The sequence below is a fragment of the Arachis stenosperma genome, chromosome 5, assembly GCF_014773155.1.
Source record: "Arachis stenosperma cultivar V10309 chromosome 5, arast.V10309.gnm1.PFL2, whole genome shotgun sequence".
NCBI classification, from domain to species: Eukaryota; Viridiplantae; Streptophyta; class Magnoliopsida; order Fabales; family Fabaceae; genus Arachis; species Arachis stenosperma.
Genome location: NC_080381.1, coordinates 25,357,142 through 25,429,230, shown reverse-complemented (window position 1 = coordinate 25,429,230; position 72,089 = coordinate 25,357,142). Strand labels below are relative to the sequence as shown.

At 35.2% G+C, this 72,089-nt stretch overlaps 1 protein-coding gene, 2 long non-coding RNA genes, 1 other non-coding gene and 1 pseudogene across 12 annotated transcripts in view; 4 read left to right on the top strand and 1 right to left on the bottom strand.

The window, feature by feature from the left end:
- Nucleotides 1–11,841: 11,841 nt before the first annotated feature.
- LOC130982188 (lysM domain receptor-like kinase 3) lies at nucleotides 11,842–16,361 on the bottom strand. Of its 2 annotated transcripts, none has more exons than XM_057906077.1 (9): nucleotides 15,638–16,361; nucleotides 14,132–14,323; nucleotides 13,891–14,045; nucleotides 13,692–13,781; nucleotides 13,250–13,507; nucleotides 13,060–13,157; nucleotides 12,395–12,533; nucleotides 12,190–12,288; nucleotides 11,842–12,089 (listed from the first exon to the last, which is right to left on the bottom strand). In XM_057906077.1, exons 1-9 carry the CDS (start codon nucleotides 16,329–16,331, stop codon nucleotides 11,925–11,927), a joined length of 1,890 nt encoding a protein of 629 aa, XP_057762060.1. In that variant the 5' UTR covers nucleotides 16,332–16,361; the 3' UTR covers nucleotides 11,842–11,924. The 2 variants fall into 2 exon arrangements, with proteins under 2 accessions (XP_057762060.1, XP_057762061.1); XM_057906078.1 differs by having other exon boundaries at nucleotides 13,891–14,030.
- Nucleotides 13,569–13,642, top strand: TRNAI-AAU (transfer RNA isoleucine (anticodon AAU)). The gene has a single exon. It is a non-coding gene; the product is annotated as a tRNA-Ile (tRNA).
- A 26,848-nt stretch (nucleotides 16,362–43,209) lies between the features above and the next one.
- On the top strand, nucleotides 43,210–43,995 carry LOC130979124 (uncharacterized). Its single transcript, XR_009086523.1, has 3 exons — nucleotides 43,210–43,264; nucleotides 43,620–43,667; nucleotides 43,923–43,995. It is a non-coding gene; the product is annotated as an uncharacterized LOC130979124 (long non-coding RNA).
- A 2,094-nt stretch (nucleotides 43,996–46,089) lies between these two features.
- LOC130980599 (protein BONZAI 3-like) lies at nucleotides 46,090–48,742 on the top strand (annotated as a pseudogene).
- A 20,467-nt stretch (nucleotides 48,743–69,209) lies between these two features.
- LOC130981710 (uncharacterized) overlaps nucleotides 69,210–72,089 on the top strand; it is a 10,104-nt gene continuing 7,224 nt past the window's right edge. For 5 of the 8 annotated variants that reach the window (XR_009087013.1, XR_009087012.1, XR_009087008.1 and 2 more), the window contains exons 1-2: nucleotides 69,210–69,486; nucleotides 70,123–71,787. This is a non-coding gene — a long non-coding RNA (uncharacterized LOC130981710). The remainder of the gene's footprint in view (nucleotides 69,487–70,122; nucleotides 71,788–72,089) is intronic. The other 3 variants (XR_009087015.1, XR_009087014.1, XR_009087010.1) reach the window with 3 other exon arrangements.

Here is a 72,089-nt window from a genome sequence, read left to right as displayed (position 1 = left end):
CTCTGGATGTCTACTTTCCAACGCCGTTGAGAGCGCGCCAATTGGAGTTATTTAGCTCCAGAAAATCCATTTCGAGTGCAGGGAGGTCAGATTCCAACAGCATCAGCAGTCCTTTTGTCAGCCTTTTTCAGAGTTTTGCTCAAGTCCCTCAATTTCAGCCAGAAATTACCTGAAATCACAAAAAAACACACAAACTCATAGTAAAGTCCAGAAATGTGAATTTAACATAAAAACTAATGAAAACATCCCTAAAAGTAGCTTGAACTTACTAAAACTACCTAAAAACAATGCCAAAAAGCGTATAAATTATCCGCTCATCATGAAGCTCAATAAGAATCAATGCATAAGTGTTGTGGAATGAAAAGAAAATGCATGAATATGTGAAAAAGTGAGAAATGGGTAGTTAGATTAGTACTTAATTGTATAGGTCATTATATAGGTTATGTGGGAAAGTCTAGGTTAATCAAAGATTCAAACCCTAGTCCACTAGCCAAATATGACCCTACCTTAACCCTAACCCCATTACAACCTTAAGAAAAGACCTCATGATAATTGTATGCGTGCATTGAATAATTGTTGATTGTTAGAAGAAAAACAAATCTTGGAAATCATGATTAGGGGAGAATTGAGAGAATCAACCCCAAACACCGAGCGACTAGAGTGCAAACACTTCCGGTGAGGGTTTGATGCTCAACTCCTTGATTCCCGGCTTTCATGAGTGTTCTTTTTGCAAGTCTATTTGAACTTCATTTCCATACTTGAATTGGTAGGATTCATGAATCGTCATATGATCCTCAGCCCTACTTATGCATGTAGGTCTTGGAGATTGATTTATTCTTAACCAAGTAGGTAGAATCATCTTGCATTTAGTTGCATTCATTTAGATAGGATGCATATAGTTTATTTACATGGAATAAATATTGATACCCTTTGTTTCTCTCTTGGCTTAAGCATGAGGACATGCTTGGTTTAAGTGTGGGGAGGTTGATAAACCCCATTTGTAGGGTTTATCTTGTATTGATTTTTGGGAATTTTATCACCTTTTACCCACATTTATTCAATGAAATAGCATGGTTTTGTATATTCTCCTTTAATTGTGCTTAAGAGTGAAAACATGCTTTTTAGGTCTTAAAATAGCTAAATGTAATTTATCTTGATTCTATTAGATGCCTTGATATGTTTGTTAAGTGATTTCAGATTTAGGAGGCAAAGATTGGATTAAGGGAATGAAGAAAAAGCATGTAAAGTTGGAGAACTCATGAAGAAATGATGGAACCAAAAAGCTGTCAAGCCTGACCTCTTCTCACTTAAATGACCATAACTTGAGCTACAGAGGTCCAAATGATGCGGTTCCAGTTGGGTTGGAAAGCTAACATCCGGGGCTTCGAAACAATATAAGATTTGCCATAGTTGCATCGCACATAGGGGCGCGCACGTGCACGGTACGCGGACGCGCCGATGGTGGCACATGACCCACTTAATGCAACACGTGGCCAGCAATTTTAGAAGCCTTGTGGGCCCAATCCAACTCATTTCTGATGCTATTTAAGCCAAGGATTGAAGGGGGAATGAACATACTTTACATACTTTTAATCATTAGTTCATTTCCACTCATTAGGATTAGTTAGAAGTAGTTTCTAGAGAGAGAAGCTCTCACTTCTCTCTAGAATTAGGATTAGGATTAGGTTTAGTTCTTAGATCTAGGTTTTAATCTTTGCTTTCTTCCACTTCTATCTCTCAATTCTTTGTTGCTACATTCATCTTCTTCTACTCTTTTGTTGTAATTTCCTTTATGTTGTTCATATAATTTGTTGTAGATCTAGTATTGTTCCTTCTACATTCTTCCAATTCAATAAGAGGTAATTCATACTAAATGTGTCTTCTTTGCTTTTCTATTATTGATCTCTTGTTTTTGTAGTTGTAGATTCCTTTAATTCTTGCATTTAATAATGTTTACTTCTATTGCACTTTATGTGTTTGTTGAAATGTCTCTTTTAGTTTTAGTGTAGATTTTGTTCCTCTTGGCCTAGGTAGAGTAATTAGTGACACTTGAGTTATCTAATTCCTTTGTTGATTGATAATTGGAGAGATTGCTAATTGGTTTGGAGTGAACTAAAGCTAGTCTTTCCTTGGGAGTTGGCTAGAACTTGTGGCTCAAGTCAATTCATCCACTTGACTTTCCTTTATTTAGTAAGGGTTAACTAAGTGGTAGCAATGAACAATTCTCATCACAATTGAGAAGGATAACTAAGATAGGACTTCTAATTTTCATACCTTGCCAAGAGCCTTTTATAGTTGTTAGTTTATTTTCATTGCCATTTACTTTTCATGTTTCTTATCCAAAACCCCAAAATAACTCATAACTAATAACAAGACACTTTATTGTAATTCCTAGGGAGAACGACCCGAGGTTTGAATACTTCGGTTTATAAAATTAGGGGTTTGTTACTTGTGACAAACAATCTTTTGTATGAAAGGATTTTTGATTGGTTTAGAAACTATACTTGCAACGAGACTTCAATAGTAAAATTCTATACCATCAAAAATCCAATCATCATTTGACCTTTAATGGCTTTAGCAATAACATAATGCAAATCGAATTCCATCAAAGCTAGCATCCATTTGCCCAATCGACCTCGTAACATCGAAGAAGATAGCATATATTTTATCAAATCCATTTGAGCAACCACCTTGACAATCTTTGCAACCATATAACATTTCAATTTCATGCAAGCATAATAAAGAGACAAACACAATTTTTCGATGAGGAAATATCTCGACTCAATATCAGTCGTCATTCTACTCAAATAATAAATTCTCCTTTCATGACCTTACTTGTCATCCTGAGCTAAAATACATCCTATAGTATTCATCGAAGCTGCAATCTATAACTTTAATGGCTCATGAGGATGAACGGTTGCCATTATCAAAGCCTTAAACAGATAAACTTTGGTCAAATCAAATACTTTCAAATGTTCTTCTGTCCAAATATACTGCATTTCATCTTTAAGTTTAACTAAAGATGAGAAAACACGTGTGCGTCCAAAAAGATTAGACATAAAGCATCGAAGAAAATTAACTTCCCCCAAAAAGGACTATACATTTTTCTTCGACGTTGGTGGAGGTAACTCCAAGATTGCCTTAGCTTTATTCTGATCAATAACAATCTCTTTCTTTTGGACCACAAATCCTAAAAAATTTCCAGCTGATACTCCAAATGCACATTTCAAAGGATTCATCTTTAAACCCTTTTTGCGCATAGTATCAAAAGCTTGCCGCAAATGATCGAGATGTTGGTTTATCGACTTTGACTTGACCATTACATCATTGATCTATACCTCCATAAATTTTCTGATGGTATTCATAGTACGTTGATACATCACACCAACATTCTTTAAACTAAAAGGCATATAAGTTCCTAATGCCCCAAGACATCAAAAAGCAGTTTTCAAAACATCATTCTTGGCTATAAAAATTTGGTTATATCCTGAATAACCATCTATGAAACTTAGAATTTCATTGCCTACTGCCGAATCAACTAGCATGTCCACCACAGGCATAAAATATTCATCCTTAGGAGTGGCATTATTTAAATCTTGAAAATCAATACATACTCGTAACTTTCGATTCTTCTTCGTCACCGATACAGTATTTGACACCCAATCAACATTGCGAGCTATTCAATGAACTTTGCTTTGATTAATCTTTCAATCTCCTCTTTAATCTTTAGATGAATTTCATGTGCAAATCGTCTTGGTGCTTGCTTCACTGGCCGAGCAAATGGCTTTAAAGCCAACCGATGTTCTATCAAAGAACGATCGAACCCAAGTATCTCATGACAATCCCAAACAAAACAATCTTTATAGTCAATTAATAGACTAATTAATTCTTTTCGAAATCGCTCGTTGATATTTTTGTAAATATAAGTAGGTCTAACATCACTGTTAGATCCTAATAAGTTATTTTCCTCAAGAGGTTCTTGAGACTCAGAACCTCTTTCCATATTATCATCATTGACTGAATATTTTTTGAAACCCAAAAGTTCCAAATCATAATACAATAAAAAGATAAATCGATCAACTCATTTGAGGATAAGCAAGCTTTATTATTAACCAAATCAACAATCAAATCATTTTCAACACAAGGACCATGAGATATTTTGATAGAAGACTAGTTAATAACATTATTTGCAAGAATGGAAAAAACATTAGAATTTAAACTATGCCTAAATTCGATTTGAGGAATCGAATTTGTACTGGAAATTGATAAAACAAAATTGAAATTACTATGTGACTCAACTTCATCAGAAGCATCACTTCTAACATGAGAAAAACTTTTACTAGAATTGAAATTACTTTAATAATTTTCTAAAAAAATCAAATAATCTGAAATATTTTGACTTTCAGTCATGACAAGAGATTTTCATACCACCAACTTTCAGAAAGTCACTACTCCCATCCAATAGGAGGAAATCGAGCTTTGGCTGACGAAGCTTCATGTTAAGTCCTTCTGAAGTTAGAAAACAGTCTTCACAATTATAAGAATTAAGCACCCTGTCGACATAAAGAGGTTTCAGTTTCTGATTATATACCCTAAAATTGACATATAACTGTTCGACATATAAGCTCGAATCTGCGTTAACTACTTCAGATTTTCCTTCATCAGTCCAAAGAAGAATACTCTGATGCACGGTCGAAGGTATAGTTCCAACACCGTGAATCCAGTCTCGTCTATAATGACCCAATTTTCAGTATGCCTAGATCATACAAGAAATTGAGTGCTACCAACTTGTCTTCCTAATTATTATCTATTATTTATTATATGAGCCTGATTCGTTGTTAAAAGTGTAGTTATTTTGTGAGGTACTTTTTTCAAAAACATTTGGATTAATAAAACAGAATCATTCATAATCAATTAAAAAAAAGTAACATATACAACAATTATGAATAACCACACTTATATACATCTCAAGCAGTTAACAACATTCAGTTATCCAGCTGTTATCAGAGTATAGATCTTAGTTAGAATATACCTAGATATAGTTAGATAATAACTATATACTTATATATACTTACAACCTCCCAGGCCCTGACCTGTTCAAGAAGTCCTAAGATGGCACAACTCTATACTCACCTAGTTCCTCTAAACTACTAAAGCGAGGGAAAGTACGTTCCAGGTCTTCAAAACTCAATTCAGGTGGAAAGTCATCAAAAGGTGGAAGATCGTCTACTACTCCTCTACACAATCATATGTCGTCAAAGAGCATCTTACTGGTATTTCATTGAGTGGCCACAAAACAGCAACATCATATGAAGGATATATGCTAAAGTTCATAGATAAACGGAGTGTAGACGTCGGCTGGTCTCATGGTATATACGTCTAAACAGAAAACAAATCTTGCTCTAGACTCAGAAGACTACCCAGAGTAGAACCTTTTTGCAGAACGATCACCAATGGACTACGGAAGGATACTCTTGTTTCTATCTAGGGGAGAAGGGAGAGAAAAGGGATAAGAACTGGGGAGTTCTTAGTAGGATCGGGGTTATTAGTTAAGTTCATTAATTCTGTGTTATTTAGCAGACAAATAACAGAATACAGAGAGGCAGTAACCAAAAGATACAGATAAATAGAAAAAATAGAGAAAATAGAAAGTAGAACACAAACAAAAGAATACAAAAAATAGTTCACAGACACAAAGAATAGAATACAAACAAAGAAAGCATACATTCATACAACAATTATAACAGAAGAAATGCACAACCAAGTATGATGCATGTTTAGCCCTAGTGCAGGTAATGAGCTCATCTATCGGTTTTTACCCGTTCTCGATGTAATCCAGCATTACTAGCCGGATATGGCTTTCCTGTTGGCTATACCCTTGTATGTAGGAAATAGCCCCTCTGCCCTGTAAGGATGTATGCCGATACACCTTCTGTATGCAGGAAATAATCCATCTGCCCTACAGAGAGGAAACAGGTGGTCACAATACCTCTGTAAGCAGGAAATAACCCTTCTGCCTTAAAGGAATATAATATGGATCATTATCGTAGGAAAGCGTCCTCTGAACGTACCAGTATCTATCTGACTGCCTTACTGCAGCAGATGAACATACGGATGTCTTTGGAGTTGCCTTAATGCAATAAATGACCTTTCAACAGGCCCTCTGCTTGTTCTCTAATCTCTTTTTTCCGTGTCTCTTTACTCTGCTCTGGTTTCTCTGTTTAACGTATATTTTTATAACTTATGTAAATTTCGGTATGAACAGTTAGCCTGTCCCAAGTATAGGTTCATTAAGTCTATACTGAAACAGTTTAACTTTTCATATTATACCTAACCCTAGGCGCAACTCAAATACTAACTATGTTGCCCCTAGTTTGCTCACTAATCACTGTTTGTTTCTATCATTAAAACTTTACCGACTTTTTCCTTGATTTTTATCTTTTCTTCAACTTTTTATCTTTTCTTTGTCTTTTCCTCACTAATATGTTATTGCCATTCCGTAAGTGTTTTATGAAGGTAATTATAAGATTCTGAGTTTAAAGTTGTCTTTCTAAATCTTTTACGAAAAATTGCCTTTTTCGTATTATTTTATTATTATTTATTATTTTATTATTGAATTTTTGAAAATTACCTTTCTTTTACCTTTAACTTTATAAATTGACTTTTTACTACCCGTAACTTTTAATATTTTTACTTTAACCACCTTAACTTTTAATATTTATAAAATAACCCCCAAACACCAAAATAATTACTTCCTTACCCTTTTTAAGAACCAAAAAGGTTTTCTTCATTGTTCTTCATCACACTCAAAGTCTTCTTCGTGTTCTTTGTAAATTCTTCGGATTATTTCTTTGTTTTCACCCGTTTTTCAATCTTTTCAACAACTGATTTTTACCATAATTCATAATAAATTAGTAGCCACTAAAACCCCATCTTTTTCACTTGATTTCAACACAAAATCAACCCCAATTTAAGGTTTAGGGTTCGTTTTTCCCAGCTTTCCAAGAACACAAATTCATAGATTGAATATCATCAAATTTCATCAAAATTTTGACAAACTTTCATCAAGAATAGCTCATATAAGCAATCAATTTCAAGCATAGCCAAAGCGTACACCAATCACACAACTCAAACACAATTAATCAAGATTAATTTTACCAAACCCTACTTTGATTTGCTGCTCCTATTTTCGGTTACTCCTTGAAGTGTTCTTAAAGCACTTTTTCCTCTAAAATCCAATCAAGAACAACTTTAAAACTCAAAACATCAACTAATCAAAACTTCAACAGCTACTTAGGAAGGATATCCTCACCTTAAACTTTCTAGAAATTGAAGATCTTTGGCTCACAAGTCAAGTTAAGCAAGAGATCTATGGAAGAACATCAAGAAAACACATATTTATGCACGTGTTCTTGAAAACCGAATTCAGAGGGGAAGGAGACAGCCATCTCACCTTATTTCCAGCCTTGATATGTTACATGGTTATGTAAAGAAAGAAGAGATGATCATTTTGGTCGGATTAAAATTTTGATTTGAGTTTTAATTCGGAAGAAATCAAGTTTTGAAGATTAGGAACCAAGAACTTTTCTCTCTTTTCCTCTCTTGCTATTTTCAGCCACAAGGAGAAAATGAGCCAGCCTTGGGGGTCTTGGGGGTGTAGGGTGAGTTGTGATTGACTGCTTTGGAGGTGAATTAAAATAATATTAAAATATCTCAGGTGTATAATTACTGAAACTAGATGTATTAGAACATACATATAACAACACTTCTAGAGATTAATATCTGAGCTACCAGTATAAATGACACTAGTAACATGATTAACATGAGAATAAAAGGTATATGATGAGGCATTAGCATTGCTAAAGTCATCAGAGAGTGCTGGTATTAACCTGCACCAGTAGACTGTGAACCCAATTAAATCGATCTCCTATTTTTAACTAAAACAGATCAAATAATATTATAATATTATTCAAGCATCTCTAATATTAATATAATAATAATATTATTATATTACTATTTCTCTTTTCTCATGAATTAAGTCCAGTTTGTCAAACTGAGACTATTTACAGAAACCAGAATCAAAAGCTCATAACCGATACAGTTTAAAACTCGATTCTTCGTGACTGCGTTGTCGAGCTTGCCTCAAAAGAGGTTCTGACTTAGAGATGACATAATGAGAATGAGGATTGAGATGCTTGATGATACAGTAGAGGTGTTCCTTCACTGATCTTCCAAAAGACTCCGTATCTTCAGAAAAGATCTCGCGTACCCAAAAACTAGGTTGTTACATCGTCCCAGTAGTGCATTATAACTGGCCTTTGATGACACCACAATAAAAATAGTATTTCAGTGTGAGGATCCCACTTGCACTTGAAGTGTCACTAACCCTTTTGCAGGAGTTGATAAACCGCTATAATCAGTTACTAAAATGTTAGTGGGAACCAAATCATCAAAATGTTTCCCCACCTTTGTCAACATCCTTTCTGGCAGCAAACTGATCATTGCCCCTCCATCGACCAGAACTTTCTTAACACAAATACCACTCATAAAAGCAGTGAAATGTAATGGTCGAAGATGTGACTTTTGTTTTTCAGTAGGCTTTTGAAAGTATCCCAATTCATCCTCTAGCCGAATAAAGGCAAAGGCCTCTTCGTCCTCTACATCATAATCTTCATTTGGGTTTCCTTCATATTCACCCAAATATTAAGTTGGTATAATCGAAATGGTGCTTACCATCTCTTCATCACTCTCTTCAAAATATTTTTCATCTAGATCGACATCTTTTTCTTTGTTATCAATTAGGCTACAACAACAGCCTTACCTTTTTGGAGCATAGCTGGTGATGGGATTTCCTTAGGAACCATTTCCCCATCAGACGGGAAAACTACTTGTGAAAGAACAGAAGGGGTTGCCCCCTTACTTTTGTTATTCAATGGCTTTCTTTGTCTCATTTGACATCCATTGCACATGCAGAGCTTGAGAACGATTCATTGGAGGAGGAAAATTCCTTTGAGGGACACTAGAACTTTGTCCCTCTTGCCTTCGAGGAGGTTGTCTTTGTCGAACTTGTTCTTCCTTATGAGCCAACTCCTTTTTCACTCTCTTTTTCGAAAATAGCTATAGCATCAGCATCAAACACATCATTACATCGAGAACATAAAAACACATCTCGATCCTTTAACTTTTGCTGCATCAAAAATTCTAGCAATTCTTCACCAACACTAGGATACACTGATCGGACATTAGATTTAAAGTCGCCCAAAGCAGTATCAAACTTATAGGAAAAACCAACCAACATTAACCACTAAAAGAAGTTTCGCAAAATTTACACCAGTATTAAAAGGATTAGAATCAACCTTCATGTCCTTTTTGCTATCATCAAACTTCAACCTCCCTTCCATAATCGCTTCTTAAATAAAGTCCCTAAAATGGATACAATTATTAGTTGAATGACTAGTTGCTTGATATCTCTCACTACGCTGATTAATTCTCATTCGAGCCAATACATCATCTGCATTTTGGTCTCGATGAACAATTCGATGATTATCTCTTTCAAAATGCATATCATTTCCCATATTTCTAGGCATCCCATCCTCCTAATTCATTTGCAAATTTCGATCTCTTTCATCATAATCAACAATTCGAGCAATTCTCTCTACTTGCCTAGCAAGGTGTTTAAATTTCGATTCATGATCAGCTACATAGGGTTCAAAATTGTAGTCATCTGTTAGGTCAATAAATTGACCAAATCATGATGACTTTCATCGACATGTTGTCGAAAAACAGCCATCGAACTAGAAGCATTTGATGTAGAACCCAAATGACAATCTCGAGAAAACTCAGAATACAATGGAGGCCCTGAGTTACCACAAAAACTTGATGAATTTTCAAATCTAACTGGTGGAGCATACCCAGGTGGAGTATAACCTAGAAAAAGGCCATAAAGAGGCCAACCAGCAGTTACCGGTTGCATGACAGCAATCCGTGGACATTGATTTTGTCCACTTTTCCCAACTAGGGGATTATTAACTGTTACATTCTCTCCAATTGTACTATTTTCAACACGCGATGATGTCTCCGTCAGAATTGGTGCAACAACAGCAACATTGTCATTTACAGATGATTCCACATTCGTATTAGAAACTTCTTCTGTCATTCAAATAATTTTGCTACTTCTAAGTTGCATGCACTAGATCATTTCAAAACACTTTTTGACACACTTATTTTTAAAAACTGTCCCACCGGACATGCCAATTTATTTCATCAATTTTTAGCAAATTGAAATGGTTCGATATTTAATGATTTGAAAGCGAAACCTACTCGTCTTGCAAGTACCAATTTTCAAAAGTGCATCAAAGGTTTTTCGATTAAACAAAAAAATAAAAGAAAATCTGAAAGAAAAGCAAAGTAAACTTGAAAGTAAAATGATTGAAATTGGAAGGGGGCATTGAATTTAAATAAAGCAGTAAATTGCCTCTGACAAGATCAAAGGACTTCAAAATCGAAAACAAAGTGCTTCATCTTAAAAGAAAATGGAAAAAGTAAACTTGCTGAAAAGGTAAATTTGTAAAAAAGTAAAGATAATGAGAAATTTAAATGAAAAGTAAAGATAGTGGAAGGAACCTATAGAAAAAAAAGTTATAAGCAGACTTAGAAATTCACTGGGAATGTGAGTGTGCAAGAGTATTTTTTGACAAGAAATTTCAACCCTGTTTTCTTCGATCTTTCACCTATTTATAGAAATCTTCGACCAATAAGCTTTAAATATAACTCCCACGTGCATTGATCTTTGAATAACCGTTTTTACTCTTCTGTACAACGTGGGTAACTGCCATTAATCAACTCTGTTTGTTCTTCTTCTTTGATTATGCTCCTCAATTGAATTCTACCTCTTTTCCTTGATGAATCCATTTTTCAATAAAGATTACATTCTTAAAAAGAATGTTTATCGAAACTTGACCTCGATAGCTTCAAAATTATATTTAACAGCCTTAAATGTTTCACACTCCACAAGATTGCAAAAATAATTAGGATTAGTTGAGTGGTTGATGTTGACATATCTGTTAAAGAGAGGTATAAAATTAGGTAGAGTATTATTTTAGTTTTTAAGGTTTCAATTAATTTTTAATTTTTTTAATATTTTAATATTATATTTTATTTTAAATATACATTTTTTTAGTTAAAATTAATTTTTTTAAATATATTTTTTTATCATTATCTTTTCATTTCTCTTATTTTTAATTGTTATTTTTACTTTTAAATTATTACCTAAGTACGGACACTTCGCTGAGTTGTTGTGTATGTGTGTCGGATACATTTAGGACACAACACTCGTTTGACACGTGTGTCTGCTGTATTCAACCGTGTCTTAATAAAAAATAAAAAATAATACTCTAGATACGTTTAGACACACCTAAATACCACCACGTGTCAGCATGTCCAACACTCCAACCTTATTTTTAACATGTAATCTTGAAATAAATTTAGAAATAATATATATTATTATTTATTAAAACAAAAAATATTTTAAATACTTTATATAATTAAAATAAAAAATTACAAATAATTAAAAATTAATTTATATTTAATATCAATAAAATAACAAAAATATTATTATAATTTATCTAAAAAATACTTTATATTTTATATATATATACGTGCCTTCGTGTCTTATAAGATTTTAAAATTTATGTGCATGTCGTATTCTATATTTATATCAGTATCCGTGCATCATAAAAATTACCGTTATAAGTCTACATTTGCGTTTTCTTAAAAGATCATAATAAAAAAGATATTTTTAAAAAAAAAATTAACCAAAAAGACTAAATTAAGATGAAATAAAACATTTACAATAAAAATAGTCACCCAAAAAAAAACATTTACAATAGAAATAAAACGTTTCAATCGTTGAAATTGAATTGTTATCATCTTCCAATAAATACGCCGCTGAAAACTTGGCTATCTCCTCCGAGCGATGCTTCCCACTCGATGGATGTCATAACTATCTTTGACAACGCGCCAACTATCTCCTTCATTTCAGGCCTCTCCATTGGTTCCTCCCTCATGCACCACTCTGCTATTTCTCCCATCTTCATTCGTATCCAACCAAACACCATTTCTTATTATTGCATCACATTTTAGCTTCAATAATATTAATAATAATATAAAAAAAAAAAACTTGAATCTGACCTTGTAGATAGCGTCTATAGGATAGTTATGTTGAAGATTCATATCTGTGACATTTTCTAAAGCAGTGACGGGATCATTATCTTGGAATATTTTCTTAACCTGAATCAATCTCATGCAAAGAAAAAATATATATAATCAGCATCAGTTAGTCTTAGTTTGCTTCTGAAAAGAGTGTAAGTAATGTAAAAAAGAGTTTTTGGCATACAAGTGAAATAAGAGATTCCATTTGATTGGGTTTTTGGCTGTCACGAAAGAGCGCACGTCTTCCTGTTATCAGCTCTGATAGAACTACTCCAAATGCAAACACATCCGTTTTTATGGTTACTTGTAATTCTTTCACAGATCTGAATGGGATCAACACACACAAAAAAGTGTAACAATGTGTTAGTAAGAAACAAAGAAAAATATTCTTCTCAATATCCAATTGATATCATAATATATGTCAACAACATCCACTCCACCAAATTTTGATTATTTTAGTGTGGTACTGTAGTATTCATAAATGATTAATATATAATTTTTTGCCTTTTAATTAATTAGAGTTTTAAATGTAATTAGAGATGACAAATAGGCTAATAAATTCTGTCTCATTCCGTCTCATGTTGTCTTTTCTTATGTCAATTATGTCTAGATTTTCTTTTAATAGGACATAAATTACATTTTTTATTATTAAAAAAAAAGCAGTGCCTTGACGAGTTTTTTTAATGAATTTTTTTCGTAAATTAAGCAGGACAGATTAGACGGATATTTTTTAAAAAGACAAGTTATTTTTTAGTTCGGCCCACCTTTTATGGTAGATTAAACTGATCAGTGGACAGATTTGGGTTTGTTTACCATCTTTATATAAAGAAATTGAAAAACGTAACGTACTCAGGTGGAAGGTAGCCTGGTGTTCCAACAAGCCTTGTTGCAATGAATTCTTCATCATTGGTCCGTTCCACCAGTTTTGCAAGGCCAAAATCTGCTACCTAATTAATAATAAGTATATATCAAATTAAATTAAAGCAGCAACCAAGAGTAGTAGATTAGTCATATGAATGAATTGAAGCACATACACTACCTTGGCTCTGAGTTTCTGATCAAGAAGAATGTTAGTAGTCTTTATATCACGGTGAACATATTGTGCTTTTGTGTAATCATGTATGTATTCAATTCCTTTTGCTGCATCCAATGCAATCTGAGTCCTAGCACACCAAGATAGAGCCTGATGACCTTTAAGTAAAGGATCATGAAGATGATCACTCAGAGATCCATTTGCAACATACTCATACACCAAATAAAGGTGGTCATCTCCACTTGCATACCCTAACAACTCCACCTTATATATGTGAAACAAACTAATTAATATGGACATAATTAATAATCAAATATAATATCAAGGCCTATTAGCTCAGTTGGTTAGAGCGTCGTGCTAATAACGCGAAGGTCGCAGGTTCGAGACCTGCATGGGCCATATATATTCTTTTTGTAGACAAAACTTCTTTAATTAAATATGTACTTACAATGTTTATGTGATGGATCTTACATAAGGCCTTGAGTTCTGCGAAGAACTCCTTGGATTTATTGGACTTCATCTTCTTCACAGCAACCTCCTGATGATAATGAATTAATAATTTATGTTTAAAACAATTGACTCTACTTGCATTTTTCCATTGAAGAATAGTAATCAAGATACATAAGGTGTATGCGATTTTCATGTACCTTGTGGCCTAACATTCCAAAATATACACTGCCATATCCACCAACCCCAATTCTTCTGTTTTCATCGAAGTTATTTGTGGCATCTTCTATCTCCTCAATTGAGTAAATTACTGGTCTTTCTGACTCAAATGATGTAGCATCTGCACCAACATTTACTATCAATAAAACAAGCTCTTTAATTTCTACCTGTTATTGAAGACTCGAAAAATTTATATTCTATATGGTGAAGCTAAGCTAATACCTTGCATGTATTCTTTATGAATGTCAGAGTTCTTTTTGGAAATCGATCTTTTATTGACACTTTTTGGATTATTTGTGGCGGATGCTGCGTTATCCCTATTTCTCCTGAGAATGAGAAAGATGACCGCAATCATTGAAAGTAATGTCACACTCACTAAGACCCCAATGATTATCTGCCACTTTGGTTTCTTTTCTGCCAAAAAGCAATAAGATGGAAGATACATATACTCATTGTTCATTGCTCATGAAGTTAGTTTAAATAGATAATTGAGTAAATGCAAGCACAATGGACCTTTAACATTTTGTATTAGAAATAGTGTCTAGTGCATTTTAGATTGGTTAGGAGTAAAAGGTTCAATTAGAGAAAAACAGATAGATATATATGTTAGTCAATTAGTACAGGTTATCAATTTTGTATAATGAAAAGAGAAAGTTTAGAGGCAATATTTTTTTTAAAATTTGGTCAATATTTAATCACTAAAAAAAAAGTGAGTAATTTTATATCATTAGATGTAATTTTACACTATTAAAAATATTAATAATAATTAATTAATAACTACAAATCACAAAATCTGTCAATTAACCTCTAACACTCCTCTAAAAAAATATTGGGGAATTAAAATTTAGTTATTAATGAATGCTTCTTCAAAAAAAAAAGAACCTTCATTGTAAAGTGAAAATTACAAACTATATAACAGAACTTTCCTTAATTCATTAATTACTTAAGATTTTAAGAATATATGTATATAACGTAAAGACCTCAAGTAAAAAATTTTACATTTTGATAGGAAGAAAAATTTAAGTAGGTTTTACATTTATCATACTTCTAAACTCCATGAGTTTACATATATAATTAAAAATTGAACTCAGATTCTTATAGTTTTTTTTCTTTTGTATTTTATTAATTATGTTAACAATTTTGGGTAGTACATAGAATTTTCTATTATATACATTAGTAAAGAAATATATTATATCTTGATAAAAAAAAAATACTAAAGTAGGTTCAAATTATTTATAACTAATAAATGGATAAAACTTTATATATTGGCCCATAACAATAAACCTTAGAATAATAAGTTTATAATTGGAAAATTGATCATGATAGATATATTTTAAAACTAATTATCAAAAACAATCATTAGTATAGAATATATATTGAAATATAAAATATATATTAAAAATAAATTAAATTACATATATATTTATTATAAATATAATGGTAAAGGATGTTTATGATTAATTTTTGTTAAAAAATAAAAAATATTATATGCATACTAAAAATCTACTAAATCAATTATTATATAATTCTATAATTTATGTAGAATTTAATTTATTTTTAATGTGTATTTTATATTTTAAAATATTTTATAAAATAATTAATCTAATGACTAATTTTTTATATGTAATTAGCATTTTTGTTCACCTATATATGGGACTTAAAAGTTATTGCACATAAAACACAAGCATAATAATCGAATAAATGATGGAAAGTCAAACTCATAATCACCTTTTGTTGGAGGCAGTGGAATTCCATTAAAATGGCTAGGAACAAACAAAACCCAACCCACATCTATGTATGATGGGTTCTGATCCAAAAGATGATTCACACTCTCCATCTCAGCAACCGTAGAATTCAAAAGCTTAGCTATTCCAGATGAGGTATCATTTCTTTGAACCGTGTAAGTCACAACAATTTGTGACTCAATTTCTGAACACCCACAAGGAATATGAATACTCAGATTCTGACCCGGGTACAAAACACCATTTATAAGCATCGCTTGACCACTGTAAACAAAGTTATTAATGTCATAGAAATTATCATTTGGCTTCACAGTGTAGGTTGTGTCATAGTAATAACCGGTGAGGTTGTTGTTGTTTCTGCAAGAACAAGGCACTGTTATGAGGTGGTCTTGTCTTGTGCCACGTGTGATTGGTCTGATTTGGGAGGAGTTTGTGTAGTTGGAAGATATGTAATGTTGTATGGTTTGGTCATCATCATTATCCCCGTAGGTTATGTGGTAGAGTGAGGCATTGCATGTTTTTATGTTTGTGGAGCACTTGAAAGGTTCCAAAATTGTTTCTTTCATTGAAACTTTCGATGAGAACACACTAGTTGTGGTAAGAACAAATGCATATGATGCCACAAAGGTAAGCAGAAGAGGGAGTTGATGAGTAAGAGAAGCCATGGTGTTCTTCATCATGAGAGAGATTACTAACTAATCTGTCAACTAGTGAAGGAATTAATAAAGAGAGAGAACAAAGTGAGTAGGGTTAATTAGAGCAAGTTAAGGAGCTTTTGAAGTAAAAATATATATTTTTATTATTTTTTATTTTTCAGTAATGTTACTGGACAACAAATATTATTATTTTAATTTAATATTTGACCAATAATAATATATATAATTTATTTTTATAATTATCAAAATTGACATACATAAATAACACAATTTACACTCATATTTATTAAAATTTATATATATAAATCAATATAAAAAATAATTTAACACTAGTGTTCGCTAAATACTGGTCAAAATTAATAAAAAAATTCTGACCTTTAAAATTTTCTGATAATTTTTTTATGGTACAATTTTTTTTAATTCTTATCGATTACTTTTCATAGTAAAAATAGAAAGTACAAAATTATATATACAAAATATAACATTTCTCTTTAAAATATCTTTATTAACCTAGATTCCTTTGTCATCGTATCTTTGTTGCTTCTTTGAAGAAACGAAGAAATATCTCAGCTCGATCACCTAGTAAAAATTTGGAAGATTGTGTATAGAAATCGGTTTAACAAATTTTTATTTTTTAATAGACAAATAGTAAATATTATTAAATATGTACATACCTTAATCTTGATTGAGTTATTAGTTATATTAATACTAAATTCAACTTAAACTTCTGAATTTAAAAAGAATTAATTAAAAAATTTATCCATAATAACATTCTTCTAGATAATTAAAAAACCTTTTAATTTAAGTAAAATATACATACATCATATCTATTATTTATGTTTCAAGTACTAGTCCAATAATAGAAATTGTTAAGCAAGAACGGATGTAGATTTTTTGCTTTTACTTTTGGAAGAGACGTTTGCTTAAAAGAATACATGTGATCCTTTTTCTCTTAATAAAGTATCAACACAGCATGGACTTAAAATAATTATAATTATAATATGATGTATGATATGATTCTGACACAATTTTTTCTGTTCATATATATGTGTCTGTTAGCAACAATGAAGTGGGATTCAACACTGTGGGACCCCCGACGGCAATACTGATAAAATCATATGAAGTTGAAGACTTGAAGCCATAGGCTATATTCCAAACCAATAAAGGCTGAAGTTGCTTATGTTTACATTAAATATTGGTTTATTATCTCTCATTGTACCTTGTTAAATAATGCCACTTGATTCTTAGATGTGCTAATAAACACACTATCACTTGCCACAAAAGTTAGATATTTGTAATCGAACCTTTTTTTTGGTTTTTTTTTTTCATAAAACAATATATAAGAAAGATATATATAGTAAAATTACTAAAATCTAATATTAGTAGGTTGACTATCGAAGATGTAGACAAATTATTATTTTATATTTGAACTAATATTAACTTTATAATTTGATATTATTATAATTAAATATATGTAATTCAATTATGAAAACGGATTTTTTCAAATAAACAAATTAAATATTTTATTTACTTCCATACGTAATTTGGGAATATTTATTAATTTATATTATCAGTTTTGTTATACATATAATATTTTTGACAAACAAATTCCATTAATTTGATTCAAACCCAATGAAAATAAATTTTATCAGTGAGAGCGTAAATACACGCTCTAACTATTCCTATTAATGTAAATATTTGTATTGCGCGTTCATTCTTCTTCTTTATGTGTTTTCTTTTCATTGTCGTTCTTTTATTGCTACTATTGTTACTGTATTTTTTCTTTTTTCCTCTTTCTAGTAATTTTGCAGCATTATGTGTTTTTTCTACTTCTTTATTTGATTTTTTTATTTTTATTTTTGTTAAAATGGTAAAATTAGAAGAATTATGAGAAGGTAAAACAAGAAAGAAGAAGATGAAGAAGAAAAAGAAGATGATGATAATAAAGAAGAAGAAGAGTTTTGAGTTATGCAGAATATATCAGAAAATAGCATCGCAACTTTTTAATTGTGACATAGAAGTTTCTCAATTTTGACACCAAAATTTCTTAACTGTGACATAAGTTTTTATTAAAAGGGTAAAACAAGAATTATGAGAATGTGAAATAAAAAATTTTGAACTGTGCAGAAAAATAACACTAAAATTTCTTAATTTTGACACAAAAAAAATTTGCTACAAAAAATACAGAAATATCTTCTTTAATGCTGTATTTTTTCTTCTTATTATTCTTCTTTATTTTTATCTTTTTTTTTGTTGTTCTTACTTCCTCTTTTAGAAGCATTGCTTTTTACATTAGAGTTGAATGAACATGTCTGTGCTGTATTACAATCTTATTTAGTTGAATAAATGTAGGTTCACACTTATTGAATTTAATTCTTGTCAAAAACAAAAATAGTATCGACATTTATTTAAAGTGACACCGGAATTCAAATACAATGATACAGAATATAGAAAGTAAATTACATACTAAAAGAACACATTAACTCTGAAAGGTATCAATGCTAAATTGAACGAGAGGAATGAAGAGTGGTGAAATAGAGAACAAGAAGAGAGAATTAAAGAAGAAGAGAGAAGGGTTTCACTGATTTGGTAAAGGTGAATTGAACTATTACACTGACTCTATAACTAACAGCTAGAAGTATATATATTGAGCCTAATGACAGCTAGCTTGTAACTAATTTAACACACACACACACACACACACAGAGAAGAGAGAGAGTAACTAACTCTGCTGACTCAGCTACTTAGCTTAACTAATTCAGTTTAGCTTAACGATTACTCTATCATGCACCTGCTATCTGACTCCATTGTATAGCTCAATATTTACTCTATCATGCACTCTACTACTAAGACCTTTAAGCTTTCTCTGCAATTCTGTAGAATGCTTTCATTACTAGACATGTTTAGCTCATGAATTATTTCTACCGCTTTTTCAGTAGTGGCATTGCATGACAAATTTGGCTCAACATTTAGCCTTGCCCTAGCACTATCAAACGATCCAGAAGCAATTATTTTTGTAAAAATGTCTGCCAACTGAACGGACCTTGGAACATGACTGACTTGTACTATTTTCTTTGTGACATAATTCCTCACAAAATTAATATCAGTTTCAAATTGTTTAGACTTTGAATGTAGAATGGGGTTAGCTGCTAAAAGTACAGTACTCAGGTTATCACAATATATGGTAAGAGTGGAGATTGTGACCCTTAACTTGCTTAGTAGATTCTTGATCCAAATTAGTTCTGTAACTAGATCCGCTATAGCTCTATATTCAGCCTTTGTGCTTGACTTAGCTACCACAAACTGCTTCTTAGATGACCAAGAGACCAAATTCCTTCCTAAGAAAACACATATACCACTAGTCGACTTTCTGTCGTCAAGGTCTCCCCCAGTTTGAATCACAGTAGGCTGTGATATTCAAAGAGTCATTTCTATAGAGATGTAAATCATATTTGATAACGCCACTTACATACCTGAGGATTCTTTTTACTAGTTTCCAATGAGACTCTAACGGGTCTTGCATGAACTGAGAGATTTTGCTCACAGCATAAGCGAGCTCTGGCCTTATAATTGTGAGATACTGAAGACTGCCTACTACTAAGCGATAAAGTGCTGATTCATCAAACTTGTCACCACCAAATTGGGAGATTTTTAGTGATGATGGGAGAGGTATTTTACAAGATTTGCAACCTATCATGCCTGCCTTACCCAATAAATCATTGACATATTTTTCTTGGTTGAGTAATAGTCCTCCACCATTGGTCTTGCTAACTTGAATGCCTAGAAAGTAATGAAGGTCTCCCCTATCTTTGAGTGCAAATTTGCAATTCAACTGATTCACCACATCAGTCATAGCACTGGTTGAGCTTCTAATGATGATCACATCATCTACATACACTAGAACAAAGGTGGTGACATTGGCATCAAGTTTGGTGAAGACTGAAACATCAAAGGCTGTGGCAGAAAATTCAAGTTGATGCAGAGCTGTAGACAACTTATGATATCAGGTCCTCAAATCCTGTTTCAAACCACACAACGCCTTGGTAAGTTTGCAGACTAATTTTCCATCATCTTGTACATATATAGCCCTGTGGATGTTGTATATATTACATCCTCAAGTAACTCTCCATGCAAAAACACATTATTTACATGCAATTGTCTAATTGACCAATTGTTTGCTAATGCAAGTGTCAAGACTAACCTGATTAAATTGGTTTCACTACCGGATTATAGGTTTTGATAAAATCAAACCTAGGTCTCTGAGAGAAGCCTTGGACAACTAGCCTGGCCATGTACTTCTGGAGTGTTCCGTTAGAGTTGTACTTAACTCTAAAAATTCACTTGCTGCCAATAGCTTCTCGGTCCTCTGGTAGAAGGACAAGCTGCCATGTCTTGTTCTTTAACAGTGCTTGATATTCATTATCCATTGTCTTCTTCCATTTCGGGTAAACCATAGCTTCTTTCACTAACCGTGGTCCAACTGCAGCATGATAAACTTTCGGTCGAAGAATGCCAGACTTCGCGTGGTCATAGGATGTACATTTTAGGTGTGGGTACTGGGTGCATGTTGGCAACTAGGGAGAATAATCTCTAGGGCTGAAATAGGCACTGGGATAGGTGTGGCAGAGGGTGCTCGCTGAGAAATGATTAGTGGAAGAAGATTTTTGGTTATTACCTGAAATAAACACATTGTTATCACAACAAAATTAATACACACTCAGAAGATTTTTGGTTATTTCAAGAACATGTAGCATTTTTTGCAACAAGAACTTCCTAAAACTCAAATCAGTTTAAAAAATGGAGTTTCCAATAGAAGTGATTTGCAAACTTGTTCTATTTCCTACAATTACTTGTTCTGGCCCCTCATAGCTTTTACTACTCATCATGTTTTAAGAATCTAGAGTCATATATGTGTAGCACCACTATCCGGATACTAGTTTTGATCATAGTTAATGGATGGTGTTTCTAAAGCACTCAAGTGAGCCTGAAGTTGTGACCAAGCTTCTGTATGCTCATAACTTGGTCTTAAATTCTGGCTTTCATTTCCACACGATGAATCATAGCTAAACCAGCATCTACGAGCTGTATGGCCAATCTTATTACATAGTTGGTAAACTGGTCTACTACTTCCACCATCATATCGCCTTTCATTTTTACCTCTACTATTAAATCTTCTATCATTGTCATAAAATCCTATGTTAGATCTTCCATAAGATCTTCTTTCATTGCTGGAGAAATCGCCTCTCATCGTTCTTCCACCTCGTCCTCTAAAATCACCCCTGAAATTTTCTCGACCTCCATAATTGTTTGAATACTGAGCTACATTCGCTTGAATTAACATATTTGACCTCTTGAATCTTTCTATCATGCTCTCATGTGCAAGAAGCAAAGACTCTAACTCTCCAACTGAGACACTAAACGATTGTAAAACTACAGCTGTAATCAGTGGTCCATATTTCTCTATTAAGCCATTGAGTATGGCCCTCACATGTTCACTTTTTCTGATTGGTTCTCCAACTGAGACTAACGTATCTATCGTTTCTTTAATTTCTAATACATAGCTACTGGCAGAACTTCCAATTTTAATGCTACTTAGTTTGTTCTTTAATTGCAGAATTCTTGCTCTAATTTGTGATGTAAAGTGACCTTCTAACCTTCAACATACTTGATATGTGTACAAGCAACCTACCATTCAAATAAGGCTTGGTCACTGACGCTAACAACCAAGATTTGAGCAGAGCATCTTGTCGCTTCTACCTAACAAATTTCGGATTCTTTTCTCATAAAGTTGTGTACTGAGCTGGAATATCTTCTCCTATGATGTGTGCTAACAGATTATGTCCTTCGATTGTCGATTCCGCTTGATCTTTCCATTAGAGAAAATTTTCTTCATCAAGTTTCATCGAAATCAATGAAGACGTGAAGTTAGATTGGTGTCGAACATGAGCTTTAGCTATCCCTGAGTTTACCTTTATGATGATTGAATGAACCACAGCTCTAATACCATGAAAGGTATCAGTGCTAAACTAAACTAGAGGAACGAAGAGTGGTGAAATAAAGAACAAGAAGAGAGAATTGAAGAAGAAGAAAGAAGAGTTTACACTAACAGCTAGCTTGTAACTAATCTAAGAAAAAGAGTGTGTAACTAATTCAATTTAGCTTAACCATTACTCTATCATGCACTCTACTATCTGACTCCATTGTATAGATCAGACTCTATAAATGAAATAAGACAACACCGACACTAGAAGTTCAGTAATATGATACAAAAAAAATTGAATCTTTTTAAAAAATATTATGCATTCAATTAATTGAATGCTTATCTCACATATAAAATTACACATAAAAATATCTAAAAAATAAGACTGAAATATCTTCACTTTTACACCGAAATTTTAACTAAATGATGTGATAATAGAACTAAAAACTTATTTCACGGAGACTTGAGTTGTAGATTCACAAATTTTAATAGAAAAGAAAATAAGTAAAAAAATCGTAGATAACACAACAAAATTAAGTAGAAAAAATGTTAAAATTTGAAAGAGAATGAACAATGATATTTATATATAAGAAGAAGACGACGTATCTGATATATAAAACACATAAATTTTTAAAAAATAATACCGAAATACTTTTACTCTAAGACCAAAATTTCTAACTAACTGATGTAATGAAAGTAGGAATTTATTTCATGAAGACTTGAGTTGCAGACTTACAAATTTTGATAGAAAATAAAATAAGTAAAAAAATCTGTAGATAATGCAGCGAAATTAACCAGAACAAAAATTTTTTTAAAAAGAATGAACAATGTTATTTACATATAAGAAGAAGACAACGACGATAACGATAACAATGATAACAATGATGATGATGATGATGATGATGATGATGATGATGATGAGGAGGAGGAGGAGGAGGAGGAGGAGGAAGAGGAGGAGGAGAAATTCAAGAGAGAAGCAGCAGCAATAACAAAGGTATAAGGAGGATGAAGAAGAGTGCACACATGTGATGTATGTGAAAAATGGTTATAACAAATTGGTTAGAGTTTGTTAAGTATTTTGTTTAATTAGTTGTATTTAGAGCTTTATTCTTATATTGTATTTTTTATTCCGTTTATACTGTAAATGAGATAATTATACATGTATCTCGTTTATACTGTGAACAAGATAAATTATCTTTTTTTACATCATATCTTGGGTGCAAACTAGATGTGTAAAATTTTTAATTGATAATATCTCGTTTATAATATAAACAAGATATGTGTATATTACACTATAAACGAGATATGAATATTCATGACTTATCTTATTTATATTGAAAACGCGATTAATTCATAATTATCTCATTTGCACCATTAACGAGATAAAAAATATTATGTAAATTAATAAATATTTTTCAAATTACATATATTAATAAATAAATTATTTAAATAATTTATATATATATATATATATATATATATATATTATATATAAATTATCCTTATAAAAACTAATCCAAACAACACAAGAGATGATTTATTTTTATAAACACTAAATAAAAAGTTGCAATATTAATATATATACCAAAACAACAATAATAGTAAATAAATAAATAACGCTTGTCACATCTTAATAGGTAAGTTATTTATGCATATGATACGAGGAGCGGCTGATTTTGAACCCTTTAAAAATAATCGCAATGAATTGGTAACTGATATTTTTAAATTCAAGAAGAGGGTTCTTAGTTCTTACTTCTTACAATAAAGCTATTGGTCCACAAACAAAGAGTTTTAGATTTCAATATACACACTAGATCGAATGGGAGATAATGACGATGTATGCTAGGTTCACTACAAAAAATTATCAAAAGAGCGATCGATTTAGCGATCGATTTTTTTTTTAAAATCAGTTGCTATTAGCTTAACGATCGATTTAGCGACCAATTCTGGTAGTCGCTAAAATTTTGGTCGCTAAATTCAAAACAGCGACCGATGTTGGTCGCTAATATTTAGTTACCAATTTTTAAACAAAGCCACCTAACTATACAAAATAATTTTGGTCGCTAATAAGATCGGTCGCTAAATAGCAACTAATATTTTGGTCATTAAATCGGTCGCTGAGGTATTCGGTCGCTAAATGACGACCGATATTTCGGTTACTAAATCGATCGCTAACAGCTAACTTCAAAATTTTAAAATCGATTGCTAAATCAGTCGCTACTACTGCTTTCTAATTATAAATTTTAACTAAATTTCACATATATCACTATTAAAATTTAATTTTTAAATATAATTCTAATTCAATAAAATATATTAATAATAAAAAATAGATAACTATTTATTAAGATCGAATGCCAATAATTATTGAAAATCATATAAAGATGAAATAGAAACTAATACAAATAAATTTATATTTATGTATACTACATAGAAAAAACAAATCTACACAAATACAACAAATTTATATTTATATATACTACATATATGTGATGCTCATCTTAAATCATTGATAATAACCGCTTCAGCTTTCTTATCCGCTCTCCTTCTTTCTCATCATCACAAGGTGACAACTTTAATGTCAAGTCTATTTTATTGCTACACTTCTTTTGTTCCTCATCATAAACTCTCTGAAATAATAAAAAATCAAAAGTTGCCTTAATTAGTTTTATTGCATTACATGATATGAAATTAAAAATTCAACATCATTTTCTTTTCAGCATTACCTCTTGTTAGTTTTATGAAATTAAAATTAACTACTCATGATTTATTTTCTAAAAGGGATAAGTATTGTTTTGGTCCCTCATGTTGAGGGTCGGAATCGAACTCGTCTCTGATCTAATTTTCGATTTAGAATCGTACTTAACGTTTTTTTTCGTATTAAAATCGTCCTTTTCTACTTTTATTTTTTTGTTTTTACCAAATTACCCTTTTTTATTAAAAAATTATAAAATAAAATAATTATAAAATAAATAAAAAAAAAAGAAGAAAAGGGGGTGGGGGGAAGTCTGCGAGAAAAAGGGAGGGGGAGAAGGAAATCGGAGGGGAAGGGGCCGCGCTCCACGCCGTCCGGTCGCACCGCCGTCGCGCCGTCTCATCCCACCGCGCCTCACCGCCAGATCCGCGCCTCACGCCGTCACCCATGGAGCCACGAGCTGCGCCGGTCGCCGCCGCACCGCACCGCACCAACCCACCACCGCTTCTTCTTCTTCTTTTTCTTCTTCTTCTGTGAAATCTGTGAATTTTTTGGTGAAATCTGTGAATTTTCTGTTGATGATGATGATGAGGGATGAGGGAGTGGGTGAGGGGGGTTACGATGAGGAGGTGAGGGAGTGGGTGAGGGGGAGGCGGTGAGGGGTGAGGGATGGGGGGGAGGCAGTGAGGGGTGGCGGGTGAGGTGAGGGTGGGGGGTGAGGCGGTGAGGGGAGAGGGATTGGGGGGGGAGGCAGTGAGGGGTGGCGAGTGAGGTGTTGAGGGGTGGGGGGAGGCAGTGAGGGGTGGCGGGTGAGGGTGAGGGTGAGGGGTCGAGGGGGGAGGCAGTGAGGGGTGGCGGGTGACGGGTGAGGGTGAGGGTGAAGGGTGGGGGGTGGCGGGTGAGGGTGAGGGGTCGGGGGGGAGGCAGTGAGGGGTGGCGGGTGAGGGTGAGGGGTGGGGGGGGGGGGGGAGGGGGAGGCAGAAAGGGGAGGGGAGGGGGAGGGGTGGTGCACGAAATGCAATCTAACTCTTTGGCAATTCGCACAACTAACTAGCAAGTGCACTGGGTCGTCCAAGTAATACCTTACGTGAGTAAGGGTCGATCCCACGGAGATTATTGGTTTGAATTAAGCTATGTTTATCTTATTATTCTCAGTCAGGAAATTAATTAAAATTATCAGTTGGAATTATTAGATTGGAAAAATAAAAGAGAATAAAAGCGTTACTTGTTATGCAGTAATGAGAAATATGTTGGAGTTTTGGAGATGCTTTGTCCTCTGAACTTCAACTCTTCCTTGAAATCCTTTTCCACACGCAAGGTCCCTTCCATGGCAAGCTCTATGTAGGGTGTCACTGTTGTCAATGGCTACTTCCCATCCTCTCAGTGAAAACGTTCCTATGCTCTGTCACAGCACGGCTAATCATCTGTCGGTTCTCAATCAAGTTGGAATAGAATCCATTGATTCTTTTGCGTCTGTCACTAACGCCCATCCTTCAGGAGTTTGAAGCTCGTCACAGTCATTCAATCCCAGAATCCTACTCGGAATACCACAGACAAGGTTTAGACTTTCCGGATTCTCATGAATGCCGTCATCAATCCGGCTTATACCACGAAGATTCTGATTAAGGAATCTAAGAGATACTCATTCAATCTGATGTAGAACGGAGGTGGTTGTCAGGCACACGTTCATGGATTGAGGAAGGTGATGAGTGTCACGGATCATCACCTTCTCCATAATTAAGCGCGAATGAACATCTTAGATGAGAACAAGCGTGTTTGAATGCAAAATAAAGGAATTGTATTAATTCATCGAGACGCTGCAGAGCTCCTCACCCCCAACAATGGAGTTTAGAGACTCATGCCATCAAAAAGTATGTAATTCAGATCTGAAAATGTCATGAGGTACAAAATAATTCTCTAAAAGTTGTTTAAATAATAAACTAGTAACCTAGGTTTGCAAAATATGAGTAAACTAAGATAATTGGTGCAGAAATCCACTTCTGGGGCCCACTTGGTGTGTGCTGGGGCTGGGACTAGAGCTATCCACGAATTAAGGCCTTTCTTAGAGTTGAACTCCAAGTTATAACGTGTTTTGGGCGTTCAACTCCGGATCATAACGTGTTTCTGGCGTTTAACTCCAGACAGCAGCATGTACTTGGCGTTCAACGCCAAGTTACGTCGTCTATCTTCGCGCAAAGTATGGACTATTATATATTGCTGGAAAGCCCTGGATGTCTACTTTCCAAAGCCGTTGAGAGCGCACCAATTGGACTCCTGGTGCTCCAGAAAATCTGTTTCGAGTGCAGGGAGGTCAGAATCCAACAGCATCAGCAGTCCTTTTTCAGCCTAACTCAGATTTTTGCTCAGCTCCCTCAATTTCAGCCAGAAAATACCTGAAATCACAGAAAAACACACAAACTCATAGTACAGTCCAGAAATATGATTTTTGCCTAAAAACTAATAAAATTCTATTAAAAACTAATTAAAACATGCTAAAATCTACATGAAATTACCCCCAAAAAGCATATAAAATATCCGCTCATCACAATACCAAACTTAAACTGTTGCTTGTCCTCAAGCAACTAGATAAATAAAATAGGATGAAAAGAAATTAAGAAACAATAATATCTCAGAGTTTCAAGTGAAGCTCAGATTCTAATTAGATGAGCGGGACTAGTAGCTTTTTGCTTCTGAACAGTTTTGGCATCTCATTTTATCCTTTGAAATTCAGAATGGTTGGCATCCATAGGAACTCAGAATTCAGATAGTATTATTGATTCTCCTAGTTTAGTATGTTGATTCTTGAACACAGCTACTTTATGAGTCTTGGCCGTGGCCCTAAGCACTTTGTTTTCCAGTATTACCACCGGATACATAAATGCCACAAACACATAATTGGGTGAACCTTTTCAGATTGTGACTCAGCTTTGCTAGAGTCCCCAGTTAGAGGTGTCCAGAGTTCTTAAGCACACTCTTTTGCTTTAGATCACGACTTTAACCACTCAGTCTCAAGCTTTTCACTTGGACCTGCATGCCACAAGCACATGGTTAGGAACAGCTTGATTTAGCCGCTTAGGCCTGGATTTATTTCCTTGGGCCCTCCTATCCATTGATGCTCAAAGCCTTGGATCCTTTTTACCCTTGCCTTTTGGTTTTAAGGGCTATTGGCTTTTTCTGCTTGCTTTTTCTTTCTTTCTTTTTTTTTTTCCAGCATTTTTTTTTCCACTGCTTTTTCTTGCTTCAAGAATCAATTTCATGATTTTTCAGATCATCAATAACATTTCTCTTGTTCATCATTCTTTCAGGAGCCAACAATTTTAACATTCATAAAATTCAATATCAAAAATATGCACTGTTCAAGCATTCATTCAGAAGACAAAAAGTATTGCCACCACATATAAATAATTAGAATTTTCCTTATTAAGATTTCGAAAAAATTAAATTGCCTCTGTATTCTACAAATCTACTATTTTATTCATGTTTGATGATGATGAGAAAAATAAGTTATAACTTAATTGGAAATAAAGCCAAAATAGATATGCTAATTACTACTACTCCTATATAACTTCTAAGGTAAAATCCTATAATAATACTATCACAGAGTTAAAGCTAGAATTAGAACTTAACAACCTGTATTTTGGGAAGTGGATGTTCCTCTAGTCTGTGGGGTGCCTTCAAGAATTAATTTCTGACGCTTTAGCTCCCTTAAGTTCACATCCTTGCTCTTCCTGTTCCCTTAGGTGCCATGATCTTAATGAGTTTTAGCTCATTGATCATGGCAAATCACACCAAACTTAGAAGTTTGCTTGTCCTCAAGCAAAAGAAAGGAAAGGAGAGGAGTAGAAGGAGAGGCAGTTTCGAAAAAAAGATAAGATGAGTTGAAAAAGATATGAGAAGAAATTAAAAAGATTTGAAAAAGAATTGGATTGGAAAAAGATTTGTGTTTATGAATTAAGATACATTTGATATTTTTGAAAAAGGAATTTTAGAAATTAGGGTTTTTAGAAATTAGGATTAAAATTTTTGGAATTGAAACATAAAAGTTAGAAAATTTGTGAAGAAAAACGAATTTTACCTCCTCCCCACCATCCTGGCGTTAAACGCCCAAACGATGCATGTTTTGGGCGTTTAACGCCCAAATGCTGCTTCTCCTGGGCGTTCAACGCCCAGCTGATGCTTCTTTTTGGCGTTGAACGCCAGGAAGTCCTTTGTCACTGGGCGTTTTTCTGAACGCCCAGGATGCTAACAATCTGGCGTTAAACGCCCAGAAGGTGCTTCTTTCTGGCGTTCAACGCCCAGAAGATGCTCCTTTCTGGCGTTTAACGCCCAGATGGCTATCCTTACTGGCGTTGAACGCCCAGTGGGTGCTTCTTTTGGGCGTTTAACGCCCAAAATGTTTCTTACTGGCTTTTTTTTTTCGCCAGTGAACTTCCAAATTCTCCTGTAACTCTGTGAATTCAAGCAATTGCTATTTTACCTTGAAGATACTTGGACATATACCTGTAAAAAAAAAGGAAATTTATTTAATTAGTAAATAAACTTTGTAAATGGCTGGGTTGCCTCCCAGCAAGCGCTTCTTTATTGTCTTTAGCTGGACTACCACTGAGCTCTAAGCAAGTCTCAGTTTCGAGCATTCTTGCTCGAAGTTGCTTTCAAGATAATGTTTAATTCTCTGTCCATTAACAATGAACTTTTTGTTAGAGTCATTATCCTGAAGCTCTACGTATCCATATGGTGATACACTTGTAATTACATATGGACCTCTCCACCGGGATTTTAATTTCTCAGGGAATAATTTGAGCCTAGAATTAAATAGCAGAACTTTCTGCCCCGGCTCAAAGACTCTGGATGACAATTTCTTATCATGCCATCTTTTTGCTTTCTCTTTGTAAATTTTTGCATTCTCAAAAGCATTGAGTCTAAATTCCTCTAGCTCATTTAACTGAAGCAATCGTTTTTCTCCAGCTAACTTGGCATCAAGGTTTAGGAATCTGGTTGCCCAGTAGGCCTTATGTTCCAGTTCCACTGGCAAGTGACATGCCTTTCCATACACAAGCTGGTATGGAGAGGTTTCTATAGGGGTCTTGAATGCTGTTCTGTATGCCCACAGAGCATCATCCAAGCTCCTTGCCCAATCCCTTCTACGGTTAATTACAGTCCGTTCCAGGATTCTTTTGAGCTCTCTATTTGAGACTTCAGCTTGCCCATTAGTCTATGGGTGATATGGAGTAGCTACCCTGTGGCTGACTCCATAACAAACCAAAGCAGAGTAAAGCTGTTTATTGCAGAAATGACTGCCCCCATCACTGATTAATACTCTAGGGGTACCAAATCTACTGAAGATGTGTTTCTGGAGGAATTTTAACACTGTTTTAGTGTCATTGGTGGGTGTTGCAATAGCTTCCACCCATTTGGATACATAATCCACTGCCACCAGAATATAAGTGTTTGAGTATGATGGTGGGAAGGGTCCCATAAAGTCAATACCCCATACGTCAAACAACTCAATCTCCAAGATCCCTTGCTAAGGCATGGCATAACTGTGAGGCAGATTGCCAGATCTTTGGCAATTATCACAATTAAGTACAAATACTCGAGAATCTTTATAGAGAGTAGGCCAGTAGAAGCCACATTGGAGGACTCTTGTGGCTGTTCACTCTCCTCCAAAATGTCCTCCATACTGTGATCCATGGCAGTGCCATAGAATCTTCTGTGCTTCTTCCTTAGGCACACATCTACGGATTATTCCGTCTGCACATCTCTTGAAGAGATATGGTTCATCCCAAAGATAGTACTTTGCATCTGTGATCAATTTCTTTGATTGCAGCCTACTGTACTCTTTGGGTATGAATCTCACTGCCTTGTAGTTTGCGATATCTGCAAACCATGGCACTTCCTGGATGGCAAAGAGTTGCTCATCCGGAAAGGTTTCAGAGATCTCAGTGAGAGGGAGGGACGCCCCTTCTACTGGTTCTATTCGAGACAGGTGATCTGCCACTTGGTTTTCTGTTCCTTTTCTGTCTCTTATCTCTATATCAAACTCTTGCAGAAGCAACGCCCATCTTATAAGTCTGGGTTTTGAATCCTGCTTTGTGAGTAGATATTTAAGAGCAGCATGATCAGTGTACACAATCACTTTTGATCCCACTAAGTAGGATCTAAACTTGTCAATGGCGTAAACCACTGCAAGTAGCTCTTTTTCCGTGGTTGTGTAGTTCTTCTGGGCATCATTTAGAACACGACTGGCATAGTAAATGACGTGCAGAAGCTTGTCATGCCTTTGTCCCAACACTGCACCGATGGCATGGTCACTGGCGTCACACATTAGTTCAAACGGCAATGCCCAGTTTGGTGCAGAGATGATTGGTGCTGAGACCAATTTAGCTTTCAGGGTCTCAAATGCCTGCAGACATTCTTTATCAAAGATAAATGGCGTGTCAGCAGCTAGCAGGTTGCTTAGAGGTTTGGCAATTTTTGAAAAATCCTTTATAAACCTCTTATAGAATCCTGCATGCCCCAGAAAGCTTCTGATTGCCTTAACATTGGCAGGTGGTGGTAATTTTTCAATTACCTCTACCTTAGCTTGATCCACCTCTATCCCCTTGTTTGAGATTTTGTGCCCAAGGACAATTCCTTCAGTCACCATAAAGTGACACTTCTCCCAGTTTAAAACCAGGTTAGTCTCTTGGCATCTCTTTAGAACAAGTGCTAAATGGTTAAGGCAGGAGCTGAATGAGTCTCCAAACACTGAAAAGTCATCCATGAAGACTTCCAGAAAATTTTCTACCATATCAGAGAAAATTGAGAGCATGCACCTCTGAAAGGTTGCAGGTGCATTGCACAGGCCAAATGGCATCCTTCTGTATGCAAATACTCCAGATGGGCATGTGAATGCCGTTTTCTCCTGATCCTGGGGATCTACTGTAATTTGATTATAACCTGAATATCCATCTAGGAAGCAGTAGTATTCATGACCTGCTAGTCTTTCTAGCATCTGGTCTATGAATGGTAAAGGAAAATGATCCTTTCTGGTAGCTGTATTGAGCCTTCTGTAGTCAATACACATACGCCACCCAGTAACTGTTCTTGTAGGAACCAGTTCATTTTTTTCATTATGAACCACTGTCATGCCACCTTTCTTAGGGACGACTTGGACAGGGCTCACCCAGGGGCTACCAGAAATAGGATAAATAATCCCAGCCTCTAGTAACTTAGTGACCTCTTTCTACACCACTTCCTTCATGGCTGGATTCAGCCGCCTTTGTGGTTGAACCACTGGCTTGGCGTCACCCTCCAGTAAGATCTTGTGCATGCATCTGGCTGGGCTAATGCCCTTGAGATCACTGATGGACCACCCAAGAGCTGTCTTGTGTGTCCTTAGCACTTGAATTAGTGCTTTCTCTTCCTGTGGCTCTAAGGTAGAGCTTATGATCACAGGAAAAGTATCACCTTCTCCCAAGAATGCATATTTTAGGGATGGTAGTAATGGTTTGAGCTCGGGTTTAGGAGGTTTCTCCTCTTCCTGAGGGATTTTCAGAGGTTCTACTATTCTCTCTGATTCCTCCAGATCAGGCTGAACATCTTTAAAGATGTCCTCTAGCTCTGATTCGAGACTCTCAGCCATATTGACCTCTCTTACCAGAGAGTCAATAATATCAACACTCATGCAATCATTTTGGGTGTCTGGATGTTGCATGGCTTTGACAACATTCAACTTGAACTCTTCCTCATTGACTCTCAATGTTACTTCCCCTTTTTGGACGTCAATGAGGGTTCGGCCAGTTGCTAGGAAAGGTCTTCCTAGAATGAGAGTTGCACTCTTGTGCTCCTCCATTTCCAGCACCACAAAGTCAGTAGGAAAGGCAAATGGCCCAACCTTGACAATCATGTCCTCAATCACGCCTGATGGGTATTTAATGGAGCCATCAGCAAGTTGAAGACATATCCTGGTTGGTTTGATTTCTTCAGTTAAACCAAGCTTTCTGATAGTAGATACAGGTATTAGGTTGATACTTGCCCCAAGATCACATAAAGCTTGCTTGGTACAAGTACCCTCTAATGTGCATAGTATCATAAAGCTCCCAGGATCTTTAAGCTTCTCAAGTAAGCTTTTCAGAATGACTGCACTGCATTCTTCAGTGAGGTAAACTTTTTCAGTCTCCCTCCAATCCTTCTTATGACTTAAGATCTCTTTCATGAACTTAGCATAAGAGGGTATTTGCTCAAGTGCTTCTGCAAACGGAATCTTTATTTCAAGAGTCCTTAGATAGTCTGCAAAGCGGGCAAATTGCTTATCCTGTTCCGCTTGGCGGAGCTTTTGAGGATAAGGCATTTTGGCTTTGTATTCCTCAACCTTAGTTGCTGCAGGTTTATTACCTACAGAAGTGGGTTGGGAAGCCTTTTTAGAAGGGTTGTTATCAGCACTTGTATGTGACTGATCCCCCACTGGCATTTGAATGCCAGGGGTGGAAGCTGGAGTGGCATTAGACGCCACCTCCTTATTTGTTACTGGTGTTTGAACGCCAGAACCATGCTCCCCTTGGGCGTTCAACGCCGAATTCATGCTTGTTTCTGGCGTTGAACGCCAGGAATGAGCATGAGCTGGGCGTTCAGCGCCAGCTTTGTTCCTCTCTGGGCTCTGATTGTCCTCAGAGGGATTTTGAGTGGCCATTTGTTCATTTCTTGGCTTCCTGCTGCTTTGAAGTGAGGTATTTAATGTTTTTCCACTTCTTAATTGAACTGCTTGGCATTCTTCTGCTATTTATTTTGACAGTTGCTTTTCTGTTTGCTTTAGCTGTACTTCCATATTCCTGTTAGCCATTCTTGTTTCCTGTAGTATTTCCTTGAATTCGGCTAGCTGCTGAGTTAGAAAGTCTAATTGCTGATTGAATTCATTAGCCTGATCTACAGGACTGAGTTCAGCAGTTACTGTTTTAGCTTCTTCTTTCATGGAAGATTCACTGCTTAGGTACAGATGCTGATTTCTGGCAACTGTATCAATAAGCTCTTGAGCTTCTTCAATTATTTTTCTCATATGTATAGATCCACCAGCTGAGTGGTCTAGAAAAATCTGAGCTTTATCTGTAAGCCCATAGTAGAAGATGTCTAATTGCACCCACTCTGAAAACATTTCAGAGGGGCATTTTCTTAGCATCTCTCTGTATCTCTCCCAGGCATCATAAAGGGATTCATTATCTCCTTGTTTGAAGCCTTGGATGCTTAGCCGTAGCTGTGTCATCCGTTTTGGAGGGAAATAGTGATTCAGGAATTTTTCTGACAGTTGTTTCCATGTTTTTATGCTGTTCTTAGGCTGGTTATTTAACCATCTCTTAGCTTGATCTTTTACAGCAAATGGAAACAGTAATAATCTGTAGACATCCTGATCTACTTCCTTATCATGTACTGTGTCAGCAATTTGTAAAAATTGTGCCAGAAACTCTGTAGGTTCTTTCTGTGGAAGACCGGAATACTGGCAGTTTTGCTGCACCATGATAATGAGCTGAGGATTCAACTCAAAGCTACTAACTCCAATGGAGGGTATACAGATACTACTCCCATATGAAGCAGTAGTGGGGTTAGCATATGACCCCAGAGTCCTCCTGGACTGTTCATTCCTACTTGCTTCCATGATGGAATAAAAGAGATAATATATATGTTGATATTATTTTTTTTAAATTAATTTTTATAAAATAAAATAAAAAACGAAATAAATAAAAGAAATTGGAAATATTTTGAAATTAAAATTTGAATTTTTATATAAAATTTTCGAAAAATGTAGTTCAAAATTAGTTAGAAAATATATATATATATTTTTTTTAAATTTTGAATTTTATGATGAAAGAGAAAAATATGCAAAAGGCACAAGATTTAAAATTTTTAGATCCAATGCTCCTTATTTTCGAAAATTTTGGAGGGAAAACACCAAGGAACACCAAACTTAAAAATTTTAAGATCAAAACACAAGAAAGACTCAAGAACACCTTGAAGATTCACAAGAACACCAAGAACAAAAGAAAGAACACCAAACTTAAAATTTTTAGAAAACCAAGACAAATTTTCGAAAATTAAAGAAAGATCAACAAGAAAACACCAAACTTAGAGTTCGGCACAAGATTCAATCAAAGAAAAATTATTTTTGAAAAAGATTCCAAAGAAGGTACCCAATTATTAAGAACAACTATCAATGCTTCAGCCAATTGGGCAGTAACTTCAATGTTGATTTTAAAAATGTATCATATTTATGGATAAAAATATAAATTTTTGAAAGTTAATGTTTTGAAAAAGCACAAGAAAAACAAGAAAAGACACAAAACAAGAAAAACTTGAGATCAAACAAGAAAAATAAACAAGAACAACTTGAAGATCAATGAAGAACAAAGAACACAAGTCGAAAATTTTAAAGAAAAATATAAAATATGCAATTGACACCAAACTTAGAACAAGACACTAAACTCACGAAAATTAGCAATTAATTAAGAAAAATAATAAATTTTGAAAAGAGATTTTTGAAGAGAAACTATCCTATCAAGATTTAATGACTCTATAACAATAAAAATAAATTATTCCTAATCTAAGAAATAAAATAAACCTTTAGTTGTTCAAACTCGAATAATCCCCGGCAACGGCGCCAAAAACTTGGTGCACGAAATGCAATCTAACTCTTTGGCAATTCGCACAACTAACCAGCAAGTGCACTGGATCGTCCAAGTAATACCTTACGTGAGTAAGGGTCGATCCCACGGAGATTATTGGTTTGAATCAAGCTATGTTTATCTTATTATTCTCAGTCAGGAAATTAATTAAAATTATCAGTTGGAATTATTAGATTGGAAAAATAAAAGAGAATAAAAGCGTTACTTGTTATGCAGTAATGAGAAATATGTTGGAGTTTTGGAGATGCTTTGTCCTCTGAACTTCAACTCTTCCTTGAAATCCTTTTCCACACGCAAGGTCCCTTCCATGGCAAGCTCTATGTAGGGTGTCACCGTTGTCAATGGCTACTTCCCATCCTCTCAGTGAAAACGTTCCTATGCTCTGTCACAGCACGGCTAATCATCTGTCGGTTCTCAATCAGGTTGGAATAGAATCCATTGATTCTTTTGCGTCTGTCACTAACGCCCATCCTTCAGGAGTTTGAAGCTCGTCACAGTCATTCAATCCCAGAATCCTACTCGGAATACCACAGACAAGGTTTAGACTTTCCAGATTCTCATGAATGCCGTCATCAATCTGGCTTATACCACGAAGATTCTGATTAAGGAATCTAAGAGATACTCATTCAATCTGATGTAGAACGGAGGTGGTTGTCAGGCACACGTTCATGGATTGAGGAAGGTGATGAGTGTCACGGATCATCACCTTCTCCATAATTAAGCGCGAATGAACATCTTAGATGAGAACAAGCGTGTTTGAATGGAAAATAAAGGAATTGTATTAATTCATCGAGACGCTGCAGAGCTCCTCACCCCCAACAATGGAGTTTAGAGACTCATGCCGTCAAAAAGTATGTAATTCAGATCTGAAAATATCATGAGGTACAAAATAATTCTCTAAAAGTTGTTTAAATAGTAAACTAGTAACCTAGGTTTGCAAAATATGAGTAAACTAAGATAATTGGTGCAGAAATCCACTTATGGGGCCCACTTGGTGTGTGCTGGGGCTGGGACTAGAGCTATCCACGAATTAAGGTCTTTCTTGGAGTTGAACTCCAAGTTATAACGTATTTTGGGCGTTCAACTCCGGATCATGACGTGTTTCTGGCGTTTAACTCCAGACAGCAGCATGTACTTGGCATTCAACGCCAAGTTACGTCATCTATCTTCGCGCAAAGTATGAACTATTATATATTGCTGGAAAGCCCTGGATGTCTACTTTCCAACGCCGTTAAGAGAGCGCCAATTGGACTCTTGTAGCTCCAGAAAATCCGTTTCGAGTGCAGGGAGGTCAGAATCCAACAGCATCAGCAGTCCTTTTTCAGCCTAACTCAGATTTTTGCTCAGCTCCCTCAATTTCAGCCAGAAAATACCTGAAATCACAGAAAAATACACAAACTCATAGTAAAGTCCAGAAATATGATTTTTGCCTAAAAACTAATAAAATTCTATTAAAAACTAATTAAAACATGCTAAAATCTACATGAAATTATCCCCAAAAAGCGTATAAAATATCCGCTCATCAAGGGGGAAGGGGAGACTGGGGGTGGGGGTGGGAGGCGGGAAGCAGAGGGGAAGAGGAGGGGGAGGGGGACCGGGGAAGGGGAGGAGGAGGGGGGGAAGGGGAGACCGGGGTGGGGGTGGGGGTGGGGGAGGGGTATTTTTGTCCAAGAAAATGAAAAAGACGATTTTAATACGAAAAAAAAAACGTTAAGTACGATTCTAAATCGAAAATTAGATCAGGGACGGGTTCGATTTCGACCCTCAACGTGAGGGACCAAAACAATACTTATCCCTTTTCTAAAACATCTATGATCTCACTACATTACCTCTAGTCAAGATGATGGTTACAAATAAATACCATGAAAACCAAAATATATCATCAAATTAAATGATATATGAAATATTAGGTTCATCATAAATATGTCTTAAGTTTCACTAAAAAATAAAAAAATAATAAATTACCATATAAAATAAGTAAACGGAACTAAAAAAAGATAATATGTATTATATAAAAGAAAAAAAAAGGCGTGGAAAGCATATGTGATAAAGGAGTTTCAATGATGATAATTATACATATTAGCAATTAATTTTTTTAGTCGCTAAAATCAATCGTTATTTTGATATTTTTTTATAGTGGTTTTGAATTTTAAATGCAACGATCTTATTTTCTTTATTTAGGGCGCTGATAATAATGCATTTTTTATTCTATAAAAGGAGATTTTACTTAGAGATTGAAAGATATAATTGAGTAGTAAAAAATATACACATAAAATAGAAATACATATTATAGAAAAGATAGTTAGAAAAAATTAGAATTTGAAATTAATAATCTAATTTCATTTTTTGATAATGGAGATTTTTCTCTCATCATTTACTTATATTTTTTGTTTTATTTATATGATTATAAATTATTCTTTTAGCTAGAATAATGATATAATATTTTATGTCAACTGGATAATTATAGATCAATATTATTATTTAATTATATTTTTTTGAATCATATATATTTATAGTAAATCGATCTTAAATCTTAATATTTTTAGATGTTTGATTACTGATTAAATGATATATTAATTTACAAGATACTTAAGAAATTAAAGATGTTGCAAATAAAATTACTAATTATAAATACTACTAAATTGTGTAAAAAATAGAGATAGACAAACACATTACACATTTTTGTGGTTGTTATGTAAGTTTTATTAGTTACGGGACTAAAGAATTTTGTGAGTGGGGCAAAATATACATAACATGGTAATAATTTTTATAATTATATTTTATTATTATAAAATATAATTAATCTTTAAATGATCTAATTAATAAATTAAAATACTAAAATAATAATTTAAATAATAATAATATAAATTAAAATTTTATTCTTTTAAGTTTTATATTTTAAAAAAATTGAGTAATTTTTTTCATTATCAATACAATAAAATGTCTCTCTTTTTATATATATTAGTAAATAATAATTTAAAAAATTTATCTCTCGTACGATTATAAAACTGATTCTTTATAATATTCATATCTAAAAAAATTCTTTTAATGGATGTTGTTGTTATCCTAGAAAAAACTAAAGTTAACTTAAAAAAAACACCAATAAATAAATAATATTATTTTAATTTCTTATTTTATTATTTGATTATTATTATTATTGTTATTATTTATTTATTTAACCCTTTTTTATTTAATAGTCAATATAGGATTAATATTTTTATTTAACCATTTTTTATTTAATAGTTAATATAAGATTAATATTTTCTTTTGTCAATGTCTAAATTTTTCGAGTACCAAATTGGTAGTTAACTCTATTTTAAACAAATAAAATATATGTACACGACACAATAGTGATATTCACTAAGTATATAAATAAGTTTTTTCAAACTATAAATTTATTTATCAGTTGCAATTGTAAAATAATAAATCTGTAATTATTTCCTTTCTTCCTTTTAAGGATTATTGTAACAAATTCATTTAAATCTTAAATTACTATTTACTTTTACATAGTTAAAGTTGATGAATGAAGTTCAATAATATAGTGGAATCAAATTTAAATATACAGTGGAGATAAATAAATTTTATTATTATGTATTGTTTGAAAAAATTTTAAAATTCACCGGAGACACTTGTCCTTACAACCATGAATATAAATCCGTCCCTAAGTTTCATAATACTATAAATTGTAACTAAAAGATTAATAAATCAATACGAGTTTAAAAGAATTTTTTGACTTTAAAAAATACTAAAAATTATATTAAAGAACTTAACCAATTTGACTTTATAACAAAAAAAATTAATAATGCAAAACTCAAATAAATGATGAATAATTAATTAATAAATTAATTATAAGCAAAAAGGATTAAAAATTTAAAATTTATGATTTGAAAGATTACCGATAAAAATTTAACTCAAAATAATTTTGAGCGTAAAAATATAACTAATTTTAGAAAAATTGTACCAGTATTAAAATTTACTAGTACTGTCTTAAATCTGTTCGGAACTGTATGTGAGAGAATTAAAACTATAAAAATGACAAAAAATGTTTAGAAAAAAAATTTGGACACTTATTTTAAAGATTTTGGTCTAAGATGGGACTAACGAGCTCAAAATTACAAATGGACCTACATTGAGCCCAAGTCCATGGTATATAAGAGCTCGTTCACCCCTCATTTGAGAGAGAGAAAGCAATGAAGAAGAGAGACTGAGAGAGGAGGAAGAGCCTTAGCTTTCACTATTCACATTCCCAATCAATCTCACTTTTTCTCACATTAAGCCCTATTGAGGGTGACTGCATAATTGAGTGACTGTTGATGGTTGATATGATAATTTGGTCCAGAGGTCGTAATGGGATAAATTATGGTAAGTTGGTGGCACTGCCATGTTGTGATGTGTATATGTGTGATTGAACTGATGAATGTTGTGTTCGATTGTTTATGAAATGCTATGATACGAGAATTTGGGACAAAAACCGTGATTAGGTGAGGTGTTCTCTTCTTGGTAATTTATGAACCCCAATTGAGGTATTTAAAGATTTAATTTTATTGTGGTAATGATTGTGGAGGTATAAGTGTGATGGATTGTGAAATTGAATTGAAAATTATTGATTAATGCTAATAATGAAGAATGAAGTAGTTAATTGGGTTGGATTGGGTTGTTTGGATTTTGAATGGCTAGGGCATGATTTGGAATTGATAATTTTGTAAAAATAGTGCCTAGAATTGGGTTAGGTTGTTTTGAAAGTGACAAATTTGAGAATTGGTAAAATTGATAATTATACAGAAATTGGTAAAAACATATTTTGACCAATTTTGACGGGTCATAACTTAGCTATTATAAAATATAATTAATCTTTAAATTATCTAATTAATAAATTAAAATACTAAAATAATAATTTAAATAAAATAATATAAATAAAAATTTTATTCTTTTAGGTTTTTTATATTTTAAAAAAATTGAGTAATTTTTTATTATCAATACAATCAGATGTTTCTCTTTTTATATATATTAGTAAATAATAATTTAAAAAATTTATCTCCCGTACGATTATAAAACTGATTCTTTATAATATTCATATCTAAAAAAATTCTTTTAATGAATGTTGTTATCCTAGAAAAAACTAAAGTTAACTTAACACTACAACATTTCTTAGCTATTGCAACATATATTGCAAATAACACTCAAAAAGTGTTATCTAAACTAATTAAAGACAACACTTAATATTTGTTACATAAAAATAAAATTATTGCAACTCTTTTTTAACAACAGATCATAAATGTTCCTTTTGATCAATTAAAAGTACAAATAAAAAGTGTTGCTTTTGTAAATTAAATAAGCAACATTTGTGATATTTATATATTACACTTTATAAGTGTTATTCTTAAATTTTTAATAAACTACTCATTATAAATGTTGCCAAAAATAAATTAAATTTTTTCTCTAAAATTTTGACCTTTCCTCTCAATATTTTAACAAAAAATGCTTTTTTCTTCTTTTAACTTAACACAAAATACATCTTTATAATTTATATATTATTTACTGATTTACTTATTCAAATCCTGAGTTCAAAACAAAATTGGAAGCCCTATTTTCAATTAGAAACCCTAACTCTAACAATTAGAAACGAAGAAAGAAGAAAGCGGGGAGTCCGAGGGAGAAGGGAGATCGGGAAGGGAGGAGAGACCGTGCTGCGTCTTGCCGCCGCACCACCATCACCGGAGAGAGAGAGAGATATGGGGAAAGCATAGGAGAGCGGAGAAGAAAACCGCGCCGGCGCGCTGGGCCTCACCGCCGCCGTCGCATCGTTGTCGAACCGTGGAGAGAGAGAGAGCGTTCGCATAGGGAGCCATGGGAGAGAGTGACGAGCGCAAGCCAGGACTGGGAGGGAGAAGGCACTGTCGTGCATCCTCTTGCCGTCACTGGAGATCTGGTCGTCGCCGCCGATCGTCCTTGAGCCGCGCCTGCGAACGGAAGGGAGCGCGCGTGGAGGAGGTGAAGCCGTCGTTGTCACGGTCGCGTGTGGAGTCGCCGCCGTTCCTGCCGCCGTCAAGCCTCGGTTAGCACCGCCGAAGCTCCTGCCACCACTGTCGTTGAGGAAGCTCACCGGAGTTGTTGGAGGCTGTTGCCGCTCTTTCTGGTTCTGTTTTGAGTTGTTGGAGGCTGCCGCCGCTCTTCCGGAAATTTAACTCTGCTTAAGCCGTCTCTGCTGTAATCCTCACTGCTCGCTGCAATCATGTCTCAGGTTAGGATTTTTTTCTCCTCCGTAATCTTAGGAAGTTAATTCTATTCTCAGATTGGGGAAATTGAGGAATGTGTTTAGAATGTATATATGTTCTCTGAGAGGGTCAAGTGTATGTGCTTATTGAATATGCTTTTTCGAGTCGCTAGCATATAATGCTATGCTTTGAGGTTCGAGGCCTAGACATATTCAGAAACAACTGTATGTACTGTGTATTTTTTCTTTTCTTTCTATTTTCACTTTCATCATCATGTATGTACTGTGCTGAATTTTCAGTGTTTTTCCTAGCTTGTGGTTAGTACGGGCAACCGTAGAAGCTTTCAGAGTTGCTGATGCTCCTGCCAAGGTTTTCTTTCTTCTGATGGAAAACAATGAGGAAATTCTTCCATTTTGCACACAGATTTTCCAGTTCCAGGCTCAGTGGTATTAATTTCTTAAATTCAAGCTAAGTGATATACATATAGTGGTCTAATTTTTTTGGCAATTAACTTAATTGAACATAACCTGCATAAAAAATGTATTGCTTTTGTAATGCCTAATTAGAATCTCCTGAATAGATTCCCAACTGGCCATGTGGTGTGCAATACTTAAATCCTTCAAATAAATTTGTCTTGTGCATATATAGGAAATTCTTATCGTCATGTAAGGAGCATATGTAAGTTCAGTGGCACATATATAGTAATTAAACCAAGTCATTATTCTGATAAATTCCCTCCTAATGAGTGGTTTTACTTTTTTTTAGTTTGCCAAATGTTTTGAACCAGTCTCAGACAGCCAATTTTTGCTGTACTATAAAGTTTTGGTTCATTTGATTTTGATTGTTGGATTGCCACTTCATTCTATTTCAAATAATCAGAACATGTAACAGTATGCAAGTGATACTCCTATTTTACAGGCCACTATATGCCAGTAGTTTATTAGCGATAATTCGGACTCTTCTAGAATAGTCTCGAATAGATAAAATCAGGATATTAGGCTGCAACACTCTTGTTGATTTCATAAAATGCCAGGTATTTGATTATTAAACCTTTCTTAGGGTTAACATCAGTGTATGATTGGTTTCTGTGGATACTGTGCAGCGATATGCAATCCCTTTGAAAAGTATCTGTGTGGAAGTTAATTTTGGTGGTAAAAGTGGGTACCCCTTAGCTCAAAAAGAAAAACCAGAGTTCTTTCTATAGATATCGCATGTTTTAGCCCTATATATTTTCTTTCTTTTCTAAAAGGAACAATTTTTGTATCTCTGACTTTTTGAGTTAAAAATAGACAGATGGTACATACATGTTCAATTTAGAGGGTTTTATACTTAAACTATGCCAATTGGCTCAAGAAGTGGGCAAAGATGAACGAGCTCTGCATCTACGTTCAGCAGGACTACAAGCTCTATCCTATATGGTACTGCTCCTTGCTTTGGTTCTTCCTTTGCTTCTGGAAATTGCTTAATTCTTGTTCCATTCCCATAATTCAATATATTTAGGACTTTTCTTAATAAAATACACACCAAAAAATTTATTAAAGATATAGTAGCACACAAAGAAATGCACCCCTTAACTATTTTTTATGAACACAACTTTGTGGAGGAGTAGGACATATTTGGGGTGAACTTATGGTTATAAGAGGGAGATATTTAAATTATTTGAGTCAGTTATTCATGCCTGAATACCATTTGATACCTTTTGGTAGTTCCTTAAGGTCATTTGTACCATCCCATGTTCATACATTTTTCTCTTCCCTATGTTTCCATGGCTAGGTGCGTTTCATGGGTGAGCACTCACATCTTTCCATGGATTTCGATGATGTGAGTATATTTTTTATACTTTGACTCTTGGCTATTGCTCAATGATACAAACAGTTATATACGAGAAAGAAGTGTTGTCTTCAACATTGTGATTCAGTTTGTTATTTATTTATTTTCTAAACTTCGAACCAAAACTTGGCTATTAAATTTCAAGATTACCTTGGACTCACTGCAACAGCTTTCGTTTTCCCCCTTTAATCAGATGACTTCCTGTCTTAGCTTGTTTTTTGTTTGGGTGGTTGGTTTATATAATAGATTATATCAGTGACTTTGGAGAATTACATGAATCATCAATCTAACTCCAACAATGTCAAGGAAGATAACCTGAATTCAGAGTTCCTGGACTCAATGGTGTATGTTCTATTTTACTCTTCTTTCTCCCCCTATATCATGCACTACAACAGATAGGCTCCTTGCTTTACTCTTCTTTCACCCTCCTATATCATGCTTTATAACATATGGTGAAATCTCAATTTAGGGAACTTAACATTAGATTCATAGTTGTTGTAGGTGTTGGAGTTGGATGAGAATGCTTCTGGTTCAATCAATTTGCTGCCAGGTTTTTCACAATGCTTCCAATTATCTTCACTTTTTCTTTTATTCTGCTTAACTGAACTTACTTCTTCAGGGAGGAGGAAGAGGTTGATAGATTCAGCAAAGTTCAAGAGAGTTTCTTGACAAGTTCTTCAACTCAGTATACTTTGAATTCATGTTAGTAGTCAAAACTGTTATACTTAGAACTTTCATGAAAATAAAGCAATTAGTGATGTGTTGTGTGCAGTATAAATTCTTTTTCTGTCCATTTTTAACATTAATAAATTCCTATCTATAAATTCTTTATGATATCTCTTATCAAACTTCCTAATTCTAATTAATTGATTAATTAATTAATTATTGCTTTTTCACTTCTCAATGTTCAGGAATTATGAGAAAATTAACCCTCGAATATGCAGGAATTCTACAACATCACTTAAGATACATACACGAAATCACAGGGAAATTTAAAAAAAAAATTTCACTAAGATTTTTTCTCTTTTACTAATTGTCTTTTTGTTTCCTATATTTTAATTATCAATCTGTTCATCTTAGATCTTTAGTCTTGGCAAAAATCAGTAGATAAAACTAAATTTTATTGTGTTTTTACTTTTTTTTTCTATCTCGTCATTGTAAAGTTTTCAAGAGACAATACTTTGTTATATGTATAGGTAGGTAATTTTTTTTCCCTTTCAAGAGACAATAATTTGCTACAAGGGTATGTGAATTTCTTACCTGTTAGATAATAATTTTTTAATTAATTGAATTATTTTATAATTCATGTGATGATGTGTTATAATATATATATTTTTTGTTTAGTTACAAATTTGAAATATTGGAGATTCACGCTGTTGCTCCAATTATGCATATTCTCCTTGTGCCTGGGAACCCAAGTATGGCTTCTGTTGTTTGTTTGCTTATGTTTTCCTTTTTTTTTCTTTTTTAAAAAAATATTCATCTAACACTACAAGAAAAATACCCATTCAGCCACACTTTTTTTAGGCTACATTTGAAAAGCGTAGCCTATTCATAGAATAGGCTACGCTTTTTCCCGTGTTGCCTTTTTATAAGAGAAAAGGATACACAAATGCGGCATCATTTAAAAAGCGTAGCCTTAGGTATTATAGAAATCACTTATAAAGCGTAGCCGTAGGTTGATATCTATAGGTTCACTTTTCGTATCAAAGGAGACGCTTTTAAAGGGTAGCCTATTTTTTAAGTTTTGGGTGCACTTAAAAAGTGATGCCTAATGTCTCTAGAGCCAAAAACTTTAACACTTAGTAATTTTTTTCCTTGTTTTTCCTGAAAGACCTTAACACTTAGTAAATTAAAACTAAGCAAATTAAACTTCTGAGTCTGAGTCACCTTCATCCTCGAGCAACAAACCCTCCATAGCACCCTCTCACTCTCGGTCTCGATAGCTAACCATCGTCGCCCCCCACTCTCGGTCTCGATAGCTCGCCATTGACCCTCTCACTCTCGGTCTCGCCATTCACCCTCTCAGTCTCGCCATTGACCGCCTCACTACAAGCGGAAACCCTCTCACTGTCGCCGTTGAGAGTCATCGCCTCCCACTCACGACTCACCTGCTCTACTCTCCACAGTGACCGTCGTCATCTCCTCTTCGCCATCGCTTGCACTGATCGTCGCTGTGCGGCCCTCACCATCGTCGGTGTGCGACCGTCACCATTGTCGCTGCGCCACTCTCACCATCATCATCTCCGTGCTTCTCATCATCGTCTTCGCTGTGCTCACATCATTGAATAGGTATGTATTGATTTCTATTTGCTTCTGAAATTGATCAGTGGCTTAGGGTTCCTATTTTAGGGGTTTTAATTTGGGGCTTTTAATCTCTGAAATATGGGTCTGTGAACTGTAATTTGATAACATGCATGCTGTTATTGATGAAGATGTGTGGTATTTTAGGGTTTGTGAACTGTGATTCAATATACAGCTTGTCTATTTTCTCTGTATTTTTGTTTCTGAGACTGAATCCAAATGCAGCGTTAATAAGCTTTTGTTTCTGTGATTTCTCAATGAATAAGTTGGCTTTCGTTTCTCTGTTTTCAGCTTCCTGTTTCTAACAGAGTTCTTACAGTTTGAACGGTTTCTTGGTTAGCCAGAAACAGAAATGGTGTGAAGAATGTAAAGAATGAAAAGAAGACAAGGAGTAGAGAAGAAGTAGAAGAGGAAGAAGAAAGGTGAGCTGAATTGTAAGTTGAATTGAAAACTCACATATACATGCTTAGAAGAATTTCTTAATTCGTCAATTTCGTTGTCCTGCTGAGGAGACTGTTGCTTCAAAGATTGCTATTGAGATGATCTTAAGATGTTCACATTTGGATAACAAGGACATTTTCTCAAAATCTGTACATATTCAATCCCCATCTACAACTTCTCTACTTATTATTTGTTTGCATTTGTAAAACTTCTCATATTGTTTTTTGTTTTCCTTGTAGGATCCCTTTTTAAGAATATCAAGAGTAGTTGAGAGTGAAGGTTCTGTTCCAATTTGCAAGACTGAAGTTATTAACAACAATTTGAATCCAAAATGGAAACCAGTCACCCTTAGTTCCCGTCAGTTTGGAAGTAAAGTGGGTTTATCATCTTAAAAAATATGGATTACTAGTTCATTTTGATTACTCACATTAGCAAGATATTTATCTAGTTTCGAAATTGTTACTTTTCAGGAAAATCCATTACTCATTGAGTGTTTTGATTTCAATAGCAGTGGTGACCATGTGCTTATTGGGTAGTTATGCAATTATTGTCTATTGCTTTATTTTGTTCATTATTCAAAACTCTTATAAGCCTTCATTTTTCATTCATAGATTTTAAATGTATATATATATATATATATATATATATATATATATATATATATATATATATATATATATATATATATATATATATATTGATATCAATTTTTATTGCCTTCAGTAAACTGAGATCATCAATAGCAGACCTAGAAAGGCTTAACAAAGAGAGAACAGGCACAAATTTGTTCATACCATCCACACACCACAGAAAAGAAGAGAAGGTACTTATTGACCATGCAATAATAGAATTACATTTTATGGTCCACTTCTGTGCTGAATCTCATAGTTCTTGGAATTTCTTCTATGCAGATGCTGAAGGGTCAACTTTTTGTGGATCAATATTGTGAAAGGGAGCAATTCAGCTTTATTGATTATGTATCCAGTGGATTTGAACTGAACTTCATGGTTGCTGTGGATTTCACTGGTAAGTAAATATTGTTATCTTGGTGAAGATGATTACGGAAATTACATATTCATCTTATATCATGCTAACTGATTCAAAATTTGTCCAGCTTCAAATGGAAATCCTCGATATTCAGATTCTTTGCATTATATTGATGTCTCGGGTCAGTTAAATTCATATCAAAGGGTAAGCTTGATACTTTGTTCTCAATAAATGACTCTGAACTGCTGTTCTGATCCAGAAATTTTTGGAGCACAATAGAATATGGTCTTCTATTTTGCAATATTGATAATGATAGTGCTTCAAAACAAAATTCTTGAAAATACAATGATATATGATTGGACTAACTAATATGATAAGGTGACATTATGCTGTATATATAAAAGTCTTGCCTAATCACTAATCAGCATAGTAATATTAATCTTTTGCAGGCTATAATGGAGGTTGGGGAGGTTATTAAGTTCTATGACTCTGATAGGAAGTTTCCTGCTTGGGGATTTGGAGGAAGCACAGCTGGTGCCGTTTCCCACTGTTTTAATCTGAATGGTAGTCCGAGAGACTCCGAGGTGAGAAAATTTTTCAATTTTTGAAGATCATTCTCGAAAAGAAAATTATTTTTGTTGTATTCACTCTTCCGTTTACACCAAGCCTAAGGGTGAAGAAACCAAACTTGGTATGCAGGGTGAACTGAGTACAAATAATACCAACTTGTAATTTATATTTTACGAAAAACACTGCTTCTAGTATCCAACCTTGAAGAGAAAAAAAATTTAAGAGGTAGGTTTCCATTGTTGTAGGTTGTAGGAGTTGAAGGCATAATGGAAGCATATGCAACTGCTCTGCACAATGTCACACTCTCAGGACCCACTTTATTTGGTCCAGTTATCAACACTGCTGCAGAAATGGCTGCCCAAGTCCCTTGCATCACATAATGGATCCAAGTATTACGTATTACTTATCATTACGTATTACTTTATTTGGTACATATGAATTTGTCCCTATATCTAATTTAAGTGTGAAAGTCTGGTTAATTAGTGCACGAAAAATGCTATAGGGACATATCAGGATTGTGTTAAAGGAAATGGAAGGAAGAAACACCAGTAGATTTTCATAGTTTGAATGAAACAAAATAATACATAATTCCTTGAATTCACCTCTTCTGCCGTGACCATGTTATTTTTTTAGTATATATGCTTTCTTGGCTTACTATGACTACGTGTTCCATTTAATTTTTATAATTACGGATGTCATTATGAATATTTTTTAACTACTTATCTATATAATTATGCAGGATAACAATGAAGATTAAGCAATGAAGATTAAGCTGACTATTATTGTGGTTTATTGGCTAAGATAGAGTGCTATTTAGGATCTTTACATGTATGGTTGACTAATGATTTTATTAGAAGATACCTTTATTGGCCAAGTGATATTATGGTTTTGATATGGCTATGCTTACTTTAATTTGAGTTGTATGAATTTTTACAGTTAATTTCATTCTAGTACTTTTGGATCAATGTTATAAATATATTTTGGTTTGAGACAATTTTTATTATATACAGAAATTATTTAGTATAATTATGTTTTTATTTTTATTTTGTAATATTCAATTCATTTATACATGTAATCATATTAACTATTATGTTGTATTAATAATTATTAGATAATTATATATATATACATAAGAAAAAAAAGACCAAAGGCTACACTTATATGTACAGTAGCTATAGTATAGGAAAAAAAATGAGACCTAAGGCTACACTTATATACAGTAGCTATAGTATACAGAAAAAAAACGAGACCTAAGGCTACGCTTATATACAGTAGCTATAGTATATCAAAAAAAAAAAAAGAGGGACCTAAGGCTACGCTTATAAAAAGTAGCTATGGTATACAATGGGGCTACGCTTTACAAGTGATGCAGTAGCATTGAAAAGCGTAGCCTATTCTGGAAGAATGAAAACTGAAAAGCGTAGCCTTTGGTCCTGAACAGCATCACTTGAAAAGCGTAGCCTATTCCCAAACGCCAAAAGCGTAGCCCTTGGTATAGAAAAGCGTAGCCTTTGAGAATAGGCAACGGCCGAATAGGAATCACTCCAAAAAGCGTAGCCGTAGCCCAAAAAGCGTAGCCGTAGCCTAAGGCATCATTTTTTTTCACTTTTGGCTACACTTTTCAAGTGTACCTGAATGGGTGTTTTTCTTGTAGTGTAACTTTTTGGTTTGTTGTGTTACTACAGGTGTTATTTTATTCTACAAAGACTTTGTGGAGTTTCTATATGACCAGCTTGAGGGAAATGTCTCTATCACAGGCAAGTAATGACACTTCTCTCTTTATGGTTTATGTTGCATGAATATAAATACGAGTATCGAATACTATACAATGCACATATCTGGTACATAAGTGAGTAAATCTGAAATATTTATGAAACTTTGATCAACAATTAAGTACTTACTAGTTGTGTTTTTCTCTTCTTATATGTTATTTTACAGTTTTGCAACTATACTCTAAATTTGGTGGTGAAGTGCTATTTTCTCAGATCATCAATTAATAGTTTAATATACCATATCTGGAACATTGTCATTACTTTATCTCACACAAATATGGTACGTTCTCTCCCCTGCCTCTTTTCACTTTCTAGCTATTTCGATTCAGAATGAATCCCTAACCTTATCTTTGGCCAATTTTCAATTTTCAATTTTGATTTCACTTGATCATTAGCTTTTCTGTTCAACTCAATAACTTACTGTTAATGTAGTACATACATTAACTCATTGTTCTTCTCTATGAATTTTCTCAATCAAATCTAAATTTTTCATTGCCCAACCCTAATTGCTCCTCTTTCCCATTTTGTTTACTTTTAAGTCTTTAATCCTTTGAGCGAGAGACACAGCGAGTACAACACAGATTGTTCAACACAGAATTTACCTATGCTTTTGATCATTGTTTATGGATCATTGATAATTGTTTATTGGTAAAGTAGCAGCTTTGGATCATTGTTTATTAATATCATAAAGAAATTTTTATTATAATTTCAGTTTTAATGATAAGTTGCTTATTTTTTGTTGTGTATTATTTGCAGATTTAGCATATGGAACAAGTCAAGCGTGGATATAAAATATGCAAGTAGATTGACATCTGTTTGATAAATATTAATTACTATTTTATTATGACAATTATTGTTAGACAAGAATTTTATTATTTTGTTGAGAATTATTGATGAACATGTATTTGAAATACTAATTAAACATTTTAATATCTATTTTAATTAGAATTTTATTATTAGTTATTTTGTCTCTTTTATAATTTTTTTCTATTGTGCACAAATTTATTTATTAATTAAAATAATTACACATGTATGAACAAAAAATTTTATTGTAAATTTTGTTTTTTGTATTTTTATTACAAAAATAATTTTTATTTTTATCAAAAAGGCAACTCTTTTATTAGTTGTATATTTTGAATATTAGACAACACCTGTATAGTTGCATATCCAAAAGAAAAAGTAACACTTGTATAGGTTGCATATCTAAAAGAAAAGACAACACTTGTATAGGTTGCATATTCAAAAGAAAAGGTAATGCTTTAAAAGGTTGCATATTCAAAACTAATAGGCAACACTTTAAAGTATTGCAAATTCCAACTTATAAGCAACACGTAGAAGGGTTGCATTTTATTGTAAATAGGTAACACTTTTTAGTAGTGACCAAAATATGAGAAAAGAGACAACACTGCAAAAGTGTTGTCTCAAACACATCTTTGAAGTGTTGTTGTTTTTCAACCAAAGGCAACGCTTACCAAGTGTTGCTCTCAAAAGCGTTTCTTTTGAAACAAAAAAGTGTTGCCTTGATCTAAGGCAACGGCTGCATATGCAACTCCGTCCAAAAATGTTGCCTTAGGTCTAAAAGTGTTGCCATAGATCAAAAGCAACATTTTATCAGCCTTTAGGCAACACTTTTTAAATGTTGCCTTAACCTGAAAATGTTGTAGTGTAAAAAAACACCAATAAATAAACAAATATTATTTTAATTTCTTATTTTATTATTTGATTATTATTATTATTATTATTATTATTATTATTATTATTATTATTATTATTATTATTATTATTATTATTATTATTATTATTATTTATTTAACCTTTTTTATTTAATAGTCAATATAGGATTAATATTTTTATTTAACCATGTTTTATTTAATAGTTAATATAAGATTAATATTTTCTTTTGTCAATGCCTAAATTTTTCGAGTACTAAATTGGTAGTTAACTCTATTTTAAACAAATAAAATATATGTACACGACACAATAGTGATATTCACTAAGTATATAAATAAGTTTTTTCAAGCTTTAAATTTATTTATCAGTTGCAATTGTAAAGTAATAAATTTGTAATTATTTCATTTCTTTCTTTTAAAGATTATTGTAACAAATTCATTTAAATCTTGAATTACTATTTGCTTTTACATAATTAAAGTTGATGAGTGAAGTTCAATAATACAATGAAGTCAAATTTAAATATACAGTGGAGACAAATAAATTTTATTATTATGTATCGTTTGAAAAATTTTTAAAATTCACCGAAAACACTTGTCCTCACAGCCATGAACATAAATCCGTCCCTAAGTTTCATAATACTATAAATTGTAACTAAAAGATTAATAAATCAATATGAGTTTAAAAGAATTTTTTGGCTTTAAAAATTACTAAAAAATTAGATTAAAGAACTTAACCAATTTGACTTTATAACAAAAAAAATTTAATAATGCAAAACTCAAATAAATGATGAATAATTAATTAATAAATTAATTATGAGCAAAAAGAATTAAAAATTAAAATTTATGATTTGAAAGATTACCGATAAAAATTTAACTCAAAATAATTTTGAATGCAAAAATATAACTATTTTTAGAAAAATTGTACCAGCATTAAAATTTATTAGTACTGTCTTAAATATGTTTGGAACTGTATATGAGAGAATTAAAACTGTAAAAATGACAACAAAATGTTTAGAATAGAAATTCGGACACTTATTTTAAAGATTTTGGTCTAAGATGGGGCTAACGGGCTCAGACTACAAATAGACCCACTTTGAGCCCAAACCCATGGTATATAAGAGCTCATTCACCCCTCATTTGAGAGAGAGAGCAATGAAGAAGAGAGACTGGGAGAGGAGGAAGAGCCCTAGCTTTCACTATTCACACTCCCAATCAATCTCACTTTTTCTGACATTAAGCCCTATTGAGGGTGACTACACAATTGAGTGACTGTTGATAGTTGATATGATAATTTGGTTCGGAGGCCGTAATGGGATAAATTATGGTAAATTGGTGGCACTGCCATGTTGTGATGTGTATATGTGTGATTGAACTGATGGATGTTGTGTTCAATTGCCTATGAAAGGCTATGATACGAGAATTTGGGCCAAAAACCGGGATAAGGTAAGGTGTTCTCTTCTTGGTAATTTATGAACCTCAATTGAGGTATTTAAGGATTTAATTATATTGTGGTAATGATTGTGGATGTTTAAGTGTGATAGATTGTGAAATTAAATTGAAAATTATTGATTAATGCTAATAATGAAGAATGAAGTAGTTAATTGGGTTGGATTTGGTTATTTGGGCTTTGAATGGCTAGGGCATGATTTGGAATTGATAATTGTGTAAAAATAGTGCATAGAACTGGGTTAGATTGTTTTGAAAGTGACAAATTTGAGAATTTGTGAAATTAATAATTATGCAAAAATTGGTAAAAATATATTTTTGACCAATTTTGACGGGTCATAACTTGGCTATTATAAAATATAATTAATCTTTAAATTATCTAATTAATAAATTAAAATACTAAAATAATAATTTAAATAATAATAATATAAATTAAAATTTTATTCTTTTAGATTTTATATTTTAAAAAGATTGAGTAATTTTTTCATTACCAATACAATCACATGTCCCTCTTTTTATATATATTAGTAAATAATAATTTAAAAAAATTATCTCCCGTCCGATTATAAAACTGATTCTTTATAATATTCATATCAAAAAAAATTCTTTTGATGGATGTTGTTGTTATCCTAAAAAAAACTAAAGTTAACTTAAAAAAAAACACCAATAAATAAACAATATTATTTTAATTTCTTATTTTATTATTTGATTATTATTATTATTATTATTATTATTATTATTATTATTATTGTTATTATTTATTTATTTAACCCTTTTTTATTTAATAGTCAATATAGGATTAATATTTTTATTTAACCATTTTTTATTTAATAGTTAATATAAGATTAATATTTTTTTGTCAATGCCTGAATTTTTCGAGTACCAAATTGGTAGTTGTAACCCCTTTTAACCTCTATATGGAGTTGAATGACTAATAATGAAGCCTTGAATATACTGGAGAGTCATTACAAGGGAAATGGGAATTTGCGGCAATTTTTTTTTGAATTTATGGCAGTTTAAAATCTCCGCAAAATGACATACCAGCGATTCCACAAACATTACGATTTAGGTGTGGAGATTTGATTTTGAGGCAATTCTAATGAACCACTGGCACGACCGCAGCAAATCAGGTTAACGATTTTGCGGCGGTTGAAACCGCCACAAATTTATTTTGATTTTTTAAAAAAATTGCGACGGTTTTGAACCGCCGCACTTTCATACACGAGCTTAAAAAACTAACCAACTACAATAGTTTATACCATTTTTATGTACTATAACCTATTTTTTTACATCTTATTTATTAAACTTGAGATATTAACATAAAAACTACTAGATAAACAATATTAAACTCGTAGATAATTCCAAAACGTTTACTAAAAAAGTATTTATTTGTAAATTATTTACTCAAAAAATATTGAACAATACAAAACTACTATGCTAAGAAAATTTTATTAGCTGTATCAAAGCTTTTACTTGATGCTTTGATCAAATTTTATTAAAGCTTTTAGTTGATGTAGCACTAAGAGCACTTATACCGACACCAATGTCTTCATTAGTTGTTGGTCCTCGACTAGATCTGCAAATTGTTTCCATCAATCATCCGACGATACAAAGCCAAAAAAACTAGTTTAATTAAAAAAAGTATAGGAAGTCATACAATTAAAAAAGTTTTGGATTAAATATACCAAGTGTATTCAATTCTCTCAGATGGAGATTCAACAACAGAATGAGCACCAGCAGCCATAGCAGAAGAAACATAAGCACCAACACTGATGATACTTGAAGATGTACCACCAAGAGCACTAATTGTGCTCAATACTGGACCACTATTACTAACACTGCTAACAAATATCAGACAGTGCTTGTTTATAGCCTAGATGTAAATGATTCAGAATATCCACAACTTAGAGGATAAAAGATATCAACAAAAAAATACAAAAGGCACAGTTAAAATCAGTTTCAGAAAATACTTCATTCACAAGTTTGACAAAGCGTCCATAATCTGACAGCAATGTTGGCTCAACAACTAATGTTAATAAGATCACATTTATGCTGCAAAATAAATTGATAGTGGCCTTGCTTTAATGTGTTATGTATATCACGTAATAGAAAATAAGTGTTTTAATTTACTAATAGAACACTTGCAGCAGGTTGCCTTTATAACATGTAACGCCTAATGTCTAAACAAAAATATTATTATCAAAGATGCTCCTATATAAATTTTGAATGAACATACCAGCAATGACAAAAACTTCAAGTTTAATGGTATATATTCTTCAACTAGGACAAAGGGCTAACCCATTTTCTCTTCGCTCCCACTTGCTTCATTATAATAAACAAAACCCTACCCTTTATATATTATCATAACATATATAATATTAAAAGTATAACTATATAGCTATAGCATTAAAATGTATCTCCATTACCTGTCGGCAACTACGTCACATAAAATATAGTGTAATATATAATATCACTATTGATATATATAATATATATTTGATGCTAAAAGAGCAGTCTTTTTGGATAAATAAATTCTTACACACTGTTCCTATTTCCAAGGTTTGATTGCATGTACAATCATCTATCTATCCTAAATTTGAGCTAAAATAAAATGTAAGGAATAAAGTCCCATCTCATTAAAGAAAAGAATCAAACTTTAAAGTGGCATTAATGCAAGAGCTTACAAACAAGACAAGAAATGAATCAGCAAAGCATTCCGTTTCTGAAGGAGCATCCACCACCACCATAGCAAAGAGATTTCGAAGCCGAAAAGGAAAAGCTAATTAATTAGTTCATTCATGAAAAAAATGAATGAATTGATATTTGGGGTGAAGAAAGAAGTGAGTGAATGTGAATGTGATTGTGAATTGTGAAGGGAAGCAAATCGAAATAAGAAAGAGACAGAAAAGGTAGAGGTTCCGGTGGTTATCTAGTTATGAGATGAAAGAATATAATCATTGTCTTTGAAAATTAGTTATATTACCTGCCACTGTCATCATATCTCACCAATGAAAAAACTAATTCTATTTTTTTTAATTTTAACTAATAATTTACATGTGCATAATCTTTGCACTTACATAACTTATCTTTTACTGTCACCCTAATTAATCAATAAGTTTTAACTTTAATTACTCACATAAACCTATCACTAAAAAAAATTAATGTTGTGTTCTTAAAGTCATATGATTCAGGTAATATACAATGTAAGAATTCCACACAAACTAATGTGTTCTTAAATAAATAAGATGTTTGCATATTTGTGAACACTTGTGTTTCTCTTAGTCTAAAGAATTGGTGAATCAATATCATTTTTTTTTTCAAATCACTGTCACATTAGCATACAAATAGTTAGATAGATCATAGATATATGAAGAAGCACAGACTTCAATGTAGAATATAAAGGCATAAAGAACATTGGCTTGAGTAGTTTAATCAACAAAAAGGAAAGGATTTGAATTCTTATCTCACTTAGTTTCATTATATATAAATATATTATTAATAACTATTGGTATGCGATAAACCTATCACTAACTATTGGTATGCGAAGTCCTTATCATTAACACAAAACAAAACAGTAAATTGATACCAAATCAAGAAGAAAAGGATTAATGTGGATTAATTTGAATTCTGAATCCAAAACGAAAATAAAACAAAACTAAAATAGGGGTTTTGTATATACCAGTAATCTAAACGACGAAGCTGATCGGTGATGGACCCACCGGTAATGGAAAGCACGATGCAGTTGGTACTGACAGGCGAAAAGGAACGGTGTAAAACCCGGTTAATTAACGGCTAATTAACCCATAAATGAGAATTTATTCTAGAAAGCCTAAAATGTGATTTTTATGGCTAAATGTGATAGAGGAGACTGAGACGAGAATTTTGGTACCAATTTTATAGAATTCGGACCAAGATTGGACCGAACGGGCCAAACCGGGCCAATTGGACCCAAAGTGGGCCCTTGGCCCAACATAACTTAACCAAAACCCTAGTTTTCAGCACTCTCTCTCCTCATTTGTTACACACACAAGCTGAAATTAGAAAGAAAGGGAGGAAGAACACTCTTTCAAGTTCTCTCCCTTGGTTGATCTTCAAACCACCACAACTTTTGATCTAGAGCTCCGATTGCCGCCCCGTTTGCGGCCACGCGTTCACCGCGGAGAGCTCTACAAAACCCATACAATTAATCTTGAGGTAAGCCACGTTTTGCTCTTCGAAATTCCAGCCTTGTTTTCGAGTTTCTTGGGTGAAATGTTGAGATTTTGGGTTCTTTGATGTTATAGGACCCAACTCTCTTGAAGGAGAAGGTTAATCTTGTCTCCTTGGACCTTGGGTGTGGTAAGATTCTCAACCCTAGTGTATTTTGTTGTTTTATGATGCTTGGGTTTTGAGATGTTGTGTATGGGTATGATGATTGTGGCTTAGGTTGTGTATATGTGAATATTGGAGCTTGATTGGTGACTTTGAAAAGCTTGGGAAGGGTTGGTGGTGAAAAATCTGTTCTTGGAGGTGTTGAGGCCTTGAGAGCTTGTGGATAAGTGGTTTGAAAGGGCTCCGGTGGAGCTTGGGAAATTCGGCTAAGGTATGGTTTCGGTTTCCCGTATCTAATATGTAATGTGGTAGGAAATACTTAGGCTAGAGGCCCTAAGATAGGCATTGAATGGTTGATGTTGTTAAATGATTGAGATATATCATGTGGTCATATATGTGATGATGATTATTGATGCCTTGGTGGTATGATGTATGAGAAATATGCATGTTGTGATATATGCTTGATGATTGGTTATGGTTGAATTGAGGGTTGAACCATGTTGATGGTGAGTATGATGTTGATTGTGTACACTAATGATTTATTGGAATTGGTGTTGTTGAAAATTGGCATGAGGAATAGTATATGATATGTCAATATGTTTGAGTTGAGCCACTTGGGTGAAGTGGGCTAAAATGATGAGTTAGTGATTTGGTATATTGTGGTAATGTGTCAATGTGTGGGTTGAGGAGGCTTGATGTTGAGTTTGATACATTTTGATTGTTTTCAAAGAAAAGGGATGAAATTGACATGTTTTGATTGACTTTGAAAGGAGTTGAAAATGGTTTGTTTTGAAAATGGCATATTGTGGTTTTGTATGAAAATATGGTTTTTGGGCATACTTTGACGGGACATAACTTGGACTACGGATCTCCGTTTTGTACCAAATCCGTTTAGAAATGAAATTGGATCCGGGATGTCCATGCCGTTCGAAGAACGGGTGAAAAACGATTTAAAATGAGAAAGTTATGTCCGTTGGAAGATTGGGGTTTAAATCTGTGAAATTCTGCAGCTTTTAACTTAGAAAATTTTTAGCAGAATGACCCCTTGCGCGTGGGCGCACCTGGCACGTACGCGCCGACCTTCCGTGAAGTGCAATCCACGCGTACGCGTGATGTGCGCGGGCGCGCCGATTGTGCTGCACCCAATGCCCAGTCATTTTCCCGAGAGTTATGCCAGAACTGTGCCTGTGTTGTGCCTAGGGCATGAGAACACCCACGCGTACGCGTGGTTGACGCGTGCGCGTCGATTGGCAAGTTTTGCATCCACGCGTTAGCGTGCATGACGCTTGCGCGTCGATGAGTTTTCGAGGCCATCCGCGCGTGCGTGTGGAGTGCGCGTACGCGTGGCCCTGTTTTCATCCCAAAGTTGATTTTTGAGTTTTAAAAGCCAAATCTCATACTTCTAAGCCTCCGATCTCACCATTCATGTCTTAAATCATCCTAATATGCCTAGCTATTAGAAAGGGGCTAGTGAAGGTGATAACTTGCGAGTGAAGCAAGGGAAAAATGTATGATCAATGAGGATCAAGATGATTATGTGAGATGCGGAGGATGGTGGTGGAAGTGCTTGTTATGCCATGGGCCGAAAGGCTGGAATTGTTAATGAAATGGCTGGTTATGGATTTAACTGTGAGCCGGAATAGCTGTGTATGCTATGAAATATTGGCTGGTTATGGATTTAACCGTGAGCCGGAATGGCTGATATGGATGTTGATCCATGGATGAGAATTCATGCATGTTGATGCTGAATTATTGATAATTGTGATATGCACTTCCACTATCTGAGGTACGAGTTTCCTTGGGTAGTAGCAGTGGCTAGCCACCACGTGCTCCAGGTTGAGACTCGAAGCTCTGTTAACCCTATGTCGTAAGTGTGGCCGGGCACTGTGAAAGGCCCGGATGAGCTCGAACCCCCGTAAATATTCACCAGTGAGGGTGATGGATATGGATCATGTTTATGATCAAGTTTATGACGAGTATAACTCGAGTTTGGGGATGCACGACAGAGGGACAGTCCAATGGTTAGCGACCAGAACTTGTCGGGTTGGCTCTATAACCGACAAGATGATATCATCGGCCACTAGGGACAGGCATTCATCATATGCACACTATGTGAATTGTTTGAGATTGCCTATTTGACTGCATATTACTTGCTAATTGTCTAAATGTCTTAACTGCTACTATTTGTATATTCTTTGTTTGATATATCTGTGTTTGCTATAATATACTCCTGCCGGTGGTTGGGAGGTTTGAAGGAATTGGAAAGGGAAGTATTAGTTAGATTGAAGAATCTTTAGTCAGATGCCCTTATATGGTTTAGCTTGTTTATAAGCTTTGATATTATCTGGAGGGAGTTATAGGATTGCCTTTGGCTTTCCTCTATTATTATGTATTATATATGTGGAAGCTGTTACCATGCTGGGGACCTCTGGTTCTCACCCATGCGGATTTTGTGGTTTTCAGATGCAGGACGTGAGGTTTCCCGCTGAGGCATGCTGGAGACTTCTAGAATTGCGAAGATCCTTTGTTCTCGGGGCTATGTTTTGGTTTATATGTTTCGCTTAGATACTTTTATCTCCATTAAATAATACAAACTGTGATGACTCCTCTTATGGGAGAATTTGGAGAATAGGTTTTATGTATTTGTGTCCCTTTGGGTTTCCTTTGGGGTTTTCCTTATTTTATCATATGTATATATTGTTATGCTCGGACCGGTTATCTTCGCAGCCGGATCTTGAGTCTTGATATTCCTGTTTTTGACACTCTTTTGTATATATATAATCTCGCGTTGGTCTATCCTTATTCGATACGTTATCGATCGGAGTGATGCGCTTTTGAGTTGCGGTTTTTGTTTACCCCTTTTTCCACAAAGGCTCCTAGTTATAATCAATCATTCATACTAATATATTTACTAAATTTTTATTTTAGAGGTCGTAATACCTTGCCATCTCTGAATTATGACTTAAGCATAAGACTTTGTATGGTAGAGTGTTACATTATGGTATCAGAGCAGTTCGTTCCTGTAGAGCCTGAGGGATGGACTGACTATGCTTCTGTGCATTCTCTGTGTGTGTGTTATGTGCTATTAGTATATCTACTTGATATAATTGGCATAAACGTTCATGAGCATGCATTTGGGACTTTGAAGTACTAGACTTCCGATATTGAGACTGATCAACTTAATATCGATTGTTTGGTATGTATAGGAACCAGATGGCGCCTCGTGGACGCGGTAGAGGTAGTGCGAGAGGTCGTACGAATGCTCGTGTGCCGGAGAATAACCCGAATGACCCGGTGAACTTCATGACTGCGTTGGAGAACATGGCTGCTGCTATGCAAGTCACTGCTGCGGCTCTTGGTCAACAAATGAACAACCATGGTAATGATGGAGGTGGAGTTCAGGGCCTGATGACCTTGGCAAACTTTTCGAAGGTTAATCCACCTAAGTTCAAGGGAACTACTAGTCCGACTGAGGCTGATACATGGTTTCAGGCTATAAAGCGAGCGTTGCAAGCGCAAGTGGTGCCTGAAGGACAGCGTGTCGAGTTTGCTACCTATATGCTTGTCGGTGAAGCGTCGCATTGGTGGCAAGGTATCCGACGTCTTCTGCAGTAGGGTGATGACTATATCACTTGGAATGTCTTCCAAGAAGAGTTCTATAAGAAGTACTTTCCGACTTCTGCTAGGACGGCTAAGGAACTTGAATTGTTACAGCTGAAGCAGGGTGCTATGTCCATATCAGAGTATACTGACAAGTTTGAGGAGCTGTTCAGGTTCTCTCGTATGTGCCAAGGGACTCTGGTGGAATATGAGGAATGGAAGTGTGTTAAGTATGAAGGAGGACTCCGGAGTGATATCTTCAGTTCAGTGGGACCAATGGAGATTAGGACTTTCTCCGAGTTGGTGAACAAGTGTAGGGTTGCTGAAGAGTGTGTAAAAAGGGCAACCGCTGAGAAGGGGAGTCACAAAGGATCATTCCCACAGAACCGAGGGAAGAGCTTTGCACCTAGAGGTCCGCCTTTCAAGAGGGGAGGCTCTTTCAGGAGGCCCAACAACAACAACTCCCAAGGAAAGAAGTTTGGGAAGCAGCCTCAGAATGATCAAGCTTGCACTAGGTGTGGGAGTCACCATCCGGGAGCACCATGCAAGGCCGGATGGGGTTTGTGCTACAATTGTGGAAAAGCGGGGCATAAAGCCGCCAATTGTTTGGAGAGGCAGAAACAAGGTGCTGGGAAGGCACAACAGACTGGTCGGGTGTTCACCACTTCGGCTGTAGGAGCTGAGGGATCTGAGACACTCATTCGAGGTAACTGTGAATTAGCCGGTCAAACTTTAAATGCTTTATTTGATTCGGGAGCATCACATTCATTCATTGCATTTGAGAAAGCCCATGAGTTAGGGTTGGAGATTGTAACTTTAGGTTATGATCTAAGAGTGTACAATGCTACCCATGAAGCCACGGTAACTAGGCTAGGATGCCCGGAAGTTTCCTTTAGGTTCAAGCAGCGTGATTTTGTTCATAATTTAGTCTGCTTGCCGATGATTGGTCTTGATCTTATTTTGGGATTGGATTGGTTATCTAAGAACCATGTTCTGCTAGATTGTTCTACAAAGTCGGTGTATTTTATGCCGGAAGATACAGAAGGGCCGGTCGTGGTGAATAATTATTACTTGAACTCGATGATGGTGAACTGTTCTGGATTCGAATGTCAGGGTATCATGTTGCTAACCGCGGGTGTTTCGGGAGATGATCAAAGGTTGGAACAGATTCCGGTTGTGTGTGAGTTTCCGGAAGTGTTTCCCGATGATATTGATGAGTTTCCACCTAACCGAGAGGTTGAGTTTGCTATTGAGTTGGTGCCCGGGGTGGGACCAATCTCAAGTGCTCCTTACAGGATGTCACCGTTAGAGATGAACGAGCTAAAGTCTCAGTTAGAGGATTTGTTGGGAAAGAATTTTATACGACCAAGTGTTTCTCCATGGGGTGCTCCAGTGTTATTGGTGAAGAAGAAAGATGGGAGTATGCGGCTCTGTGTGGATTACAGGCAGTTGAACAAGGTTACAATAAAGAATAAGTACCCATTGCCGAGAATTGATGATCTCATGGATCAGTTACAAGGAGCTGGAGTTTTCTCTAAGATTGACTTGCGATCCGGTTATCACCAGATAAGGGTGAGGGGCGAGGATATCCCTAAGACCGCTTTCAGGACTCGTTATGGTCATTACGAGTACACTGTGATGTCTTTTGGGTTGACGAACGCTCCTGCGGTATTCATGGATTACATGAATAGAGTCTTCCGTCCGTTTCTGGATAAATTCGTTGTTGTCTTCATTGATGACATACTAATTTATTCCAAGACTGAAGAAGAGCATGCGGAACACTTGAGGATCGTATTGCAGATTCTAAAGGAGAATAAACTTTATGCAAAACTGTCTAAGTGTGAGTTTTGGAAGAGTGAGGTGAAGTTTTTGGGCCATGTGGTGAGTAAGAAGGGAATAGCAGTAGATCCAACTAAGGTGGAGGTGGTGATGGACTGGAAACAACCAACCACCATAACAGAGATAAGGAGTTTTCTGGGTCTAGCTGGCTATTACCGAAGGTTTATCAAGGGCTTTTCACAGATAGCTTTGCCATTGACAAAGTTAACCCGCAAAGACACTCCGTTTGTTTGGACTCCTGAGTGCGAGGAGAGCTTTCAGACATTGAAGAAAAAGTTGACCACTGCACCTGTGTTAGTGTTACCCGAGTCGAATGAGCCATTTGAGGTGTATTGTGATGCCTCATTGAAGGGTTTAGGGTGCGTGCTAATGCAGCATCGTAATGTGGTGGCGTATGCCTCACGACAGTTGAGACCTCATGAGGTTAGTTACCCTACGCACGATTTGGAACTCGCTGCGGTTGTGTTTGCCTTGAAGGTGTGGAGACATTATCTCTATGGGGTTAAGTTCCAAGTTTTCTCTGATCATAAGAGCTTGAAGTACCTCTTTGATCAGAAAGAGCTCAATATGAGGCAGAGGAGGTGGATGGAATTGTTGAAAGACTACGACTTTGAGTTGCATTATCATCCGGGAAAGGCGAACGTAGTGGCGGATGCGTTAAGTCGGAAGCCGTTATATGCGGCTTGGATGATGCTTCAAGAGGAGAAGTTGCTCAAGGGATTCGAGAGTCTAAAAATCGGTGCTCGAGAAGTATCCGGAACTTTGTGTTTGAGCCGATTAGAGATCTCAAGTGATTTTAAGACCGAACTCCTAAAGGCTCATCAAAATGATGAAGCGTTATGGAAGGGGTTACCGGCTATTGAGCAAGGAAAACGGTGGAGAGTGTCGGAAGAGAAAGATGGGTTATGGAGGTTCAAGGGTAGGATCATTGTGCCGGATGTTGGCACTTTAAGGCAAGATATTTTAAAGGAGGCACACAAAAGCGGATTCTCCATTCACCCGGGAAGTACTAAGATGTACCATGATTTAAAGGCGATGTTTTGGTGGCCGGGTATGAAGAATGATGTGGCGGAATATGTTTCAAAGTGCTTAACTTGTCAAAAGGTAAAGATTGAACATCAAAAGCCCGCCGGTATGTTGCACCCTTTAGAGATTCCACAATGGAAGTGGGAAAGTATTGCAATGGACTTTGTGTCAGGATTGCCAAGGACTAGGACTGGTTTTGATGCTATTTGGGTGATTGTGGACCGATTGACGAAGTCAGCTCACTTTTTACCCATTCGGATGACTTACACCCTTGAGGAGCTAGCACGGTTATACATAAAGGAGATTGTGAGACTTCATGGTGTACCTGCTACTATAATCTCTGATAGAGATCCTCGTTTCACTTCAAGGTTTTGGGGTGCATTTCAGAAAGCTTTTGGAACCCGATTAAGCTTGAGCACGGCTTACCATCCTCAAACAGATGGTCAATCTGAGAGGACGATCCAAACACTAAAGGATATGTTGAGAGCTTGTGTTTTGGACCAACCGGTGAGTTGGGATCGATATATGCCATTAGTGGAGTTTGCATATAATAATAGTTATCATACGAGCATCGGAATGGCTCCGTATGAGGCCTTGTATGGGAGGAAATGTCAATCTCCGTTATGTTGGTATGAAGCTGGAGAGAAAAGCTTGTTGGGGCCAGAAATGATAGCTGAGACTACTGAACAAGTCAAGAAAATTCGTGATAGGATGCTTACGGCGCAGAGTCGTCAAAATAGTTACGCCGATCAGAGGCGAAAGCCCTTAGAATTTGAGGAAGGAGACCATGTTTTCCTTAAGGTTACTCCGACCACGGGAGTAGGTAGGGCGATTAAAGCAAAGAAGTTGAATCCTCGATACATTGGTCCATTTCAGATCCTAGAGAGGATTGGACCGGTGGCGTATCGGATGGCTCTACCACCTCATCTTTCGAACCTGCACGACGTGTTTCACGTGTCGCAGCTTCGGAAGTACACTCCTGATGCTAGTCATGTGTTGGAACCTGAATCGGTTCAGTTGAGGGAAGATTTGACGCTTCCAGTGGCTCCGGTCAGAATTGATGATACTAGTATCAAACGGTTGCGTGGAAAAGATGTTTCACTAGTCAAAGTGGCATGGAGTCGAGGCGGTGTTGAAGAACACACTTGGGAACTTGAGTCAGAGATGCGATCGGATTATCCGCATTTATTCTCAGGTAATTGCATTTGAATTTTGTGGGCAAAATTCCCAATTAGGTGGGTAGGATGTAAAACCCGGTTAATTAACGGCTAATTAACCCATAAATGAGAATTTATTCTAGAAAGCCTAAAATGTGATTTTTATGGCTAAATGTGATAGAGGAGACTGAGACGAGAATTTTGGTACCAATTTTATAGAATTCGGACCAAGATTGGACCGAACGGGCCAAACCGGGCCAATTGGACCCAAAGTGGGCCCTTGGCCCAACATAACTTAACCAAAACCCTAGTTTTCAGCACTCTCTCTCCTCATTTGTTACACACACAAGCTGAAATTAGAAAGAAAGGGAGGAAGAACACTCTTTCAAGTTCTCTCCCTTGGTTGATCTTCAAACCACCACAACTTTTGATCTAGAGCTCCGATTGCCGCCCCGTTTACGGCCACGCGTTCACCGCGGAGAGCTCTACAAAACCCATACAATTAATCTTGAGGTAAGCCACGTTTTGCTCTTCGAAATTCCAGCCTTGTTTTCGAGTTTCTTGGGTGAAATGTTGAGATTTTGGGTTCTTTGATGTTATAGGACCCAACTCTCTTGAAGGAGAAGGTTAATCTTGTCTCCTTGGACCTTGGGTGTGGTAAGATTCTCAACCCTAGTGTATTTTGTTGTTTTATGATGCTTGGGTTTTGAGATGTTGTGTATGGGTATGATGATTGTGGCTTAGGTTGTGTATATGTGAATATTGGAGCTTGATTGGTGACTTTGAAAAGCTTGGGAAGGGTTGGTGGTGAAAAATCTGTTCTTGGAGGTGTTGAGGCCTTGGGAGCTTGTGGATAAGTGGTTTGAAAGGGCTCCGGTGGAGCTTGGGAAATTCGGCTAAGGTATGGTTTCGGTTTCCCGTATCTAATATGTAATGTGGTAGGAAATACTTAGGCTAGAGGCCCTAAGATAGGCATTGAATGGTTGATGTTGTTAAATGATTGAGATATATCATGTGGTCATATATGTGATGATGATTATTGATGCCTTGGTGGTATGATGTATGAGAAATATGCATGTTGTGATATATGCTTGATGATTGGTTATGGTTGAATTGAGGGTTGAACCATGTTGATGGTGAGTATGATGTTGATTGTGTACACTAATGATTTATTGGAATTGGTGTTGTTGAAAATTGGCATGAGGAATAGTATATGATATGTCAATATGTTTGAGTTGAGCCACTTGGGTGAAGTGGGCTAAAATGATGAGTTAGTGATTTGGTATATTGTGGTAATGTGTCAATGTGTGGGTTGAGGAGGCTTGATGTTGAGTTTGATACATTTTGATTGTTTTCAAAGAAAAGGGATGAAATTGACATGTTTTGATTGACTTTGAAAGGAGTTGAAAATGGTTTGTTTTGAAAATGGCATATTGTAGTTTTGTATGAAAATATGGTTTTTGGGCATACTTTGACGGGACATAACTTGGACTACGGATCTCCGTTTTGTACCAAATCCGTTTAGAAATGAAATTGGATCCGGGATGTCCATGCCGTTCGAAGAACGGGTGAAAAACGATTTAAAATGAGGAAGTTATGTCCGTTGGAAGATTGGGGTTTAAATCTGTGAAATTCTGCAGCTTTTAACTTAGAAAATTTTTAGCAGAATGACCCCTTGCGCGTGGGCGCACCTGGCGCGTACGCGCCGACCTTCCGTGAAGTGCAATCCACGCGTACGCGTGATGTGCGCGGGCGCGCCGATTGTGCTGCACCCAATGCCCAGTCATTTTCCCGAGAGTTATGCCAGAACTGTGCCTGTGTTGTGCCTAGGGCATGAGAACACCCACGCGTACGCGTGCGCGTCGATTGGCAAGTTTTGAATCCACGCGTTAGCGTGCATGACGCTTGCGCGTCGATGAGTTTTCGAGGCCATCCGCGCGTGCGCGTGGAGTGCGCGTACGCGTGGCCCTGTTTTCATCCCAAAGTTGATTTTTGAGTTTTAAAAGCCAAATCTCATACTTCTAAGCCTCCGATCTCACCATTCATGTCTTAAATCATCCTAATATGCCTAGCTATTAGAAAGGGGCTAGTGAAGGTGATAACTTGCGAGTGAAGCAAGGGAAAAATGTATGATCAATGAGGATCAAGATGATTATGTGAGATGCGGAGGATGGTGGTGGAAGTGCTTGTTATGCCATGGGCCGAAAGGCTGGAATTATTAATGAAATGGCTGGTTATGGATTTAACTGTGAGCCGGAATAGCTGTGTATGCTATGAAATATTGGCTGGTTATGGATTTAACCGTGAGCCGGAATGGCTGATATGGATGTTGATCCATGGATGAGAATTCATGCATGTTGATGCTGAATTATTGATAATTGTGATATGCACTTCCACTATCTGAGGTACGAGTTTCCTTGGGTAGTAGCAGTGGCTAGCCACCACGTGCTCCAGGTTGAGACTCGAAGCTCTGTTAACCCTATGTCGTAAGTATGGCCGGGCACTGTGAAAGGCCCGGATGAGCTCGAACCCCCGTAAATATTCACCAGTGAGGGTGATGGATATGGATCATGTTTATGATCAAGTTTATGACGAGTATAACTCGAGTTTGGGGATGCACGACAGAGGGACAGTCCAATGGTTAGCGACCAGGACTTGTCAGGTTGGCTCTATAACCGACAAGATGATATCATCGGCCACTAGGGACAGGCATTCATCATATGCACACTATGTGAATTGTTTGAGATTGCCTATTTGACTGCATATTACTTGCTAATTGTCTAAATGTCTTAACTGCTACTATTTGTATATTCTTTGTTTGATATATCTGTGTTTGCTATAATATACTCCTGCCGGTGGTTGGGAGGTTTGAAGGAATTGGAAAGGGAAGTATTAGTTAGATTGAAGAATCTTTAGTCAGATGCCCTTATATGGTTTAGCTTGTTTATAAGCTTTGATATTATCTGGAGGGAGTTATAGGATTGCCTTTGGCTTTCCTCTATTATTATGTATTATATATGTGGAAGCTGTTACCATGCTGGGGACCTCTGGTTCTCACCCATGCGGATTTTGTGGTTTTCAGATGCAGGACGTGAGGTTTCCCGCTGAGGCATGCTGGAGACTTCTAGAATTGCGAAGATCCTTTGTTCTTGGGGCTATGTTTTGGTTTATATGTTTCGCTTAGATACTTTTATCTCCATTAAATAATACAAACTGTGATGACTCCTCTTATGGGAGAATTTGGAGAATAGGTTTTATGTATTTGTGTCCCTTTGGGTTTCCTTTGGGGTTTTCCTTATTTTATCATATGTATATATTGTTATGCTCGGACCGGTTATCTTCGCAGCCGGATCTTGAGTCTTGATATTCCTGTTTTTGACACTCTTTTGTATATATATAATCTCGCGTTGGTCTATCCTTATTCGATACGTTATCGATCGGAGTGATGCGCTTTTGAGTTGCGGTTTTTGTTTACCCCTTTTTCCACAAAGGCTCCTAGTTATAATCAATCATTCATACTAATATATTTACTAAATTTTTATTTTAGAGGTCGTAATACCTTGCCATCTCTGAATTATGACTTAAGCATAAGACTTTGTATGGTAGGGTGTTACAAACGGCGAAACGGATTTACATGCGGAGGTGTGTTTCGTGTCCCTGCCCCTTTTATGTTCGCACGAGGAAGATAACAAACTACGAATTTGATTCTTGACTGTATATACCCAAATCAAAAAGAACAAGATCAATTTGAGCAAAATTGAAAAGTGAAACCAAAAAGAAAACTCAACCAAATTGAAAGAGAGCTTAGCAAACCTAAGTTTCTGACCACTATTAGAGGGAGGAAGAGCGACTCAGTGATTGACACAGTAATGGGAATGAGGAGACTACTGGAATTGATGGAGGAGAGCACCATGGCAGGGAGGATTCCCAGAGAAGTGGTTCGTGCCCCTGCACAATTGACTTCGCGTGAAAAAATGATTCTATGAATGCACTATGTTAATTTTGCGTTCATTGTCTTGCTTTCTAGTGGTTGGGACGTGTCACCGCCGCTATGCTATTTAATTTTGGTACAATTGTCAAACCACTACACCAACCGCCGCTATCTTGCTAATCTGCAGCGGGTTTGTAAACGGCAGCCAATTTCTTGCTACCATCTTCCGTATCTGTTGCAAGGTTCTAAAAATTGAACCGGACCAACCGATCAAATCGGTTCAACCAAAAACCGGTGATGAAAACGGTCCAGTCCGCTATCAATAATCACTTATTAGAGAACTGTTCAAAAATCACTAAATCGACTGTAAACCGGCCGGTTGGACCGGACTGGTAACCGTCCGGTTCTAAGAAAACGAGGCAGCTTTATGTTTTAAAAAAACACAAAACCAAGCTAAGCCTTTCGAGTTTTGAGAACCCCCCCCTTCCCCAATCATTCGTGCAAAACTGCAAATCCCTTTGAATCAAAGTGAGAGCACCAAATCAAAACGGCAAAACCCTAGCCGTAGGTTCCTTTTCGCCACCGTCCCCAGGTTCTCGGAGCCTCCGCTTCTTCCTCTTCCCCCTGTCCGGAACCGAGGTAGCTCGGCACGTCGTCTACTGGCTTCTCTGTTCGTGGCTTGGAGCAGCTCGCAGTTTGCCGTCGTCTCACCTCTTGCCGTCGTCTCGCCGGTTGCTGTCCATGTCTCCGTCGAAGGTGAGCGCCCGTGCTTTTCTTCTTCCTTTTAACACCTTCTTTGAATTGATATCTAAAAAGGGTTCTCTGATTTTTAGACTCCTCTGATTGCTTTGTGTGAGTTTTTCCTTTTGTGTTCTCTTTTGTTTTCTTTTTTCTCTGTGTTTGTTCTTTCAGTTCTCTGTCTGGTTCGTTGGTGTGTGAATGTGTTGAGATGGGTAAAGAAATGACTGAGAATGTGAAAGATGATGGTGAGCTTGAGATGTTCCTGAATGAGATCCCTCGGGCAATATCGCACAATATCCACCACTTTTACCACAGGAATCGCCATGTTAATCGTGGTGGTTGTGTTGCTAATGTTCTTCTTCTTCTTCCTTGCTAATGCTCTGTTTAATTAAGTGTCATCACTGTTTTGATATGTTTTATAATGTACTAGTGTTGCTGTTTTCAGTGTTTTGTAATTGCTATTTTATAAGTTAGTGTCACCCATTTAGTGTGATTACTGGTTAATGTTCTGTAATGTTTGTTGCTGAATGCTGACTGTTGAGTTCACATATATGGTGTTGTTGATGATTAATTTAGTATCACCCTTTAAATGTTTGTTGCTGAATGCTGCTGCTATTTTTAATTTATTTATAATTTATTATTTTCCTCCAGTAAAGGGTGCTTCGCCGCCGGTGGGGACAGACCGTCCTCCCTCGCTGCCGGTAAGCACGGGTGTCTCAATTTATTTTGGTAATTTTGTTAATTTTATTTATTCTTATTTTTGAGTTGCTAGTGGCTAATTTTGAGTTTTGATGGTGCTATAGTTCAGTGTTTCACTACATTATTTATGCTGGAATTTTTCTGATTCTGAGTTGTTTATGCTGATTTATTTGATTCTGAGTTGTTAATGCTGATTTTTATTCTGAGCTGTTGATTCTGGTTGGTTGCTGATTTTTCTGATTTTGAGTTGTTGATGGTGCTATTGTGCAGGACTTCACTGCATTGTGCTAGAATTTTTCTGATTAGTTGTTTATGCTATGATTTTGATTTTGAGTTGTTTATGCTGAAAATTTTCTAATTCTGAGTTATTTATGCTAATTTTTTTTTAATTCTGAATTGTTGATTCTCTTTGCTGATTTTTCTGATTCTTTTGTTAATTTTTTGTATTTATAACTTTTATGAAACTGGAATAACTGATGGAGGTAGAACATTATGTTTTTGCCATTTACATGTATTTTGATTTTTGTTAGCTAGAAACGTTGATGTGTGAAGTTGTTTATAAACTTTTAATGATAAATTATGGATAATTTATTATGTGAAATTATAAAATTTTAAATTTTTGTTAGTTTAGAATTCATTGAATTTAAATATTAAAATTATATATTAAATTTTTAATAATTTTATTTTATATTAATTAAACCAGTTGAACTCCAGTTGAATCTTTTAACTATTGAATTGGTCACTTTACTGGTTCATTGACCGGTTCAGTTCTCGCAACCTTGGTTGATTTTATACTCTGTCCCAATCTGCTAAATGACCTAGTTTTAGTGTAATCAATAGGGGTTGGGTTGGGTGAGCTTAATATCTGACATTCTAAGTTGGCACTTAACGATAACATGCCAGGTATATGCTTTATTGACAAAAAAAAACTAATCAGTCTCACGAAATTAATTATAAAAGGCTGGAAAGAGATTTTATTTTTAATGGGGTCTAATTGTCTTTTTCATGTATTTGTGAGATCGTTTAGGGTGTTTTTCAATGTTCTGAAAACTTGTTCAAATCGGCAGTCGAACCAGTTAAACCGAGAACCGTTAGTAAACACAGTTCGAACAATAGACAAAACCGTCAAATTCAAAAACCGAAGTTAGACCGACAAACCAGCCGAGAATTGGTTGGTCGAACCAAACCGTGACCCGACCAGTTTTTGAATTTTGCCAAAAAAAAAAAGCGTTTTGACTTGGCCCCCCAAAAGGAACCCTAGGACTCTTTCACCCAGACACCCACACTGCACACACCCACTCTCGAGCCTCCCCTCCAGCCCTCCATTCTCACCTCTCGCTCTCACCACGTTCAGTCTCCACCGCGAGCTTCCGGCGCAACCCCCGTCTAGTCACCGCCGCTGTCGCAAGGTCGAAGTCACTCACCTGCACAGACCCATGGCGCCAGCTTTCCGTTTGCGCAACAAGCTTTCCTTTCAGCCGTCAAAATCTCAAAATCTCAGCCACTGCCAGCGCCAGTTGCTGTCCCGAGTGTCTACCTGCCGGCGCCAGCTCTGTTTGACCCTTCCACCCCAGCCACTGTTGCTTTGCATTCTTCCTGGTCTTCCACTAAGCCTAGGTATAAATCTAATTTGTTGTAATAATAATTGTTGAAGTATGATTAATTGTTGGTTCTAACTTGTAAACCTTGCTGTTATTACTTGAAGTATGATTAATTGTTGGTTCTACATCATTTCATTCAGCAACACCATTCGTATACGGGTCAACACGTCAACACCCATTTGAAGCATTATTAAATGATTAATTGTTGAAGCTGATTGCTTGAAGGCTGAAGCATGATTAATTGTTGAAAAACTATTTGCTTGAAGCATGATTAAATGATTAATTGTTGGAGCATGATTAATTGTTTGGATGTTGTTG

Coding starts and splice junctions, on each gene's coding strand:
- LOC130982188 (XM_057906077.1), bottom strand. CDS start 16,331: ATGATGAAGAACACCATGGCTTCTCTTACTCATCAACTCCCTCTTCTG. Junction 13,782..13,890: donor TTGGAATGTTAGGCCACAAG/GTACATGAAAAT, acceptor CATTATCATCAG/GAGGTTGCTGTGAAGAAGAT. Junction 12,090..12,189: donor CTATAGACGCTATCTACAAG/GTCAGATTCAAG, acceptor ATACGAATGAAG/ATGGGAGAAATAGCAGAGTG.